Source organism: Panicum hallii, chromosome 8 (genome assembly GCF_002211085.1).
Source record: "Panicum hallii strain FIL2 chromosome 8, PHallii_v3.1, whole genome shotgun sequence".
Lineage (NCBI taxonomy): Eukaryota > Viridiplantae > Streptophyta > Magnoliopsida > Poales > Poaceae > Panicum > Panicum hallii.
The window spans coordinates 15654616-15726505 of record NC_038049.1 but is presented as its reverse complement, the minus strand read 5'-3'; the positions used below and the strand labels follow the sequence as shown (position 1 = coordinate 15726505).

At 47.3% G+C, this 71890-nt stretch overlaps 2 protein-coding genes and 1 long non-coding RNA gene across 4 annotated transcripts; all 3 read left to right on the top strand.

The window, feature by feature from the left end:
* Window positions 1-18357: 18357 nt before the first annotated feature.
* LOC112872451 (probable O-methyltransferase 2) lies at window positions 18358-20028 on the top strand. The gene is made up of 2 exons (XM_025935531.1): window positions 18358-19243; window positions 19415-20028. Exons 1-2 carry the CDS (start codon window positions 18440-18442, stop codon window positions 19712-19714), a joined length of 1104 nt encoding a protein of 367 aa, XP_025791316.1. The 5' UTR covers window positions 18358-18439; the 3' UTR covers window positions 19715-20028.
* Window positions 20029-45941: 25913 nt separating this feature from the next.
* On the top strand, window positions 45942-47559 carry LOC112903508. The gene is made up of 3 exons (XR_003230823.1): window positions 45942-46442; window positions 46539-46602; window positions 47520-47559. It is a non-coding gene; the product is annotated as an uncharacterized LOC112903508 (long non-coding RNA).
* Window positions 47560-62970: 15411 nt separating this feature from the next.
* On the top strand, window positions 62971-65437 carry LOC112903096. 2 transcript variants are annotated; one of them, XR_003230725.1, is made up of 6 exons: window positions 62971-63423; window positions 63521-63768; window positions 63869-64082; window positions 64168-64260; window positions 64628-64729; window positions 64812-65421. XR_003230725.1 is itself a non-coding variant. In XM_025972310.1 (6 exons), the coding sequence occupies exons 3-6, from the start codon at window positions 64026-64028 to the stop codon at window positions 65133-65135; spliced, it is 576 nt and encodes a 191-aa protein (XP_025828095.1). In that variant the 5' UTR covers window positions 62971-63423; window positions 63521-63768; window positions 63864-64025; the 3' UTR covers window positions 65136-65437. The 2 variants fall into 2 exon arrangements, 1 of the variants encoding a protein (XP_025828095.1); XM_025972310.1 differs by having other exon boundaries at window positions 63864-64082; window positions 64812-65437.
* Window positions 65438-71890: the final 6453 nt, after the last annotated feature.

Genomic DNA, 71890 nt, shown 5'->3' with positions numbered 1-71890 from the left:
TCTTGTATGCCTTTACATTCTTAGTGTAGTATCTTGCTAGGATTGGCTATAGGTTGCAAAACTCTTTAGGATGAGGTTTTCACACTAGTTGAACCCTAGTTGCACATCTAGATAATATGTTTTAGCTTATATTTTGTGCTAACTAGTTTGAGCCATAGGTTAAGGTTTGAGATTTGCCTAATTCACCCCCTTCCCCTCTTAAGTTACGAGCACCGATTCCTTTCACTAGGGATGACGAAGGTCCCATGATAGTACAATGGCTTGGTTAGGAGGAAAGTGGCACGATCCAATAGATCCACATCCGTTTCCTCCTAGAGAAAGCCGTTCAAGGTCGCATATTGATCCGAATTACGTTCCAAATCAAAGTCAGGTAATTACTACGTGATTACTTAGAACCTAGCATTTAGTATACATTTTCATAGACTACGCATAATGACTTGCCAAATTGTATGATCCATGTAGGTGGCTCCGACAGGAAGGAGTAAACGCCGACGCCAACCTCCAAGCCCAATAGAGGAAGAACTTGAAGACAATGAAAGCTCTGGTCTGGAACCTCAAACTACAACCTTTGGCAGCCAAAACAAAAGGAAACAGGGTCAGCGTGGAAGAAACCAATACCCCCAAGGCCAATGGACGGTCAATGCAGTTAACATAGAAGGCGAGCCCATAGAGCCTCCTGAGGTGTGTGCAAAGTTTTGAAATGCAATCGGTTCTATAATCAGACCATTTCTACCCAACTTTATGATAGAGGGGGTTCCAAGTGCATGTAGACTTGGGCTCTCAGGCATATAGGTGAGGGAGGACCCGGGTATTTTCAGAGCAAAAGATAAAAGCGTCACTGATATCATGTTCGATTTTGAAGACAACTAGAACATGTTCCGCCTCAAAGAATTAATCATAGAAATGGTTAGACTCTAGTGCATGTAATTGTCGCATCGAAACTAATATCTTATATGCTATGGCCTACAATATTATATATGCATATCTAATTAATTGTGATACATTTTATTCTACAGGATGCAACAAAGACAAGCGGATGTTCTAAAACTAAGATCATGTTCCTTGACCCTGAAGCTATTTACGAGTCCAGGCATCTCGGGCCAATGTGGTGGAAGGACGACCATGATGTGCTAAGCAAGTGTGAAACGTGCAAGGAAAAACAAGCACCAACAGATGATAAAGAGGGTTGGGCTTTATATATCACTTCAGATGCAACAATGGCAAGACAGGGATGTCATATGGGCACCATACAATGTCATGTAAGTGTACTTTCAATCATTTGTTATAATATGCACTTGCTTCGAATAAATGCCTAAGAAAATCACTGGACTGCTTTTATGCAACAACCAAAGCATGGAAAAGTGCTCATATTGGACTCTGCTGACTGGGATAAGAGCAGAAACAAAGAATTCATATCCGTCCTCAACATGTTAGCAAAATTCTTATATTCTACATGTACATCATGCTAAATCTTCCACAAAAACTATATATATAAACTAACTTCCCATTTTTTTCTTTTCAAAATAGGACTTACAGGCACTATTTACAAAGGAGGAATTCCTCCCTTGACATAAAAGAAGAAATGAGAATACACACAAACTTCCCGTGCTACAAGCAACCTGCAGGTTCCATGTACTGTGGGTACTACATGTGCGAGCACATGAGGGAGTTCGGGAGATACACAACTGATCCCGAACATGTAAGGGGCTACACTTTGTTAGGGATAGATGCATAAGTGTACATTATTTTTGCGTGTATCTAATACTTGGCTTAATTTTTCCATGAATTTTTGAATTGCAAATTCAGCCGAGAAGACACGAGGAGCAACTCCATGAACAATAATTTCTAAATGTAGTCACCGATTTATGTCGTTTCATTTTGCATGAAGTGGTCCATGTAAGGGGGTATTTTGTTCACCCTGAATATGAATTGGCAATTGACAAAAAATATGAAGATCTTCATGAGTGGGACGCTCTGCACCTCCGTGCCAGCTCCAGTAGTGGTAATTGGGGGAATAAGACAAAAATATGTATTCTACACTCACTTTGATGATTTACTCTAGTGATGCACTGTAATAATATATTTTTATATGATTTAATTTTGTATGCATAATTATTTATATTTATGAAACATATTCCATGTCAGTCACTATGACATTTAATCGTGCACTAGCTTGATAGGTCAAAATTGGCAGGAAACAAAATTCTAAAAAATAGCGGGAAACGGATTTGAAAAATTTAAATTCAAATTATTGAATTTTTGGGGAGGAAACCTATTTTCAGGGCGGGAAACATACTTACCCGCCCCTGGAAATCCATTTTCAGGGGCGGGTGAGCCCGTGACCCACCCCTGCAAATACAATTTTCAGGAGCGAGTCATGGGCTCACCCGCCCCTAAAAATGGGTTTCCAGGGTGGGTGTTGTCTGTCAAAACCCACCGGCGAGCAGCGACAAGCAACACAAGGAGCTGGAAGGCTCCCGGGACTGCTGGTGGGCCCCGGTCCCTTAGTCAACGGCCCAGGATCCGGCACATGACCTGACGTCTGGGTTGCTAGACGTGCCACCTGACCTTGTACCTGATCAGGAAGGTGTGAAAGTGATTCATATTAGTTTCCTGCATGCACAGGCACATATAAATATTAGTCCGAGCAGTGATTGGCTCATCGGGTGATTCCCGATATCGGCTGTAAAGAGCCGATTGTGTCCAGTATCAGATCGGATCTAAATATTTAAATAAAGCACGCATGTCCGATGGTAATATAAAACTTGCTCTGAAACTAGTAAGCTAATCCAATCTATGACAGTTAAAGCTTTCATGGCACAATTGGAACATCCTACACGTAATTGAGCCTAACAGATACAAAAGGTAACAGAATAGCAACCTAAACAGAGGTCTAAAAACCAACAAAGAGCTGATTCCCGGAACAATCCCTCTTTAGGTTGATACAAAGCATCAAGCGTACAGCCGGAACGTTCAACCCATTTGAAGGGCCTAATCATGCAGATGTTAAGCTAAATCTTCGATGAACAAAGACTAACCATAGCAGATTGGATCCACTAATCAAGAACAGGGCAAGGTGCTGCCCTCACAACCGAGATCGGGCACGAAGACAGCTAAACATTTACAGGTAACAAACGATGCATGAATAAAGCATGAAAAAGCCAATGCTACTTTATAAACGCCAAGATAACTAGTGTTACTCGCTATCAACAATGCTTCAGTACGAGAAACACAAAGGTAGATAGGCAGGAACGATGCTGCCCCGATCACGCGAACGTGATCGGGGCGGCACGGCACTTACTTGAGAAACCCTAGAACAGGGGTAGCGATGCACCGAGAGTTGTTGTGAATGATTGTTTTTTTTTGTTCCCTCATTCGTAGTCCAAGGTACATATTTATAGTCTGGAGACTTGCCTTCCCTAACCAATCCTAACTGACTACGATATGAATCCTGGCTATCTCTATCTAAACTATTCTAAATGCATACACCTATCTAGATACATGGCCAATCCTGGCCTCAAACGCCCTCGCAGGGGCCGATTCGCAAGCCCACTACGATTATCTTTTGAGCCCATCTTGCTTCGCGGGCTACCTTCTGGCCCAGCTAAATTATGGTGATAACACATGGGCCCCTGGTTTCGGCAATAATTATTCCAAAACCATTTTTCTTTTTCATCGCCCCGCCTCTTTGACTTCCAAAATCCGTACACGTGTGCCTCTTCAACTTCTAGGGGATGTGACTGCTCTGCATCAAAGTCCTTGGAAACTATCATGGTACCGATTCATATTCCACTCTATCTTTATAAACCAGCCCCCGGTAGTTTTCTTTCTCTCATCCCCTTCCTTCAGCCATTAGCAACCGCACCTAATACAACTTTCCTTCTCTTGCAATGGCTTCGTCTTCCTCTGCTTCCTCTGTCATTTCCTTCGAGTCCGAGTCCACCCGAGAAGCCACTCCAGAATACGACCCCATTGCTGCCTATGAGGCCTGTGCTCCTCTGCATTGGGATGCAAAGGAGTGGAACTTTCAAACCTGGTCATAGGACGACGAATCCCTGACCAATGGTGAAGACCTCCAGCCAACTTCTCCTCGGCGGGGAGATGGATGAAGATGACGAGGACGACATGTCCTGGGATGGGGACTTCTTCTCCTCGGAGGAAGAACCCAATTCGTCATCAACTGAGGAGGACTCGGTAGTAGGAGGCTACCTACTTGGCGGGTCATCGGAGGAGGACGACGACGACGACGATGATGATGAAGATGAAGAAGCCGAAGACAGCAGCGGCTTCAGCAACGACAGCGGTGGAGACGATGACGACGACGACGATGGCAGCGACGATGACAGTGATGCTAGCATGGCTCCTCCGATCAAGCGCCGCAGAATCTCCGGCACCTACTGGTGGTAGATCGTAGGACTGAGCCGATAGATCGGCTCTAGGAGTAATCGGCTCCCCTTTTGTAATCATTTCCCCTTATAAATAAAATCCTTTTATTTTAAAGCGCAATTTGTCAAGAAGCCGATCTTGGGAGCCGATGGCAACGCATCGGTTGCTTTTCTTAAAGTGCTGATCCAGATCTGAGTCGATTCTCAAATCAATTCATTTTCTGCTTAAATCCGGAACCTTCCCGAAATAGATCTTTAAAGATTCCCGGAATCCAAGTTATTCTCCAAAACCCTTTGCTCATAAACCTTAATCACAAAGACCCGGACCAAAGCCTTAGAGCACGAACTCAAAACTTGCGCCACCAACCCTAGAAACAATTTCCAGGTTCTCGATCTCCGTTAGGATTTCAGATGCGGGATCTTCGAATGCCGATGCAGGCATCCTTGGTCTGAAGGTAAAACTCCGAACTTTGCTAATTTAATGCAGTAATTATTAGATCCCTTGCATCATTAAATGATCTTTCTCCAGTTATTTGGCTTTTATTGATTCTTCAGGTTTCAGATATTCTTTTGCCGCATCCTTCTTCCCCCAATGATAAGGCTTGCTACATGGCACGAAATATGGTATGCCCACAATACCTCTGATAAGACCTCATGCCAATGCTTAGGATGCTCATCGATCTTTCTCTTAATCAACTTGATAAGGCTTTGATTGGACGCTTCAGCTTGTTCGTTTGCTTGGGCATAATATGGAGATGACCTAATCAGCTTGATGCCCATGTCAATAGCGAACTTCTTGAACTTCTCTAAAATGAAGACTGAACCTCCATCTGTTGTAATAGTCTGAGGAATCCCGAACCTATGAATGACATGCTCTTTAACAAAATTAATGACATCCTTAGATGCTACCGACTTCATGGGAAATGCCTCCACCCACTTATCTGTGATGGCCAAAATAAACTAGTGGCCTTTGCTGGATGGAGGATTAATTTTGCCGATCATGTCCATGTCCTAGCCTCTGAACGGCCATGGTTTGACGATAGGGTTCATTACTGATGCTGGTACCATCTGTATCTTCCCGAACCTCTGATATGCCTGACATCCTTTATAAAATTTGAAGCAATCTTCAAGCATGGTGGGCCAGTAATACCCCGATCGCCTAATCAGCCACTTCATCTTATGTGCCGATTGGTGAGTTGTGATAGTTCATGTGTTTGTAAACTAGGCATATAATTTGTTAGTATGAAATATGTGTTTGTTAAGTGCAAAGCTTGTGTATGTCTATGTGAACTTTTGAAAATTTTAAAGTGCAGGTAAAAATGGTATTTTTGTAATTATAGAAAAACCTAGGGTTGTTTTTGTAAAATGTATTGGATAAGGGTAATTTCAAAATAAATGAAAGGTGGTTTTGTAAACATGTTTTTCTTATTTTATTCCCTGTAAAAAAATATATATATATTTATCCAAAAGTTGCATTGGAAATGCATGTGTTGATTTGTGTAAAAATTTTGGGTAAAGTGGTAAAAATAAGGGTATTTATGTGATTTTATAAAAGTACAAGTCCTTTTATGCAAATGTTTGATTTACAAAAGTAACTTTCAAAATTTACTTAGGGCTAAAGTGTAAAAAGTGCAAGCCATCATGACATGTCTATCCACTCATTATGACGAGTCTATCCCGTCATTATGACGTGTCATAAATGCTTGCATTTAGGTCCTGAAATTTTATGAATTACATTTCTAGGACAAAAGCAATTCAAATCCAACTTTTGTTCAAAACTTCACGCGTAAAAATATAAATTTTGAGTTTTTGGACTTAAGCCCTAAAGCAATGTTGTAGAGTTTGAAAAACTCTCCAACTTTCGTTTTGGTCATTTCTTCATTTGGGTTTTAAATCAACGGAAAATTTTGTTTTACAGTCAGGACCTTGCAGTTTTCTGTTTTTGCGCTTAAGTCCTTGGGAAGTCTTACTTCCCTTTCTTCTCTCTTTGTTCTGCCTCCCTCCCCTGGCGTCTACCTTATCCTGTTCCACCGGCGGCTCTGTCCCAATACTTCTTTTTCCTCCCTCTCTCCTTGATTTTTCCCCTCCCTCTCTTTTCCCTCCGCAGGCACAGGATGTTGGGCCGGAGCAAGCAGCAGAGCGGCTCGCGGGGCAGGCGGCGGCGCAGCGCGCTGCTGCGGCTGGGCGGTTGGGCAGGCGGCAGGCCGGCGCCTGGCGAGCGGCGAGCGGAGGCAGGCGCGGCCCAGGAGCGCGGGGGGGCTTGGCACCAGGCGCACGCGCGGCTGCAGGAGTGCTCGGGCGGATCCAGGAGCGGCCGGCGTGGGCCCCGAGCGGTGGCTCTAGGTGCGGGGCACTGGGCGACCAGCGGTGCGCAGTCGGGCGACCCCGAGCGGGACCAGACGGCGCGGAGCGGGGCCGGCCCAGGCGAGCGAGCGCTGGCAGCAGCAGGCGCCAAGGCAGCGGCGGCACAGGCCCAGGCAGCAGCGGGCCCAGCAGCGAGCGGGCGGCAGCGGCTCAGCCGGTGCGCGAGCAACGCAAGCACGGCGCACAGGCGAGGATGGTCCGGCGCGGGAGCCGAAGCGGCGGGCCACGGGCACGGCTCCAAGCGCGCGCGGCGCATGCGGGCCCAAGCGCAGGGCGGCGGCTCGGGACTGAAGCGGGCCCGAGCGGCGCGGCGGTTCAGGCGCGGTCAGACGCAGCTTGGTGCAGGTGCAGGCGCGGGAGATGGATTTGGTGGCGGCAGTGCGCGGAAGCTGGGCGCGGGCGGCGCTAGTGCGCGGCGCGCGTGAACTGGCGGCGGCTGAGCAAACGGTGCCAGAGCAGGAGCGGCGCTGCGCAGGCGTGTGGGAGGCGTGGAGCAAACGCGTGGGCGGCACGCGAACCAAGCGGCGCTGGGGCGAAGCTCGCGGCGTGGCGGCACGCGAGCAGAAGAGAACCGGTGTGGCAGCGTGCGGTTGTGGCACGGATGCGCTAGATGCGAGCGGCCCCGAGCAAGCAATGGCGTGCAGGACGCGTGCGAGCGCAGCAGGTGCGAGACCCGGGCGGAGGCGAGCAGCCCGGAGTGAGCAGTGACGCGCGGAGTGGCCTAGGCACGCGGGTGAGGCCACAGGCGTGCGCGGCGGCGGCACAGGAGCGGTTCGTGGGCGGTGCCGAGCGAGTGGCGCAAGCATGCGCGTGGAGGCGTAGTAGCGCGCGGCGCTGGTAGCGCGGAGGTGTGCGGATGGAGCTGAAGCGTGGCGGCTTGAGACCGACTCGCCCGAAGGACAATGAGGTCGCGCACGGCAGTACCTTGGCAAGGACGGTCGCGGAGGGACCGGTGACGCGGCAAGGCCGAGGCGAGTGCAGGCTCGGCAACAGGAGGAAGAAGAATAACCATGCAGGGCGACGACGTGCAGAGCGATGATGTGTGGAGGACGACTGGATACGGTGAGCTCAGAGGAGCCACGCACGGTGAACTCCCTCAAACCTCATGGAAGCGGAGAGGCGTTTATGGCGCGGCGAGTCGAAAGGAGGGGTTACGGAGCGAGGGCAGTGGTCGGGCGTGACGAGCTCGGAGGAGATGCGGTGCAGCCAGGCATGACGAGCTCCCTTCATCTATATGGAAGTCGAGGCGGGAGCAACGCGACGCGAGGTTGACGTGAAACGCATGACCGGCAAACTTCTTCATCAACCATGGAATCTCGTCATCGTCGAGATCATCTTATCGCCGATCCTGTTCATCACGGAAATTCACTTTCCGCATGTTCTCCTTCATAACCATGGCTATCCCAAGGTTTGCCCTGATTCGCTGAATCTTCTTAATGCCGGCGACTCTTTTGCCGGAATATCGTCGTTAACTTCCTGTTATCTATTCTCCCGGACCAGGGACTTGATTGCTATGTTTTAGAAACTTCTAGGGTGTTCTTTGTAAAATTTCCAAAGCTTTCTGTATTTCAAATCGATGAACTTCTACATTTTATAGATTTTCGTAGGAAGTTCATAAAAATGTAAAATCAGTTTTGTTTGAAATCCTAAATCAAACCCTACAAATTTTATGTTGTGCTCTTAAATTGAAAATCTTTGATGTGTGGTCTAGGTCCAATGTTAGGGAATGAATGTTTTATTGTGCTTTATATTGTATGCATATGATATAACTGAGAAATAATTATAGGATATATGTTTTAAATGGAAATGTGTGACAGATAGTTAATCCTGTCACCTGAGTGCTCATATCCCTACCATCAAGACCTTGTCCACGTCTTGATTGCTGTTTCCTTAAGTTCCTTGTCGTATATAGATCCTTGTTATTCCGTGTGCATCTATTGCTTAGCTAATACGTCTCAACCGTTATACTTCAATGTCAGGTTATCAAACCCACCACTTAGCATCCGTTTTCTTTGAGTCTAGAATGTTTCTGTGTAACAGCTGTCGGTCGATACTTCTACCATCGGCTGGTTAGCTGATACAGTTGTTACCTTTCTAGTATCGGCTGCTGCCGATACAATTCCTTTGTTCTGTCCTACGTCGGTTGCACCTAGACGCCGTATCAGAGTTGCACGCACGACCTTAAGATTCTTGTTATCGGCCGATCCAAGCCGATTCTATTTGTTGTCCATATCGGTTATGGCCGATCGATTCTTAGTTTTCCCATCCTTAGCCACACACTCCTATCAGCCGATTTATCGACTGAGAGATCGGTTATATACCTATCGGTCACACCCTTAACCACGCTCCAATCGGCTGTACGTCACTCAATTATTGTGCTGACGTAATCGAGCCGATACAACCACACCTAGTTACCTAGGATAACACTTAAGCACATCTCAGTTAAGACACGACTGCTTTAGGAATCACCCCTCTGCTGAAGTAATCGATGTTTTCATCGATCGTCTAGGAACCCGATGCACTCATCAATCAGCTAAACCCTCGTTGTTTCCAATCAGCTCTGTTGTAACCCTCAACATGTAGCTGATTCTAATTAGTCGTTTCCCTAAAGCTCTGTCTAAGTTAGTTTCAGATCTTTTTAGTTATTATGTGCATAGTATGTTAAAGAGTGTTGGATTGTAATTTTGTCGTGAAATAAAATGGCTTTATGTGCACCCTTTGAATGTAATGTCGCATTGCATGTAGATACGACTTCTTCAGCAACGGTACCTACGAGATCTCTCCGGAGTCTGCGGAGGATATTCCTGAAGACCAAGTGAACGTCACCAAGGGATTAACTGAAGCCCCGAACCAAAGTTCGGAAGATGTTGACTTACTGACTTCAGACCCACCAGTAAAGGCAAGCCCCGGACATATCCCACTACCTTATTTATACTACAATCTATGCCTATCTATATTATATCTTGCATTAAGTCAAGGAGTTGAAGTGAAACCCTAGATGCATGAATACTAGGAATCCAATGTATTGAACGGAGTCCTTATCGCAAAGATGCTCCGATAATAGGGCCGGTAGAAGTCGAGTGATTTCCTGTCACTCGCGCGATATAGGAGTTGCTTGTTTACAATTCTGCAACCACTATAAGGATGACGGACAGGGTCATGTGCTGTATCATGACCTGGAAGTTTACCCTGTCTGTTTCGTTAAAAGTTGATAAGGTCGATATGTGTGGTAGTGGTGGCTAAGCGTTTGAACAGTACTAGCCACATGCCGTGAAATATGGTAAAGCGGTAAGCCTAGTAACCGATCGGCCCGGTAAGTGGACATACCTTCCACCACTCGATTTTTATGTTATGTTCACACGCACCGACCTGTGGGAGTACGTTCTGCATGGCAGACAGGAATACGGGTTTTGTAGTCGCGCTACAGACATATGTCCTGCACGAGTGATGTGCATACGGTCCTACAAGTCGCTTGTGGTGGCCTGTCCACGAGTCGGAATGAAAGGCAAACGGTTGCTTCGGAACGATCTTTGGATGTTCCAAGCGTGTGTGTTAGGTTTACCTTGCAAGGTTGAATCTCGATTCAGGAATCGTCCGCCTCTCACGATGTATGAGACTGCTTATCCCTTTTACCACATCGAGTAAAAAGTGTAATTGTTGAAGAAATAATCTTGATGGATGATAATATCTACATTGCTTGTTTAGTATAGGTGCTTACCTAGAATGGCTAATCAAACTAGAATCTGAAGGCTTAAACTTGAAAATAGGTTATATTCTTAGTTGCTTTTCAGCTAAAACTAAACCTGGAACCATTACAGACTTTCATGAGTCTAGTTATGGGCTAAAGTATACCCAATCCCGGGTAAGCCTTGCTGAGTATTAGTATACTCAGCCTTGCTAGTTTATGATTTTCAGGTTAAGCTTTTGAAGACCCTACTCTTCCCTGGCCTTGGCCCTGTGCTCTTCCAGATGATTGGTCCGTGGAATAGAATCCGTCCCCGACCAACATTGGTGATACCGAGTGATGTCGTGCCTGGGCTTAGCATGACATCCATCCTGACGACGTGTCGTAAGTCATCGCGTATGTTTTCCGCTGCTAAAAACCATAACTCTAACAGTTTGTAATAACTTTCCCCAATTTGGAACTTTGCACTATTGTTGGAGACTCTTGTAAAGTAATTTTCTTGTGATGTAAAATGTGATGGTGATTGTATCTCTGGACTCACCTTCGTGTGAGGTAACCTTATTTGATCCTGTGTATCGATGGTTTATCGGGACGTTACCCGACAGGCCAAGGGATTATACCGATTGAAGCACGTTGGAGCCCTCGGGAGTGGACTCGCGTACTTGAGCCGGTATAATTCAGGTTGGTTCTGCCACATGAGTCCCACAAGTGCCTTCGTGGACCTCGTGTAAGAGCAGATTGGATTCAATCAGCCCCAAGCATTTGAGCAACAAACCTTCTAAAGTCCTGTAGAACATATCATCCCCTATCAAGACATATTTCATGGCCTAGTATCATATCCTCTTGTGTGCCCCCCGAGCCGAATCCTTCAAGTAATTGAAGATATCGACTCTCCAATCTCCTTGGTCCAGTAGGTGTACCTGAAGATCAGCTTTGTCCGTCATAGCCTTGTATCCCGAAGCCATCTGTGCAAGATCATTGACCTCTGAATTTTGCGTCCTAGGTATCCAATAGAAATTTATTTATCTAAATTGGGCCATCAGCACTTGAGATTGTACCCATAACGGGAAGAGCAACTCGCTCTCACACCTGTACTCCTCTGTGAGCTGAGAAATCACCAATTTTGAATCCTCGAAAATTTCCACTGCTTCAGCTCCGGCCTCAAGAAGCAACTCCATACCCTTACGCACTGCTTCATATTCTGCCAGATTATTGGTGCGTGCGGTAGGTAATCTGATCAAAAAAGAATATATTGCCCCCCAAGGCGACACAAGCAGGATACCTATGCCACATCCATCTTCACAAGCCGATCCGTCGAACTACATGGCCCATGCGCATACGGAGAGTGCTGCCATGTCAGTATTGATCCTTTCTACAATGAGATCTGCCAGCGCTTGCCCTTAGACTGCCTTCGCGGGTTGGTATCAGATATCGAACTCTGACAATGCAAACATCCACTTTCCAAGTCGGCCTTTCAACACAGGAGCCGATAGCATGTGCTTGATAATATCTGATTTGCACATGACAATTGTCTTGGCTGATAGCAGGATATGACGATGCTTTATGCATGTAAAGAACAAACAAAGACATAACTTTTCAATGTCATGGTACCTTGTCTCTGCATCTAGCATTCTTCTGCTAAGGTAGAACACAACCCTTTCTTTGCCGTCATGCACTTGTATTACTACTGAAGCGATGGAGGTGTCACCTACTGATAAGTACATGTATAATGGCCTATCCTGTTGGGGTGGAACTAACATAGGTGGTTTTGACAGATACTCCTTGATCTCTTCAAATGCCTATTGCTGCTCTGCCCTCCAGCAAAACTCATCATTGGCTTTAATTTTCTCCAACTCCATAAAAGGCTCAATCCGCCCGAAGAGATTGGAAATAAACCTTCTGACAAAGTTAATCTTACCAATGAGCTGCTGAAGCTCCCACTTTGTAGTAGGTGGCATCATTATTTTCACAGCTTCTTGACTCTTTAGGCCGATCTCGATCCTTCTTTCATGAACCAAGAAACCCAAGAATTGACCGGCTGATACGCCGAAAGCGCATTTCTTCGCATTCATCCTAAGCCCGAACCTTCTGGTTCATTCCAGAACTTGCCATAGGTCCCCCAAGTGCCCTTCAACTGACGCAGATTTCACCACGACATCGTCAATATAAATCTCCACCAATTGCTGATCAGATCGTGAAAAATGTAGTTCATGGCACGTTGATAAGTAGCATCGGCATTCTTCAACCTGAAGGTCATAACCACATACTCGAACAGTCCTACTGCCCCAGGCATTCTGAACGTGGTCTTGTTTATATCCTTCGGAACCATGAAGATCTGGTTATAGCCGGCGTTGCCGTCCATGAAACTCAAGATCTTATGACCAACAGCTACGTTGATCAATGTCTCCGCGACAGGCATCGGGTATTCGTTCTTTGGAGTAGCCCTGTTGAGGTCCCTAAAGTCCACACAGACTCGCCATCGGTCATCTTTCTTTTGCACAGGTACGACACTTGAAATCCACTCGGCATACCGCAGGGCCTGATGAATCCTGCTTCTAGCATTTTTTCCACCTCTTTCTTGACTTCCACCAGAACTTCAGCCTTTATTTGTTGCGCTCGCTGCTGAAATGGCCGAAATCCCCTCTTGAGAGGGAGCTGATGCTCGACTATGCTCGTGTCCAACCCAGACATCACCTTATAATCCCAAGCGAGGCAATCTGCGTACTCCTTCAGCAAAGCTATCATCAGCTCTCGTAGACACGGGTTTAACTTTTTGCTGATAAATGTTGGTCGTGGCTTATCCCCAGGACCAATATCAACCTCTTCGAGCTCGTCAGCTGATGTAAACCCGTATCCAAGCTTTCCATCATCTGTTAAATCAACGCTGCAAATGGACAAAGAAAACGACAAAAAGAGTTTCGGCCGATCGTGAAGATCGGCCGCTTTATAACCTTCATTGATCTTTGAAACTTTACAATTGATGTATGGTCGGCTGCTAGAGCGGGCCTCCTTGTAACTGTTATAATCATGTAAAACACTTGTCATAAAAAATTTACATCTTATTTTTTGGGGCCGATCATGGGGATCGGCCTTGCCAAGTGCGTCAGAACAGCTCGCCCTTTGTGTTTTGTCTACTTTGTAAGGCTAGTGGATAAGACCAGCCTCACCCTATTTTTGTAGCTTCGATGCGATCACAGCCTTCCAAACTGATCCCTAAGATCGGCGCTTAATCTTTCGCATCCCAGATGCTCATGGCGGCGTGTGAAATCTCGATCGAGTCATCTGCCTGAACCACCTCTACCTCATCTCCATCCCACTGAATTAGACATTGATGCATTGTGGAAGGGATGCAGCAATTGGCGTGGATCCAATCCCTCCCAAGTAGGACACTGTATGTACTCTTGCTGTTGACGATGAAGAAAGAGGTTGGGACAGTTTTGCTTCCAACGGTCAGATCCACACTAAGGATGCCTTGTTCCTCTGATGTTTGGCCGTTGAAATCGCTCAGTGTGACATTGGTCTTGATCAGATCTCCAGTGGACCGCCCCAACCGACACAGCACTGAGTACAACATTATGTTAAGTGCTGCTCCTGTGTTGACCAACATCTTGTTGACAGGCTGGCCATTTATGTAACCCTTAAGGTATAAAGCCTTCAAATGCTTATAGTTCTTTGCTCGGGGCTTCTCAAATATAACTGGCCATGGCCCCAAGTCAAGCTGGGCTACCGGTAACTCTTCACGGCCTTGAGCGTGGAACACCGCGGGGAGTACAAACACCATATGTGCATCAGCTGATGTCTTCGCATCAGCTCTTTTTGGCTTTGGACACCGCTCCTTCTTGGGAGGGCGCGACTCCCTTTTCTGGGTTTAATGGACTTTGTCCGCCAAATCCAGGCGTGCCTTCCTCAGTGTCACAAGATATCTGGCCTCGGCTTCCTCCAGACTGCGTAGCTGCTATACCCTGCATTTCTGGGAACGGTTAAGTCCATCAGGGCACCAGCGCGATCGGTGATACTTATCCTCCTCCTCTTCAAAGTCCACCCTTCTTCGTGGTGGCTGAATCTGCTCATGCTGGGGCGGCACAGGTCCCAAACATCGGAAAACCGAGACCCCTTCTGCATCATGCTTCCGGGATCCACACTCCGGGCAATCATTAGTAGTAGGCAATCGGCTCATGCCAGAGTCCCAGCAATACTTGAAGAACGGGCAATACCAATGATCACGCGTATCTTCCCGCTTCTTCAAACTTTTCCCAGTACGGCGTTCATACTCTTCCTCCTCCGACTCACACTGGAGATGTTGCTGGTAGTGGTATTCATACTTTTTGAGGAGATCGGAAGAAGCTGGCCGCTGATTCCTAACATGCCTTACTTGTTCTTCCGTGATATATCCCTTTTCCCCTTGTTTGGGCCGATCGCAAGGATGGGCCTCTTCATTCCTGGTGCGGCGGTGTGGTGCAAACCCTACCATATTAATGCCAAGTGCAAAATCCAATTATGTTCTTGCAGGTCGGTCATAACCTTCTACCATATTCACGCTTGGAAAAGGCTGGGTATCGACCTTCATGGCATTTGGACCTAAGATCAATCAGCCTTGCTCAATAGCCGATTTGATCTGCCGACGGAGTTCCTTGCAGTCGCTAGTGTTGTGAGTGAAAGAATGATGCCACTTGCAATATGATCTCCCTTGCAGCTCTTGTGCTGTAGGAAGCTTGCAGCCTTCAGTAACTTCAACTGTTTCTCCTTTAATAATAGATCAAATATCTGTTCCACTTTGCTCACATCCAAGTCAAAACCTTTTGTAGGTCCCTACTGTTTCACCCACTTATAGGACACGGGATTTGCCCGCCGAGCCCACTCTGCAACTGCTACTTCTTGGTCATCCCTAGAATCCTCAGCGTCTTCTGCGTCAATCAATGTTACTTGACGCTTGAACCTGTCCTGGCATAGTTCTAGGTGGTGCTGCTCATATGTTATTAACTTCTGCACCAACTGCGCCAAAGAACTGAACTCCAATTGGAAAAACAGATCCTTGATTGGCTTTAGTAGTCCCAAGAATGCCAACTCGACCGCCTCCTTCTCTGAAATACGGGTCGAGTAGCATCGGTTCTTGACCTCTCTGAAGCGTTGGATATATTCTGCCATGATTTCCCCTCGCTTCTTCCGTACTTGTGCCAAGTCATCAATCCTGGCCTCTCCAGCTTTCGAGTGATATTGAATATGAAACTGCTCCTCCAGCTGCTTCCAGGTTCGGATCGAATCAGGGCCTAATGATGTGTACCATCCAATGGCCGGCCCTGTAAGAGACTGCGAGAAGAACCTTACTCGCAAGGGATCCGAAACCGAGATCATCTCTAATTGCACCAAGTATCGGCTCACATGCTCGATGGAGCTAGATCCTTCCGCTCCACTGAACTTGGTGAACTCAGGGAGCCGATACTTGGGCGGTAGGGGAATTAGATCATAGTCACTGGGATACGGCTTAGTATAGCCGATCGCCCGCCTCTTTGGTAGAATGCCAAATTGATCTCTTAAGACGGCACTGATCTGGTCTACCGTCTGCGCTCCTGGGGCCGAGTGCGTACTGTCATGACTCGGCCCGGTGGCATAAGCAGCTAGCCACACTTGTTTGTCAGCATCTGCCTCGGAAACTCCTCCAGCTGCCCTCTGCACCGAATGTATCGGATTGTTGTTGTCCGGTATATAAGCACACATGTACCCATGCAGGATCTCCTTGGGCGGCTCGCTAAAGAACTGCTGATCCACATGGTCACCTCCCACCTTATAGACGATGTAGACCAGAGAGCCGTGTGACTCTGGAGCCGTAAGCGCATAAGACAGCGGTGGCTTGGCTTGGAATGGCAATTCCCCTTTATGACTCCCCAGGGTAAGTCCCGTTGGAGAGTATTGATGCTTCATGATCTCCTGAACCACGTGCAACGCGACATGCTCGAAAGCATTCACCAGGCTCTCGGAGTGCTGATGTAATGAGTGGGCCACCATTTAGTTTACTTCCTCGCGCAGAGCCCTGTTACGATCTTGTGAAGGGGTGGATAGGTCCACAACATCAAGGGTGCCTTCAGGTGAGAACCCCTTCCACCTAACGCCGTGGTGGCGGGTTTTCTCAAAAGAGCCGATGAGATCGGCTTCGAAGAGAGCCTTAATCTTATCGTCTTTCTGCTGTGCTCAGCAGGCAGCTCCTCGTACGTGATTGGATCCTCCCTCATCATCCCGTTAGCAGAAGTTGATGTAGTAGATGAAATAGTCTCACCGGGCGTGCCTGAATGTGTTGTCCGTCAAAACCCACCGGCAAGCAGCGACAGACAACACAAGGAGCCGGGAGGCTCCCGGAACTGCTGTGGGCCCCTGTCACTCGGTCAACGGCCCAGAATCTGACACACGACCTGGCGTCTGGGTTGCTAGGCATGCCACTTGACCTTATACCTGATCAGGAAGGTGTAAAAGTGATTCATATTAGTTTCCTTCATGCATAAACACGTATAAACATTAGTCCGAGCCATGATCGGCTCATCGGGTGATTCCCGATATCGGCTGTAAAAAGCCGATTGTGTCCAGTATCAGATCGGATCTAAATATTTAAATAAAGCACGCATGTCCGATGGTAATATAAAACTTGCTCTGAAACTAGTAAGCTAATCCAATCTACGACGGTTAAAGCTTTCACTGCATAACCGGAACATCCTACACGTAATTGAGCCTAACAAATACGAAAGGTAACAGAATAGCAACCTAAACAGAGAGCTAATTCTCTGAACAATCCCTCTTTAGGTTGATACAAAACATCAAGCATACTGCTGGTACGTTCAACCCGTTTGAAGGGCCTAATCATGCAGATGTTAAGATAAATCTTCGATGAACAAAGATTAACCATAACAGATTGGATCCACTAATCAAGAACAGGGCAAGGTGCTGCCTTCATACCCGAGATCGGGCACGAAGACAGCTAAATGTTTACAGGTAACAAACGATGCATGAATAAAGCATGAAAAAGCCGATCCTACTTTATAAACGCCAAGATAACTAGTGTTACTCGCCATCAACAATGCTTCAGTACGAGAAACACAAAGGTAGACAGGCAGGAACGATGCTGCCCCGCGTGATCGGGGCTGCACGGCACTTACCCGAGAAACTCTAGAACAGGGGTGGCGATGCGCCGAGAGTTGTTGTGAATGGTTGTTTTTTTGTTCCCTCATTCGTAGTCCAAGGTAATATTTATAGTCTAGAAACTTGTCTTACCTAACCAATCCTAACTGACTATGACATGAATCCTTGCTATCTCTATCTAAACTATTTTAAACGCATACACCTATCTAGATACATGGCCAATCTATGTAATCGTAGGGGCCGATTCGCAAGCCCACTACGATTATCTTGTGAGCACATCTTGCTTCGCGGCCCACCTTCTGGCCCAGCTAAATTATGGCGATAACAGCGGGTAAGGGAGCGACCCGCCCCTTGAAATATATTTCCAGGGGCGGTCGCATTACCTGCCCCTGCAAACAGCATTTTTAGCTGTGAGAAGTAGGGACGGGTATCACCCTCGCCCCTACTAATGCTGTTTTACCTGTTCATGAAACTATTTTCTGTGCTAATGCTGGGATTGGAGTTGTCGTCGGAGACGAGCATGGGCAGGTTCTGCTGTCCCTATAGTGGGTGATATTCAAGATCATGCAATGACGCAGAGGCAGCTCCATGTGGCATCATTTACAGTGACAGAAACATATCATAATGCATGGTTCCCATGCATGCAAATTATTTTAATGACCTTGCCCTCCACATGTTTCTTAATTTATTCATTTCCGCGATACACATTCAACAATCACATAATCGAGCATAACCAAGTCTAGCTGGATCGCTCAGGTAGGTTGACGCACACTATTTAAATCCTTGCAAGGAACCAATAGCCAAGCAAACACATCAGAGCACACAGACTACGGCAAAGAAAGACAGCGTGAGTGACCGAGCGAGCTAGAGAGACCAGAGAATGGCCGCTGATTCTCGGACCATCATAGCTCCCACTGATGCTGAGCTGCTGCAAGCACAAGCCGACCTATGGCGCCACAGCCTCTACTACCTCACATCCATGGCGCTCAAGTGCGCCGTCGAGCTTCACATCCCAACTGCTATACATAACCTTGGAGGGGCTGCCTCGCTGCCAGACTTGGTAACCGCACTGTCCCTTCCTCAGACTAAGCTTCCGTTCCTCCGCCGCTTGATGCGGCTGCTCATCACGTCAGGCATCTTTGCATCCGAAAGCGGTGCAGACGTGGAGACGTACCGCCTCAACCCACTCTCCTGGCTCCTGGTAGAAGGTGTGGAAGCGGAAGACCACACCTACCAGAAATACTTTGTGCTCGCCACGGTCTCACGGCATTATCTTGAGGCTGGATTGTCTCTAGCTGACTGGTTCAAGAAGGATTTGCCTGTGCCAACACCATCGCCATTCGAAGAACTACATGGTGCGCCACTCGTCCATGAGACAACAAAACTCCTTGACGAAGAGCTAGACAGAATTGTCAATGAAGGTGTGGCTGCACATGACAACTTGGCAATTGGAACCATTATTCGGGAGTGCGGTGACCTTTTCAAGGGTGTTCGATCACTGACTGATTGCGGTGGTGGTGATGGCACGACTGTGAGGGGAATCATCAAGGCGTTCCCTGACATCAAGTGTACTGTGCTGGACCTTCCAAAAGTTATTGAGAATGCACCAGCTCATGATTCAGTTAACTATGTCGCGGGTGACATGTTCCACTCGATCCCACCTGCTCAAGCTGTGTTGGTAAAGGTATGAAATGGACAACAAAACTACGGACTCTTTCTCTCATGCTTCAGTACAAATAAAAATTCAGAAATAGAGTTTTGTTTGTCAGATATAGACTCGCCTTTTATAATTTGACAACTAATTTGCTTACCACAATTATGAATTGTTTAACTTACATGACATTTTGTTCTGTAGCTTCTACTGCACTTCTTCAACGATGAGGATTGTGTGAAGATCCTGGAGCAGTGCAGGAAGGCAATTCCTTCAAAAGAAGAGGGAGGGAAGGTGATTATTATAGAAATAGTCGTTGACCCTTCTGTGGGGCCAATAATGTACGAAGCCCAACTCCTGATGGACATGCTCATGATGGTGAATATCAGAGGCAGGCAGCGAGATGAAAATGACTGGCGTGTGATCTTTATGAAAGCAGGTTTCTCCGACTATAAGATTGTTAAGAAAATAGGAGCTCGTGGTGTCATCGAAGTTTACCCGTAACACTGCACACCCTTAAATTATGCTCAATGTGTGGTGTAGTATTGAGGGGACCATGTGATGTGAGGATATAAATAAACGGAGTGCCTCATTTCCTAGAGAAAGGTTGATGGATCTGAAAGCAGTTGAGCTATTCGGATTTCATGCATTGAGATCCACATGTAGCTGCTGTTTGAAATAGACTAGAGCACTCTTCGTGGTTTCCAGCAGTCTGCTATGTTTGTTTGACTTTGATCATATATAATGGATGGTTGTTTGTTGATATATGTATGTTATGTAAAACCACGATAAGTTATGCAATGTGTAATTTATCATTATATATCACTGCATAGTACCACTATTTGTATGACACTGGTAAATACAGGAATCAAACCACATGAGCTGGCAACAATTTTGAAATCATTGCAATTAGCTCATAATGCAACGACTCTTATCCGAACATAATGAGATGTTGTGTTGCCTAAGATGAGAATAGCATTCTACTAACACTACGTCAAAAATCATCAAAGGGGACGCCTAAATCTGCGACGTGAAAAAGAAACATGCCACTAATGTAAAATTAGTGATGGCCACAGTTACAACGTGTCACCAATGTCTTCGACGTGAAAAAAAATACCTTTGGTGCAGATGTATCAGAAACATGATTCAACAAAATGTGTCATCAATCAGGGACAATCTATCATTATAGACAGATCACAAATATAGTTATTCGTTAGAGACTCGAATTGTTTAAATGCATCACCAATGACTTAAACCTGAAATCCCGGAACCAAAATTTTAGTTTAATCCAGTTCAACGCAGCTCGGCTAGACGGAACTGATAGGTTCAGTTCCTTGGCTTTTATAAAATTTGGTTACCTGAGAATGAGAACCGAACGGTTTCTTAAATTTCATAAGACCGACGATTTCAGTTTCAACTAGTTCGATTCAGTTTTCAATTCCAATCAAAATGACCAATCCTCAAATTCAGAGACAAAAAGATTGTCAAATCTAGATAATCGATCCGAAATCAACATGCAAAATTGATCCCAAATCAACAGACAAAATTACAACAACACTTGCAGCCTTGGGGGAGGGGAGGAAGAGGCGCCTTGCAGCCGCTAGGAGGAGGCGGTGGCCCTTGTGGAGAAGGAGGCACCACCAGCCCTCCAAGCTCCATGCGCCTGCAGTGGCGGGGGAGGGGAGGACGAGGCGCCAGATCTTTGAGCATCAGAAGAACCAGCGGGAGGAGGAGCAGCGCCGAGAGCATGCGCTAATTTTGAGATGAATCTTTCTAACGATGCAAGCTTCCATGTAAGCTTTTGGATGTCCTTTTTCTCATGGTTTGCCTGAATGTCCCTCTTCAAAATCATGCAACAACCAACGAATTTCCCAACTCTGACCCCCCCCCCCTCCCCAACAACCAAAAAAGAAGAAAAAAAGACATTTTTCTGCTAAGGCCATGCTGCGAAAGGTTTTACAAAGTTTTCGAAGGTTCTGAATATTGATTTGCACTTTTTAACTTTCGATGACTATGTGGTCTGTCTATGCTGAAATTTTTCTTGCCAAATGTGGTCCGAGGACTACCTTTGTCATTTTAGAGAACTTAGCCCTGCTTTTTATAAGGGTTTGAGCATTCTGATGAAGCAATAATGTCCGTATTATAGACAAACTTTATTTTAAAATTATAGAGCTCGATGAGATCTTAAAATTTGTAGTATAAAATTTTTTCATTTGAGATTATTTTGATGCTTAAATATTCAATAAAAGTTCTCAGACCTATCAAACTATCTTAGAAGCAAATAAGGTCAACATCAATTTTTTTCATTTGAGATTATTTAGATGCTCCATGAATGGATAGCTGAGGTAAAGCGAGATTGTAGTGAAGATGCCAATGAATCAGCTGGGTTAGCTAGAGATGTAATGTTCACTCAGCGGTTTGGTTGTGCAAGTGTAAATGTGCGTTTTAGACCTAACAATATCTCTGTATAGTTAATAAAAGCACTCCCTTTACCCGCATAAAAAGAACTACACAAACAATACAAAGAAGCATTTAACTTTATGATTGAAATCTTAACGCACGAACGACAACAACCAGTAACGAGAAAACAACTTGAACTGAAACAAAATACAAAAAAATGCTGCATGCATGCGACATAGCTGTTTTTGGGTCCAATAGAGAGGGTCCTGATGCCGGCATATAGTGACATCATAGAAAATATTGTAGTAGAAGTAGTATTCACGAAGTAGAAAGCTAAGCAACATGCATCAATAATGGAAGCATGGAGGTAGTGGGGAGTCCATCAGTGTGTCGATGCTGCAGAGGATTATGCAGCACAATAAACCGGAAGCTAGCTGTGTGATTATTCGTGTCAGGTGCCTATTGTAGTACACTGAACTAAGGCTGTGTTTGCATCCAAGTGCTAATGTTTAAAGTGCTAAATTTTAGCACTAGTGTATCCAAATAGGAGTGCTAATGGAGTGGACTAAACTTTAGCCAACACTTAAAAACTTTAACAAGAGTATAAGTGCTAATAGGTGTTAAAATTTAGCATTCAACTTTAGCTCATCCAAATAGATCTTAAATGAGGTGTATCATATTTTCTCTTGTGTTATGTATATAATATATGTCACTCAATTACTTGAATGGACCGGCCTTGTTCGAAAATAGAGGGAATTGTGTGTGTGTGATTTGCGCTACATCAGTAAAAAGTAAACATCTCCAATTAATCATATGTAAAAATATCCTTACTCTTCAAAAGAAAAGCTCTTCAATTGGACATGGTTTATTTCGACATTCTAAATGCGAAGCTATTGTTTGAATTATTCAATCCGCCCTTAAACATATGAGATATAGCATACCCACGTGCGAGAGATGACCATAATCTTAAACATATGAGATATAGCATACCCACGTGCGAGAGATGACCATAAGACACAAAACATCCGCATGAAACTACTACTGGCCTTACATACCCGATATAAGATGCATGTAGATAGTCGGTAACTCGGTACACGTACCCCCTTGCTGGCCAAAGCCCTACATTCTCAGGTACAGGTCGACCTTGGGCACGGGGTTGTTGTCGCTGGCGTTGAAGGAGTGCGTCCGGAGCAGGAACGACGACGCCGCGGAACCCGCCAGTGCCCCCTACGACAGCGAGCTCCCTGACCTCGTCGAGGATGGCCTCCCTGCCGTGAACACCACGTTGGCGGAGAGCATCAGCTGGTCTGCCGGCCGGGATGCCATGAGGTGGAAACCCTGCACCACGCCTGACAGCGCGGGACGCTGCGTTGGCCCCTCTATCAGCGGGTCGTGGATCGCGTACATATTGCCAAACCGGTTGAGGGGTTGTTAAAACTATATATCTACATTTGCTAAAATGATCCAGAATTTGAAACGGAGGGAGTAGGATTCTTCCAGCGGTGGAGGCTCAGCCAATAAGCATGTTTATTTATATTTTTAATATAAATACTTGTATATTCTCCATTTTGTTTATGTGATAAGTCCATCTTACACTTGAACATGCCACCCAATCTGAAAAACAAGCTTGAACTCAAAAACCAAGAATGATTGATAACTCAACTCTCAAAACCATTAAGAACACCCCCTTGAGGCCCTGACCAGGTCAAAATGTTTTTTCAGCCGATTTTGCTGATGTGGTAGTATGATCCACATATTCTGGTTCACATAATTTTTTTGCCACATCACCTGTACCACGCCTACATATAAGACTTAACTTCCCATTCCTCCCTTCTTTTTCTCCTCCTCTTCCATCTCTCTCCCCTATTCTCCCAGCCTCTCATCCATTGCTCGAGTGGAGGGCCAACACTGGAGCACAAGGGTAGGACCGATGGTGCAAAATGGGCAGCGGCAACGCGGTCACGCATAGTATCGACAGGAGGTGCGGGTGAAATCAGAAGCAGAGCAAGTGAATTAGGCAGCGGTACACACAAAATTAGAGGCACCATGGGCAAAATCGAGGAGGCGGCGGCGGGCAAGCAACAAGGCTGCAGCATGCGGGACAAAGGGGGGCATGTGATAGGTCCAGGCGACGGCGCGGCGAGCAACCACTACCGCAGATCGGTTTTCCTGTGATGGTGGGAAGTACTCCCTTCGGCTGGCCTCCTCACGTCACGGAAGGATCAATCATGCCTAACGTGCTCAGACGACCAACCGGAATCCAATCCACCGGATGGGGACGCTTCTTCGATCCTCGCCCGCACTGAAAATAGGACCTGGCGCAAACGAAAACTTTTTCCAGGGGAGCGAGGCGGGAGGCAAACAGTAGGCTGGCCCACATAACATAGCGAAAAGAAAGAGCGTGAGGATGCCCGGGCTCCCAATTTCCTGTCTTCCATCTCGCTCTCCTTCCCCTCCCCATGCTACTCCACACCATTGCTCCTCACCAAGCTGCTCCATACTGCATCTGCTCCTCTCTTCAACCCAGCCATCAGCCCCTCCTCCACCAGATCGCCACAATCCCTAAGCCGCCGCCGCCAGAGTCCCCATATATAGCTAGGCCAGTCAGTCGCTACCCCAAAATCCTGTAACCCTAGCTCCGGCGCCGCCACCCAAGCAACATCGTTGCTTTAGCTTCGTGACGGTATATGGACTTTCCGTGACGGATTCGTCCGTCAGGCAAAAAGTTTTCTGATGTAGTGAGCAGCAGACGCACCTGGCGGAGGCCACGGCTACCCAAGGCGAGCAGTGTAGGCGTAGGCACACGGGTGGCATGCGGCTGGCCATCACGGTGCGCGTGCTGTACTTGGGCGGGGCAGGGCTACCACCAGCCAGGGCTCCAAGCAACTTTCCACCGGCTGGATGGGATGACGGTGGTGCGGCAGCATGTGAGGAAGTGTGGTGTGGAGTAGGAGAGGGGGAGGAGGCAGAGATAAGGGGAGGAAGAAATTACTCATAGGTGGGGTCTACTTCCGCACAATAAATTTGGTAGACTCCGACATGTGGGTCTTTTTATCACATCATCAAAACCACTTGTAAAACAGTTATTACTTGGTAATGGGGATAATTTGATCGGTATTGAAAGCTGAGATATGGAAGAAGCCTATTTTTTTAGTTGAGGGGTGTTTTTTAGATTTCAATACAAGATCGGGGTAACATTGACTTTTCTCTTCTTTTATTTAATATATGACTTTGATATGGAATCAACAATTTAAAATTCATGATTTATACTTTTTGCATCTAGACTCAGATGTTGACAAATTCTACAAAAAATATAAGTTTCAAAGAGAACTTTGCAGTTAAATTTTAGAAGTTGTTTAGATGCTCAAATAGTTGAGGAAAGTTTTAGCCAACAAAGGTGGAAGGGATTTAAACTGTCTATTACTATTAGCAATAAAGTATAGATGGGATGGTAAGAAAAGATGCATGAGTTAAAGATCATGGGTTCTATGTCTGGAAACCACATCGGGTTTGTTAAAGACTGGTCCCTCCTCCTCGCACGAGAGCGATCACCGTCCCTACGCACCCTTCGCACGCTGCCTCAAAATCAACGCGAAGTCTTCTCTCCTTTCTCTCCTCTCGCCACCGCCACTGCCCCACTGCCGCCATTCCTCTCCTCTGTTTCTCCTTCCTCGGCGCCGTCGCAGCGCCTGCCTCCACGGTGGCGCGAGCATGCCATCGCTCCTGCGCCCCTCCCTCTCATCTCTTCGGTGAATGGTCCGACTCCAAATTCCTCTCCAACTTTAGATCTAGCGAGGAGCAGAGCTCCACACAAGAAGCGTGCGAGATCTACGGTGACTACGTGCCCATCATCCCGTCGCTCAACTTCCGCAAGGCGTCTTCAAGGTTGTGGCATAGGAGCCAGTCCAGCTACTGGTGATAGTAGAGAGGAATTGATCAACGACACCTTGAATTGATCTCATGGACATATTTATACACGAGCAGTACATGTGCATGAGCTAACTAACTCTATCCTAGTTTACAGAGGAGACGGAGTAGCGGCGCGTGGATAACATGGTCGTTCTGGCATGGCGCGGACGTCCAGCAGAGCGAGGAAAGCGGAGCGCGTGCGTCGTGCAGAGCGCAGAGAGCAGGCGCCGTTCGCTGTCATCGCAGGCGTCGCGAGTCGTGGAGCTGAGCACAGATGCGTCGTTAACACCCCCCGGCAGTCTCAGCGGTCGTCTGGCCCACGCAGAGACTGGATCTGAAATCTTCAAACAGTGAGGTTGGCAGTCCCTTTGTGAAAATATCCGCAAATTGCCTGGCACTTGGAATCTGCAGAACTCGTAGTTTACCTAGGGCGACTTTCTCACTAACAAAGTGTATGTCAAGATTGATGTGTTTTGTCCTCCAATGATGCCTGTATTCCTAGCCATGTTGACGCTCGAAATGTTGTCACAGTAAGCAATTGTGGCCTTTGGGACATCGCAGTGTAGCTCGCCGAGTAGATGTCTCAGCCATAAGCATTATGAATCGACGTTCGCCACGCCTCTGTATTCTTCCTCCGCGCTGGACCGTGAGACGGTAGTCTGTCTTTTGGAGGACCAGGAGACAAGTGAGTCGCGGAGGTAGATGCAAAAACCGGAGGTTGAACTCCGGGTTTCTGGACACCCAGCCCAATCTATGCGTCTGTATAGGCGGTGATCGTCGGTAAATTCATGGCATGAATGTGAAGCCCGAGTGAAATTGTGCCCTTGACGTACCGTAGGATCCTTTTGAGCAGAGCGGCGTAGCTGTCACGAGGTGAGTGCATATGCAGGCATACTTGCTGAACCGCGTATGCGATGTCTGGCCTTGTTATCGTGAGATATTGGAGTGCTCCCGCCATGCTGCGGTACAAGGAGCCATCCTTGATCAGTGCACCGTCATTGCTGGAGAGCTTCGGATTCGTGTCAGCAGGTGTGGACATGGGCTTGCAATTTGTCATCCCTGCTCGCTCGAGGAGGTCGATGGCGTACGCGGTCTGGGAGAGCTGAAACCCCATTGCTGTTCGCTGGACGTGAACACCCAGGAAGTGACTGATCGGCCCCATGTCCTTCAGTGCAAAGGCCGAGCGAAGATTGGCGATGATGTTCTGCAGCAAGGGCATGCTCGACGTGGAGAGGATCATGTCATCGACATAGTGCAGGAGATACGCCATGTCGTTGCCTTGCCGGAAGACAAAGAGGGAGGAGTCTGCTCGGGACTGCTTGAATCCTGATGTTGTGACGTGGGTGACGAAGCGATCAAACCACGCTCGAGGAGCTTGTCGGAGGCCATATAGGGAGCGGGACAGAAGATAGACGTCGCGCGGGCGTCCTGGGTCCTCAAACCCAGTCGGCTGCTGACAGAGAACATGCTCTTGGATGTTGCTGCGGAGGAAGGCGTTGGACACGCCGAGTTGATGCGCTGGCCAGTTCTCCAATGCAATCAGCGGGAGCACCGTGCGGATCGTGGCAGGATTTACGACCGGGGAGAACGTCTCGCCGAAGTGGGTCCCGGGTCATTGATGGAAGCCGCGCACGACCCAGCGTGCCTTGTACCGTGCCAGGGAGCCGTCAGAGTTGCGTTTGTGGGTGAAAACCCACTTGCCGGTGATGACCCGAGCATCGCTTGGTTGAGGAACAAGCGTCCAAGTTAAAGGAGCTGCACTATGAATTAGCAGGGTACGTACACAATCATTGATGGTTCGAAGAACCCTCTCAGCCTTCCCATTTTGCTGTGAGGTATAGGGACAAGAGAGACGGAAAGTGGTTCCGTGCATTGTCAGAAAATTGCGCATCAAAATGGAATCAAATTCCTTTCCGTTATTGGTCTGCAAGGCAAGAATGGGTAGGCGAAATTTCCTATGAACATAGGAGAAGAAGGAGCGAATGATAGGTAACACCTCAGACTTTTGTCGCACTGGTAACGTCCAAACATAGTGTGTAAAATCATCAAGAAGCACAACGTAATATTTGTAGCCAGTGTGACTTTAAATAGGTGACGTCCAAACATCCGAGTTAATTAATTGGAAAGGGAAATAAGTAGTGGTTTCTGATGGACGAAGGGAAGTCGAACATGCTTGCCTAACTGACAGGATTGGCAAGAGTGTGCCGCAGATTTATTACAAATAAAATTGAAACTGCGGAGGATCTGCTGTAGAGGACCAGAGCCGGGGTGCCCAAGAAGGAGATACCACAACTCCACTGGTGTCAAGGTGGATGCGGCGGTGTTGTGGCAACCGTAGAGGGTAGAGGTCCCCGGAGCTCTCACGTCGGAGCCTCACCGTTGTGGTTTGTCGATCCTTTATAGAGAAACCACTAGGGTCAAATTCAATGGAAACATGATTATCACGGGTAATCTGTTTCACAGAGATGAGATTCTTTACGAGAGGAGTGACCAAGATGTTACATAGATGCAAGGGAGAAGAAGATGTTGGAATGGTGGTGGAGGTTGTCCGTGTGACAGGAAGCCTGGCACCGTTTCCGACTGTAACAAAGGTGGAAAAAGGGATAGGGGTGGGGGAAGAGAGTGTACCAGAGGCAGAGGACATGTGTGTCGAGGCTCCCATGTCGAGATACCATTCTCCGGTGTTGGAAGGAGGTGTGGCGACGCCAGCGCTGTTCAGGGCAGTGTAGAGGCTGCTAGGATCCCAGCCCTGCGCGCCCGAGTTGGAGAACTCCGGCGGCGCGGGAAGAATTTTTTAAAAAAAGGTTAAAAATTAAATTCGAAAAAGGGTGCCGATTTGGAAAATTTTTAAAAATGGGTAACTCCCGCCCGATCAACGGGCGGGAGGCGTGGGGCCGGACACCTCCCGCCCATCCAACGGGCGGGAGGTGCCAAATCTTTTCCCAGGCCCCTCCCGAGGGCCTCTTCACGAATAATAAATTTTCTTATTCGCGAAGAGGCCCTCCCACGGCGGCAAAGGCATCCCGCCCGCCCAACGGGCGGGAGGTGGCTTTTTCTTATTTTTTATTCAAATTTATGTTTTACGAACTATTTAAAATTCATACTTTTTTCAAATATAAGATTTATTCGCCATACTCTTTTGTATACATATAAAATTTTAGTTCAATTTTACGAAGAAGATTATGATATCTAAAACTCGTACGAAGATGGTTAAGCGATAACGTTTTGCAACGTAGAATCTAAATATTACAATAGTACGATACATCAAGCCATTAAAAATAAAATAGTATGATAAAAATAGTTTAAATATATAGAGTCCACCAAATCAGGAGTATCTACTCCGCCTGTCCCGATCCTCGCGCTCTCTCGTTCCTCCCCCCTAGTCCTAGGCCGTCGGCGTATGTGCCCCTCCGAGTACGTGAGTGCATCTGGAGCACGGTGAGGATGAGGCGGAGGAGGCGCCGGCGTGAACGGGTCATCCTAGGACTGTAGAGGTGGAGCGTCACACGTCTGGGAGGGGCCAATGATGTCTGGCCCGGCGCCGCCGCCCTCCAACTCCGACAAACTGACAGAGCCGCCATCCCAGTCCGGCACACCAAACAGACCACCGTGTGCAGGAGCTCCCATCGACCACGCATGCTGAGTACAGCCCTGAGAATACGGAGCAGCTGGCGTCGAACCCGACGGGAGAGATGTTCCTGGAGCATAGGCGCCAAACGTCTGAGGCTCCATTCTTGCAGGAGGAGGCCCCATTGCCGTCGAGTGTATGACTATAAAAACAAACGAAATTAGTCGTGTAAATCAAAGTTGATCGAAATGGCAATTATAAAAGACTTACAGCTCGAACTGGCAGCAGTACCGCTGGACGCTGCGTGTGGTGCTGCAGAGGTCGATGGGCCAGCCGTGTACACATGGGCGGACGCATGAGATGAACTGGAGGCCCCCACGTCATCTCTGCTGCAACACGTCAGAGCACGTAACGCTCGCGTCAAGTTGTCATGAATCTGATGAAAGCTCTCTTTGTACTGTGCCTCCGGTACACGTACTCTATGGTCAAACAACGTGATCTGACATGCAGCTTCGACCTCTTCGTAGTGGATCAGATCGATCTGCATAAGTAATGGGAAGCAGAGTAATATTGTTATCAATTTTTTTAAAAAAGATTTAATAATTGAAGTTGCGAAAGACGTAGCGCGCCACGCTGTGCCTGATCACGGTACAAGAGATACGTGTCCGAGATGGTCGGCGGGTGCTGATGCTCCGCGTCATCAATACGTGAAAAAGTGATGTACGGACGCGTGCGAGTGAGGTACCAGCGGAGGTATGCGCCGTAAGACGCCTCTGTGTGTGGCTGCGGCTCGTCCCACACATCGTCAGGTGCGTCTAGCCACCCTCCTATGTACTCCTGCAGCTTGACAACCTAGTTGACTTCGTTGGCATGATATCCCCTGCGCGAATATCTGTTGCAAATATTTGGAAGACAATATTATTTTATGATAACGGTTATATAATTAATAGAAAACAAGTTATCACAAACTTGTGTACGCTGCGCGGCACGGCTTGGAATGCTCGGGGTAGGAGAGGGAAGTGCTGTCGTCGCCCGAACTGCCTCATCACTCGCTCGACGCAGTACGGCTCCACGACAATATCGAACACTAGGTTTGTCTTTGTGAGCCAGTATGCCTCGTCACGCATGCACAGGGAGGACAACCCGTACGGCGCACGTGTCTGGACAGCTGCAGCGGTGTACGGGGTCCAGATGACATCCTGTGGCCGCAACCGATCAAATTCAAACACGAACTGCGGGTATGCTTTTCGGACCTACCGATGTGCCCAGCTCATCTGCAAAATTACACAACTGCGTCGGTACTTTGCATATACAGAAATGTACAACAGTAAATTAAAGAGCTTACCCGTAGATCGGTCCAAAGCGAACCCATCGTGAGGCTGTCCTTGTGCCACAGCCCATACATCTCGGGCGGATAAGGCTCCTCACTGATTAGGGGGCGTGCTATGGCGAATCGCTCGTACGACCTGAGCTGCAGCAGAAGTGGACAGCCTGTGATGACGGCGGTCCTCTCCGTCTTGAAACAGGCTTGGCAAAGGCCTCGGTACGTGGCAGCAAGCACTGCCGATCCCCAGCTCCACCTAGGTACCTGGCCCGGCTCAGCATCCACAATAGCGCGTGCGTACTGGATGAGAACCTTGTCCACATAGTTGCCGCTAGAGCTGCAGAAAAGAGCCTAGCTGAACAACACTACAAGAATTATGATTTTTTATGACAAAAGTCCTCATGACGAGGGCAAATATCATCATATATTGTAACATTAGATGACGACAAAATCTATGTCATCATAAATTCATGAGCCCTTGAACTATTTATGACCACTCTCTTCTTTTGGTCACATAAAGATGCCTGGTGTCGTCACAAAATATCAACCAGACAGAGTAGCCGATCGTCTGTTATGGTTTTAATGACGATATGAAGTGGTTTTTTGTGACCTTTTCTGTACGTCATTGTTTGTTAATTATAACATGATCCCCGAACAGAAGTGGAACTTGGCCATTTCGAATCGTTCCCCAAAATTCCCCACTCCCACACAGCGCCGGGCGGTGTTCGGGCGGCGGGCGGGCAGCGTCCGGGTGAGCGGACCGCGGCTGCCGAGCGCGGATGCCGGCGGTGGGTGGGTCGGTGTAGCGTTGCGGGCGGGTAGGCCGAGCTTGGGGGGCGGCCTGGTGGAGTGCGGCGGGTGGCGGATCTCGGCGGGACGCCAGGGCGGGCGGCGGATCTCGACGTGCGGGCGGGCGGAGCAGGTGGCCTCTGGTGTGAGGCCAGGGCGTGGGGGTGGGCAGACCCGGGCGTGAGGCCAGTGCGTGCGGGCAGGCAGAGCAGGGCGGTCTGAGCTCGGCGTGCGGGTGGGCCTCTGGGCGAGCGTCGGTCGGGGTGGTAGAGCACGGCCGCCGTCGTGCTGCCTCTGGGCGGAGCCGGCTCCCCCTCTCCCCAGGTGACGGCGCTGGACAGTTCCAGGAGACTGCTGTGGCAGCGACGGCGACGACGGCGCCATGTCCAAGTGGGGTAGCTCGGCTACTCAATCGAGGGGCAGTGGAGCGTCCAGGATGGTTGAGCGCCATCTGGAGCCAAGCTCGATGTGGGAGCTGCAGCCATATCCTCTTGGTAAGGAGACTGGACTCCCCTTGATCCCATGCCCTAATTGTGGGATGGCGAGGGTGATAGAGAGGCGGTCAGGGAAGGACACGACCGAGAACTACCTGCGTGTGTTCTTCAAATGTCCACAGAACTCAGTGAGCATCCACTTGTATGATTTGAGCTGAGAAGTTCTTCATCCCTGTTTATCCAGCTATGGTTAACGAAATTGTTTTGTTATTGTTGTAGTTTCCTAAGCTTTGCGGGTTCTATAATTTCCAAAGGTAGTATTTGGATAAGCTGGAGGAGCTTGGCATTGTCGCAATCCACAAATTCCCCCTGGCAGTGGACATTGGTGATGAAGCTGAAGAGGTAGCAGATGCATCATCTGGGAGAATGGTCATGAATATGCGGGCTGGTGAACTACAGATTGAGGCCAAGGTGGACAATCTTGCGTGCAAGTTCAACCTTTTGATGTCTGTTTTAGTAGTTGGTCTTGGCTGTGTGTTGATGTATGTTGCAGGCAGGCAGTGAAGTCAAGTTCACTGCATAATGTATTTTAGTCTTTGTAGGTGATGGTTGCAGTGTAGTATGAACAATGCAATCTGGTGCAGTTGGTCTTCGCTTTTGTAATGTAAGAACAAGGTGGTGCATTTTCTAGCATTGCAATCTGGTCGATGGTCAAGCAATGCAAACTAGTTCTTTTTTCAAGCAATGCAAATCAGTTCATGTATGAAACATTATGTGCCAATATTGGATGGGCTTGCATTCAGGCAAGCAAGAAATGAAAAGGAAGGAAATGGAATAGTGTATTTAGCAAATTTGTGCGTGACGAAATATTGGCAGAATGTATGTTACTTCCGGCCAATACATTTTGTGACAAATTATGTACATTCCATGACATGGCCTTGGGGTCATAAAAACCCAGAAATCCATTTTATGACAGATTCTGGGCATGACACATGAAGTCCCCATATATATACACACACATCATGTGAATGAAATCTGGACACTCTACTGTAACCTGAATCACACATGAAGTATACACTGAAAACAGAAACATTGCATATAAGGTCTTGCAATCTCATAATTCAGATACAAATGTATTAATTGAAATACAACAAAGTCAATAACAGAAAAGTTCATGCATGGTTCACATATGTCTAGAAATGCAAAGGTCAATCAACATCACTGTCTTCTCCTGAAGTATTGCCTTCTTCTGGACTATGGTACTCAAGGTAGGTTTCATCTTCATCTTCGTGGTCTGCTTCATCACCTTGAGCAATATGTTTTTGTCGACGGATGCTCTCGACGAGGTCTCTACTAATAGGGCTGCCTGGTTCATTATCCATGTGCAACAAATCCATATCTGGAGGAATGTCTCTCACTGCACCATCTCTAGATGAAATATGCTCCTCTTGGTATGCCTCTTGAGATCTCATTTGTACTTGTTCATGGATTGGTTGGTTTGTGTCGGACTCTTCGACATCAAATATATGTCGGTGGCCAAATTCTTGTAGCACTCGCCAACATGGCCCTAATTTTGTATCTTCCAAGAAAAATACCTGTGTAGCATCTGTGGCCATAATGAAAGGATCATCCTTATACCATCGGCCTGTGATGTTTATGCTCTTGAAGTAACCATCATCTTTCATCTGGTATGTCCTTCCCCCAAGATGGTACCATTCACATCGTAATAAGATAACAGTTCTACTCCCTTTGCTGTTCTTACTGTAACTCAGCTCAATAATGTCTACGATTGTCCCATAGAAGTTCATTGTGTCATCACCGTGAGTACCTGGGCACTTGATGGTGGAGTTCTGTGTCTTCCTATGTTCATCACGAGCCTTAGTGTGGTACCGTACCCCATTGATTATACAGGTTGTGTACGAACGCACTCGCGGATCCGGCCCACATGCTAGTGAGTACAAGTCTTCGTCAACAAGTGTTGTGCCTTCATATTTCAATTTGGTAATCTGCCAGTAAAAAACATACAGAATTAGTGAATTTGAAAATGTATTGGATCATAAATGATGAAGTCATGCTGTAGAAAGTAGAACACACATTTTTTTTCAATACATGCTGCAAAGGAAGAAGGTAATTAGTTATTTTGTGACACTAGTATTGAATAAAGATGGCTGCAATAGCAGGAATTACTCACTCTTTGTATTCGTCAACTTCTTCGTAGTTATTTAGAACAAACCAAACCATGGAGTCTATGTCTTTGTCTTGGTAATGAAGATTTGAAGCACCCAACAGGTTAATACCATGATCAAAAATAGAGTAACCATTGGGTGAGATGTTCTCTTGTCCATCTAAGTTTCTTTCAGGCCTAGTGAACCTACTAATGATGTCACTGAAATATGTTGAGCACTGGGTCATACACTCATAGGCAGTGTATGCCTCCGCAATAGATCCTTCTGGTCTTGCTTGATTGCGAACGAAACGCTTAAAGGTGCCCAACCTTCTCTCAATGGGATACATCCATCCATACTGTGTTAGAAATCTAGGCAATTTTCGGTATATTTTAATTCCAAATATTAATATCAATTTCATGATATAAATGAGTGATAAGGTGTGTACAATATATGTGCACGTGTTCATGTTATTCTCACTAATAAGCATGAACAAAGAATTAAACCAGAGTAGGTTTAAAAAGTACCCCAAGGCGGGACCAGTGCCGGAGGCACCGGTTGCGCCGTTACCAGCTGGAATAGACATACTATTCGACTGGCCTTGCTTGAAGTAGCCGAACTATGTCGTTGCAGGAAGATGTTCGCAGTGCAGTCCCACGAACGGTTACGCCGGGAAGTAGACGAAGTAGTCGTTCGCACGAGCGGTTACGCCGGGAAGTAGACGAAGTAGTCGTGCGCACGAGCGTAGACGAAGGAGTCGTTCAGGGAGCGAGCAGTCGCGTCAAGACGCTCCCCAAAAACCTAATTGCCCGCGTCCCGTGCAGGACCTTCAGCGAGTAGAGGTTCCGGAGGCCCTGCTCTCGCTAGACCTGTGCGCGCAGTGCTAGCGATGGGGAAGGCAGAAAGCAGCTGAGGGAGAAGGGAGAGGTCTCCTGAAGAGGAGTACCTTGAGAATGCTTGAGATGAGTGTGAGGACGAGAGGAGAGGGTGCTGGCTTATATAGGCACGAGATGACTCAGGTTCAACGAACCTGGACGTCATGAATGGCTTTGATGAGCGGCAGTTAATGTGCCTTAATGTGCCTCAGATTCAACGAACCTGGACGTCACGAATGGCAGTTAATGTGCCTCAGGTTCAACGAACCTGGACGTCGTAAAGAGCCTTCAATGTCTGGTCATTAGTATCGACATTAACCCTCTGTTTTAATGCTCTTTACTGCAAAAACGTTCTCATCTCATCTCAGCACATCACGTCGCACCGCACCGCACCGCACCGCACGTCACGTCACGTCACGTCACGTCCGGCCGCGCACGCGCACGCGCACCGCACCGCACCGCCCGCCCGGCCGGCCGCGCCGCGCCGCGCCTCGCCTCGCCTCGGTCACGGCCACGGCCACGGCCACGGCCCGGCCCGGCTCGGCGAGGCGAGCGAGCGCGCGCGCGCGTGTGGTTCACCGTCCTCCTCTTACCGGCTTCTCAAGCGGTGTACACGAAGTCCACCTTTTAAGTCGGTTGAGATCCTCCTCAATTCCCGGTACGGAATTAAGCATTGATTCCCTAGCATTAATAGTGGGCTTTAAATTCTTTTAATTGCAATAGAGTGAATGGGCCAAGCCCATTACTCCAACAATCCCCACCAAGAAATTCAAGCCGCACTAGAAATGCCCTCATTCCCTCATTGATATACCAGTATTCGACAGAGACTGTTAAGTTGAACTTCCATCTAGGACAAAGGCTACACTTATTCACAACTGAGCAATGGACTATGCCTTGAATTGCCAGTTTTGTGCAAACAAGTTTGACCAGAGCCCTACACTGGTACTAGGCTGCAAGAGCATCCCCGCGGTTTGGAGCTTATAAGTCATACTCCAGGCCCTTCTTGAGTTTTTAGAGAATACCCAGTTCTCATAGACCATGACCAGTAGTCAAACTCATATAGGTGTGTTCCTTTCAGACGTTCTGTAGGACAACATCTTTGTTTCAAGAAAACAACTCATTTGTTTTTAAAGAAACCACCTAGAACACATTAAGGTATAGACCAACCTGCCATACAGATTAGAAGAGAAATGCACCTTATACACGGAATGAGCCCTTTTCACAAAGGTTCTCTTCTCACAGTCAGACTTTAGTTTGTTTCACCATCCTAATTCACGGGATCTCCGATCACATAGGACAGGTTTCCACTAAAGAACGACTCACGTGGGTCTCAAGCCCAATTCCATAGATGCATTATCTATCACATTTCGTGAAAGACCCTTTGTAAACTGATCTGCCAGATTTTTAGCCGTCTGAACATAGTCCAGGGCTATAACTCCGGAGTTTCTCAATTTTCTGACAGATTTCAACCGCCTTTTCACATGTCTAGATGACTTCATGTTATCCTTTGAACTGTTCACCTTGACAATTACCGTTTGATTGTCACAGTTCATTAGGATTGCCGGTAACGGTTTTTCAACTATCGGCAAGTCCATAAGGAGCTCACGAAGCCACTCAGCCTCAACAGTGGCGGTATCTAATGCTGTGAGTTCTGCTTCCATAGTTGACCTTGTTAAGATGGTCTGCTTGCAAGACTTCCAGGAAACAGCTCCACCACCAAGTGTAAACACATATCCACTTGTGGCCTTTATCTCATCAGCATCAGAAATCCAATTTGAATCACTATACCCTTCTAGTACCCTTGGGTACCCGGTGTAGTGAATTCCATAGTTCATTGTCCCCTTCAGATAGCGCATTACTCTTTCAAGAGCCTTCCAATGATCATCTCCCGGGTTTGAAACAAACCGGCTCAGTTTGCTTACAGCAAACGAGATGTCAGGTCTTGTAGCGCTCGCTAAATACATTAATGAACCAATGATCTGAGAATATCTCAGCTGATCTCGCACTATCCTTTTGTTCTTTCTAAGAATTAAACTGGCATCATATGGTGTTGAGACAGGTTTATAGTCGCTATAACCAAAGCGACTTAACACCTTCTCCACATAGTGAGACTGTGTAAGAATCACCCCACCATTGATCTCTTTTACCAGTTTTATATTAAGGATAACATCAGCTTCTCCCAGATCCTTCATCTCAAAATTTTGAGATAAAAACTCTTTGACTTCCTTAATCACATTAAGGCTAGTGCCAAAGATTAGTATGTCATCCACATACAAGCACAAAATCACTCCTTCAGCCCCACCATAGCGATAGTACACACATCTGTCAGCTTCGTTCACAACAAAGCCGGCAGAGGTCAAAGTTCTATCAAACTTTTCATGCCACTGCTTAGGCGCTTGCTTGAGACCATATAAAGATTTTAGCAACTTACAAACCATTCCTTCTTGACCCTTTGATACAAACCCATCCGGCTGATCCATATAGATCTCCTCTTCTAACTCTCCATTGAGGAAAGCCGTCTTAACGTCCATCTGATGAACGAGAAGACCATAAGAGGCTGCCAGGGAAAGTAACACTCGAATTGTGGTCAATCGGGCAACTGGTGAATAAGTGTCAAAGAAATCTTCTCCTTCTTTTTGGGTATAACCCTTGGCCACAAGCCTAGCCTTGTACTTTTCAATAGTACCATCTGGCCTAAGCTTTTTCTTAAACACCCACTTGCATCCAACCGGTTTACATCCATAAGGACGTTCAACGACCTCCCAGGTTCCATTAGTCATAATAGAATCCATCTCACTCCTTACTGCTTCCTTCCAATAGTCAGCATCAGGAGATGAATATGCCTCTTCAATGGTTCTGGGTGTATCATCTATGAGGTATACAATGAAATCATCACCAAAAGACTTTACAGTCCTTTGTCTCTTGCTCTTTCTCGGAGCATCATTGTTATCCTCCTTAGAATTAATTCATTCCGATTTGTGCGAAATGAATGGAGTGCTAACAATCCAAAAACCTAATTTTGTTAATAGGCTTTCGGTATCTAGCTTTGCTGCATCAATCAAACCACCACCATTTGATGGTTCAAATTACAAACGTTGGCAAGAGCGGCTTATACTATGGTTAACACTATCGAGAGTGATCCATGTGAAAGAGGGTAAGCCTGAACAATTCTCTCCAGAGGAAGAGAGTGTGTTCGATGAGGCTGATATCCTCTTTCGAGGCTTGATCATAAGTGTTCTCGGTGATAACCTGGTGGATTCTTATATCCGGCTGCCAACTGGCAAAGCATTGTGGGATGCTCTTGAGGCTCAATATGGAGTATCTGACGCCGGGAGTGAGTTGTATATCATGGAGCAATTCCTTGAGTACAGGATGGTCGAAGACCGTTCTGTAGTGGAACAGGCTCATGAAATACATACTCTGGCAAAAAGATCTCAAAAATTGCAGCAAAGAGTCCCCATGTGTGTTACCCAATAAGTTTGTGGCCGGAGGTATAATCTCTAAGCTGCCACCTTCTTGGAGGGACTTTGCTACTTCTCTAAAACACAAGAGACAGGAGTTCACAATAGATGGACTCATAGGGACTCTTGATGTTGAGGAGAAGGCGAGAGCAAAGGACATACGTGGGAAAGGAGTTGTTGGTGCTTCAAGTGCCAATCTTGTTCAGAAGAACAACTCCCACAAGAACAAGAAAAAGCCACCGCAGAACCAACCAAAGACTAAGAAGACAACCACTTTTAAGAAGAAAAAGAAGACGGGAGCTTGCTATGTGTGCGCTAGTACGGATCACTTTGCTGCAAAGTGCCCGAACCGCAAAGGCAACAACTCCGCCAACATGGTTATTAGCGAGCCTGGAGGAACATCGGGGTACGGTAATTTATTACCTACTGTTCTTTCAGTCTTTGGTTCACCCGATTGGTGGGTTGACACTGGTGCTAATATTCATGTTTGTGCTGATGCTTCTTTGTTTTCTTCTTACCAGACCGGCGGGACTTCCTCCTTGCTGATGGGGAACGGATCGCATGCGCGTGTTCTTGGTGTTGGTACGGTAAATCTGAAGTTTACTTCGGGGAAGACCGTGCAGCTGAAGAACGTGCAGCATGTCCCCACCATCAAGAAGAATCTAGTCAGCGGCTCTCTACTGTGTAGAGATGGTTTCAAATTAGTCTTTGAGTCCAACAAATGTATCTTGTCTAAGTTTGGTACTTTTGTTGGAAAAGGTTATGAAAGCGGAGGCTTGTTCCGTCTTTCTTTGTCAGATGTTTGTAATAAAGTTGCGTACAATGTTATTAACGTTGATGAAACAAATGTTTGGCATTCGAGGCTTTGTCACGTTAATTTTGGTTGTATGATGCGCTTAGCTAATTTGAGCTTAATTCCAAAGTTTACTTTTGTCAAAAATTCTAAGTGCCATGTATGTGTTGAATCAAAACAAACTCGTAAGCCTCATAAGACCGCGGAGGCAAGGAGCTTGGCACCCTTAGAATTAATATTGTTAGAAATCTAGGCAATTTTCGGTATATTTTAATTCCAAATATTAATATCAATTTCATGATATAAATGAGTGATAAGGTGTGTACAATATATGTGCACGTGTTCATGTTATTCTCACTAATAAGCATGAACAAAGAATTAAACCAGAGTAGGTTTAAAAAGTACCCCAAGGCGGGACCAGTGCCGGAGGCACCGGTTGCGCCGTTACCAGCTGGAATAGACATACTATTCGACTGGCCTTGCTTGAAGTAGCCGAACTATGTCGTTGCAGGAAGATGTTCGCAGTGCAGTCCCACGAACGGTTACGCCGGGAAGTAGACGAAGTAGTCGTTCGCACGAGCGGTTACGCCGGGAAGTAGACGAAGTAGTCGTGCGCACGAGCGTAGACGAAGGAGTCGTTCAGGGAGCGAGCAGTCGCGTCAAGACGCTCCCCAAAAACCTAATTGCCCGCGTCCCGTGCAGGACCTTCAGCGAGTAGAGGTTCCGGAGGCCCTGCTCTCGCTAGACCTGTGCGCGCAGTGCTAGCGATGGGGAAGGCAGAAAGCAGCTGAGGGAGAAGGGAGAGGTCTCCTGAAGAGGAGTACCTTGAGAATGCTTGAGATGAGTGTGAGGACGAGAGGAGAGGGTGCTGGCTTATATAGGCACGAGATGACTCAGGTTCAACGAACCTGGACGTCATGAATGGCTTTGATGAGCGGCAGTTAATGTGCCTTAATGTGCCTCAGATTCAACGAACCTGGACGTCACGAATGGCAGTTAATGTGCCTCAGGTTCAACGAACCTGGACGTCGTAAAGAGCCTTCAATGTCTGGTCATTAGTATCGACATTAACCCTCTGTTTTAATGCTCTTTACTGCAAAAACGTTCTCATCTCATCTCAGCACATCACGTCGCACCACACCGCACCGCACCGCACGTCACGTCACGTCACGTCACGTCCGGCCGCGCACGCGCACGCGCACCGCACCGCACCGCCCGCCCGGCCGGCCGCGCCGCGCCGCGCCTCGCCTCGCCTCGGTCACGGCCACGGCCACGGCCACGGCCCGGCCCGGCTCGGCGAGGCGAGCGAGCGCGCGCGCGCGTGTGGTTCACCGTCCTCCTCTTACCGGCTTCTCAAGCGGTGTACACGAAGTCCACCTTTTAAGTCGGTTGAGATCCTCCTCAATTCCCGGTACGGAATTAAGCATTGATTCCCTAGCATTAATAGTGGGCTTTAAATTCTTTTAATTGCAATAGAGTGAATGGGCCAAGCCCATTACTCCAACATACTGCACCGGTCCCCTAAGGAGTGCCTCATCAGGTAAGTGTACTGCTAGGTGAACCATAACATCGAAAAATGCTGGAGGATAGATTTTCTCTAGCTTGCAAATGATAAGCACAATATCTTCCTTCATCTGGTGTAGTGCATCAACCTTTATAGTTTTGGAGCAAAGTTGTCTAAAAAACCTACCCAATTCAGCAATTACTTCATATACATCTTTGCGCACCAAACCACGAAGGCCAGTTGGTAAAATATGCTGCAGCATTATATGACAGTCATGTGTTTTCAGCCCATGGATTGATCCTCCTCCCTCCATATTGACACATCTTGATATATTGGAGGTATAGCCATCTGGAAACTTAACATTGCTCACAAATTGCATTAACTTCTTCTTGTCTTTTGGTTTTAGAACGTAACAAGCTCTTGGCTTTGATGATGAACTACCACTGTCATCTAGCAAATGAAGCTCTTTTCTTATACCTCTATCCTCCAAATCTAGTCTAGCAGCGATGGTATCCTTTGTCTTATTTGGGATATTAAGCAGAGTTGACAAAATGGCTTCACATATGTTTTTCTCTATGTGCATAACATCAAGGTTGTGCTGTAGCTTCAATTTTGACCAGTATGGTAAATCATACAAGCTAACCTTCAGATGCCATACTGATTCATCTACATTACGGCATCGTTTTCTTGGTTTTGGCTTATCTGGATTCTTGCCTGGAACATAGCAAACTGAATCCAACCTTGCCATAACCTCATCTGCAGTAAATTTCCTTGGCTGCTCTCTTTTTTCATGCTTGCCATTGAAAGATTTGTTTGTCCTCCAAGCATGGTCGTTAGGGAGGAAACGTCTATGGTTTATGAAACCAATTTTGTTTCTAAGACATTCGGAGCATGGATTCTCATCACAGTATACACATGCAAAGTAACCCTTAGTGGTTCTGCCTGACATGGTGCCCAATGCAGGGTAGTCATGGATTCCAAACAGAATCGCTGCACGCAGGCTAAAGTCTTTGCCTTCAACTGCATCATAAGTTTTTACACCCTTCCAAAGCTCCATCAGGTCTGCTATCAAAGGCTGCATAAACACATGGAAATCTTTGCCTGGTGATTTTTTGCCTGGAATTAGTAAAGCAAGCATATAATTGGATTGGTCCATGCACATCCAGGGTGGAAAATTGTATGGTACCACTAACACTGGCCATATGCTATATGAATTGCTCATCTGACCAAATGGGTTAAATCCATCAGTAGCAATGGCTAACCTCAAATTGCGGGGATCATCTACAAAAGACTTGAAAGTCTCATCAAAATCTTTCCAAGCTTCCCCATCAGCAGGATGTCTCATTTCATTTTGTTATCGCCATATTCTGGACGGGCCAGAAGTGGGCCAAGGAGCAAGATGGGCCTAGAAGAAGGTTTCGGCGCAATTACAGATCGGTTCCCGTACAAGTGTTTGGGAACAGTAAGGCCGTGTAAACTCAGGTTTAGGCAGTTAGGATTCGTGTTGTGTTTGATTAGGGTTAGTTAAAGAGGGCAAGTCTACGGACTATAAATATGTACCATGAATAAACGAGAAAGGGAGATTCATTCATCAACAACTCACGGCGCATCGCCTCCCCTGTTCCAGGGTTTTCCATCGGGTAAGTGCCATGTGGCCCCCCGATCACGCTCCGCGTGATCGGGGGCGCATTGCTCCTACCCGTTTACTTCATGTGTTGCTCGTTCTGAAGCCTTGTAGATGGCGAGTAGCACTAGTTATCATAGCACGCATAGAGTAGTGTTATTTTATTTTTATCATGATCATGTTCTGCTCATTGCTCTTGCGCGCTCCGCGATCATTGTTCCTGACTATGGATGCAATGGTCGCACCTTGCTTTGTTTATGTTGATAGATCTAATCTGTTATGGCTAGTTTCTATTTATTAGGGATTTAGCTCGATATGTGCATGATTAGGCCTTGCAAACGGGTTGAAGGTTCCGGCAGTATGTTAGTATCGGATCCTAGCCTAGGTAGAGGATTCCTTAGGAATCGGCTCTTTAGCTGTTTTTAGGGTCCCTGTTTAGGTTGTTTGTCTTGATGCTTTGCGTATTCATTAGGCTCAATCACGTGTAGGATGTTCCGGTCGTGTAGTGAGGGCTTAGTTATCATGGATTGGATTAGATCGATATCTATAAAGCAAGTTTCATCTCATTATTATTTACATACGTTATTTAACCCGAAGGTCCGATCCGGTATTGATGCAATCGGCTCATTACAGCCGATACCGGGGAGGAGTGATGAGCCGATCACGGCTCGGACTAACCTTTACAAGTGTCTGTGCTTACAGGAATTTCACGAATCACACCTTCCTGATCAGGTACAAGATCAGGTGGCACGCCTAGCGACTCCAAGCCAGGGTGTGCGCCAGATCGCTGGGCCGTTGACCGAGGGACCGGGGCCCGCTAGCCGTCCCGAAAGCCTCCCGGCTCCTCGTGTTGCCTATCGTTGCTTGCCGGTGGGTTTCGATCGACAACACATTCTGGCACGCCCGGTGGGATAGTCTTCATCGATTTCGTCATCGGCGTTTGCATCTTCTTCATCGACTTCGTCATCTTCGTTGGCTCTGTCAGTAGTGGTCGGCAGGATGTCAAGGGACGATCCGGTCACTTAGGAAGAACTCTCTGCTGAACATAAGCAGAAGTACGATGAAATCAAGACTCAGTTTGAAGCCGATCTCATCGGCTCTTTTGAAAGGACTCGCAGCCATGGTGTCAGGTGGAAGGGATTTTCACCTGAAGGTGCTCTTGATGGGGTAGATTTATCTATTCCGTCCGAAGATCGTACTAGAGCGCTACGTCAGGAAGTGAATTATGCGGTGGCTCATTCATTGCATCGACATTCGGAAAGTTTGGTTAATGCTTTCGAGCGTGTGGCTCTGCGTGTGGTCCAGGAGATTATGAAGCATCAACATTCCCCAACTGGACCTACCTTGGGGAGCCGTAAGGGAGAATTGCCATTCCAAACCAGACCACCGTTGCCTTATACACTTGCAGCTGCAGAATCTCATGGTGCTCCAGCTTATGTAGTTTACAAAGATGGTGGTGATCCCACGGATCACCAGTTTTTCAGCGAGCCACCCAAGGAGATCCCACACGGTTATGTGTGTGCGTATATACCGGACAGTAATAATCTGGTACGTCCTGTACAGAAGACAATTGGAGGGGTTTCTGGTGCTGATGCGGACAAACAGGCGTGGCTAGCAACTTACGCTACCGGGCCGAGTCATGACAGTATGCACTCGGCCCCTGGGTCACAGACAGCGGAGCAAATCAGCACTATCCTGAGGGATCAGTTCGGCATATTACCAAAGAGGAGAGCGATCGGCTATATTAAGCCGTCTCCAGGAGATTATGATTTAATCCCGTTACCACCCAAGTATCGGCTCCCCGAGTTCACCAAATTCAGTGGGGCAGAAGGATCTAGCTCCATCGAGCATGTGAGCCGATATTTAGCTCAGTTGGGTATGATTTCTGTATCAGATCCATTGCGAGTAAGGTTCTTCTCGCAATCGCTTACAGGACCAGCCTTTGGATGGTACACGTCATTAGGTCCGGACTCCATCCACACCTGGAAGCAGCTGGAGGAGCAATTTCATATTCAGTATCATTCAGAAGCCGCGGAAGCAGGAATTGCCGATCTGGCGCAGCTCCGACAGAAGCGTGGGGAAACCGTAGTGGAATTTATTCGACGTTTCAGAGAGATGAAGAACAGGTGTTATTCAACACTAATCTCAGAAAAAGAAGCTGTTGAATTGACATCAGTAGGATTATTAAAGCCGATTAGAGATCTGGCTTTTCAACTGGAGTTCACCTCTTTGGCGCATCTGGTCCAGAAACTGTCGACTTATGAGCAGCGTCATCCCGAGTTATACCAAGATAAGTTTAAGCGTCAAGTAGCGGTAGCCAACACGGAAGAAGCCGATGACTCGGAAGAAGAACTGGAGGTGTTGGTTGCTGAGTGGGCTCGTGGCGCAAATCCTGTGCCTTGTAAATGGCTGAAGCAAACTGGTCCTGCAAAAGGGTTTGACTTTGATGTGAGTAAAGTCGAACAAATTTTCGACTTATTACTAAAAGAAAAGCAGTTGAAGTTTTCAGAGGGACATAAGCTTCCCACGGCACAAGAGTTAAAAGGAAGATCATATTGTAAATGGCATAACTCCTTTACTCACGGCACGAGTGATTGCAAGGAGCTCCGTCGGCAAATCCAATCGGCTATTGAACAGGGCCGGTTGATTTTGGGACAGACCGCCATGAAGGTAGACACTCAACCTTTTCCTGGTGTAAATATGGTGGAACATCATGATCGGTCTGCAAGGCGGCAGTTGGACTTCGCGCTCGGCATCAACATGGCAGGGATGGCATCGCGATACCAGGCCACCAATAAAGAGGCTGACTCTAGCAATCGGCCCCAAAGGGAGGAAAAAAGATATGTTACAGAAGAGCAAGTAAGGTATGTAAGGAATCAACGTCCGACTTTGTCACACCCTAAAATATTTAATTTTAGGATGTGAATGTCTTTTACAATATGTTCATCTATCAATAGGTTTTTTTTTGAGAATTTTAAAGATTTTTCTGGCAATTATTCTATTTATCCTAGAGCTAGATCCATTTATTTTATTATTTGGAAAGCTCTAAAATTCTTTTTCATGAATTCCAAGTATTTTATTTGGATTCCTCGTGACCGAAATTACCTCCTGAGTTTTCCTCGGAAAATTTTGAGATTCTTCCGGATATATTTTCCTTGGTTTGAAATATTTATCTGGACTTTTCTAGATTTATTTTAAACTTAAAAAATATGTTCTGGGAAAATATTTCTATTTTGATTTTCATCGCAGTCAGACCGAGCCGTATCTTTGTTGTATATCCTTTTAATCTTATCCTCTCCGAATCATTAAGAAGTTCCGTCGAGCTCCCGATCCTCTAACCGTTTCCCTGATCAAGTCATGCTCGAAAACGACGCCTCGCGGCTCATCTTCGGTGTTTTTCCAATGATGTTCGATCACCGTCAGCTCCAACGACTCGGCCTGATCCTTTCCTTCGCTTTTCCACGCTCTCGAATAACTCGTTCATGTTCAATCAGCTCAGTCAGCTCGTTTTCGTATTCATCACTCACCCGATCATGTTTCGGCTCATAAACGAACTCACTTGGCCCTTCTCGTTTCCTCTTTCTGTTACCTCTTCTATCCTCTCGTTGCTAGCTAAATTGTGGGACCCGCTGGTCGGTCCAATCCCGTCTCCCGTGAGCAATCCGGACTCAAGAACGAGTCCCAGCCCGATGCGCCGCCGTGTCCTTACCCTCGTTCGAGTTGGAGTCCAGCATGATATCTGCAGGCTTATTTAAACATGTCTTGCACCACCGTTCTCCAGTAGCTGGCCCTAATTTTTCTCCCCTACGTCGGCTCCTGCGTGCCCTGTAAATTCTCACGTAACCCTACCCTCTGCATCGCATCCCTGCTGCCCATGTAGCCGGCCCTAGCTTTTCCTCGCGCCCCTGCTCTCCCTCCTCCTGCGCATCCACGAAACAGGTGCTGCCGCCGGCCACCAGGAGCGTCGTCGCCCTTCTGTGCATCTCCTGCCGCAACACTGCCAACCCCTGCCGGCCTCCTCGTCGCCTTGCCCAGGCCGCTCCTGCCCCTGCGCGCCGCCAGCAGCAGCAGCTGCAGCCGTTCCCTTTCCCCCGTCCTCCTGCATGGCCCCTGCATCACCATCACCGTCACCCCTGGCCCCTGCTGCTCGCGCCCCTGCTGCTGCTGCCAGCGCCGCCATCGCCTAGCCCCCGGCGTCGCCCTGTACCCGTGCTGCGCTGCGCGCCCTGCACTTCCCCCCCCCCTGCACCACGCTGCCCTACAGCCCCGCTGTCATCCCCTGCAAGCTGCACGCACAGAATCGCCCAGAAACAGATGAACAGAACAGACCTGACATTGCTGTTTTCTCTCGCGAAATTCGATCGCCTCGGTGCATCTCCGCTGCGGGTAAGACATGGAATCGAACCCCCTCCCTCTCCTCTTTCTTTTCCCCCACTTCCCGTGCTCTCCCATGGTCTAAATCGCTCCAATTTTGTCCGGCAGCAAGCTCCCGTGCAGCAGCCATGGAGGAACTCGAGATCTTGCAATCCAGTCCCTGGAGAAAGATGTAATTTTCCTGTTCTTTCTTGTGTCTTGTAAAAATTGCAGAAAACCCCCTAGATCTATTCCATCTTCTCAATCCAGCCCCACCATGGGATTTTTCAGATCTAACCCTAATCTTTTCCTGTTTTGCAAGCACTATTTTCTGTGTCTTGTATTTCTTTTCTGCTAACCCCTAAAGTCTATAGTTAATTTCGTATAGGTCCTTGCAGTGCTGTTTTATGCGTAGTTTCCGCGTTTTATATCCTTTTCGATCCGTTCCTTTTGCGTTAGTCTTCTAAAACCCTAAGCTATCGTTTAGTAGTGTTGTTGTGCCGTAATTCCTGTTTTTAAAATTAAATATCAATTTAATTTGAATAATATCCTCTCATCTAGTTTTCCGAAATAAAATCCAATTAAGTCTTTTCTCCGGTTTTCATAACTAATGTTAATTTGATTAATATCCACTTAAATGTGTTTGTAATTTAATTTGTTTAGTTCAACTCGAATCATAAAGTTATGCATTTAGATGTTCTCACAAGTTTTCTTTTCTAATTAATTATTTAATTAGTGTAATTTATACATAGAGAATTGTATATAAAATTTGACTAAGTTCTACTTCGTCTTTATAAATGCAAATATGATATGAGTTAATTATAATTAGGGATATTCTCTTTTGAATATCTTTTACATTGGTTTTCTAAATTAAAATAAATGAAAGCCTATCGTTCTTTTATCCTTTTATAATATAAATCTTCCGATAGCTATTTCTTTTCAACCCTAGCTCCGTTTTCCGCGTTTCTTTCTTTCTCGTGACCGTAGCATCGAGCCTTATCCTTTAGTTCGCTCTTTTAAAGCTTTCTTTTGTTTGTTGTATCTGTTCTTAGTCGTTCTTGTTTGTTTGCTTGCTCGTATGTTTTGAGCCCGTTGCTTGTGTGACGTTAGAAGGAGCGTGACTCAAGAGCTTTGAAGATATAGAGTTTCAAGAACAAGAGTTGAAGACTCTGAGCAGCTATTCGCTAAAAGAAAGGCAAGTGTTTCCTTGATCATGCTTTTGTCCTAATAATCACAATAAATACAACATTTTCTTTATATGCATGCATGTGTCCTAATTTTGATGGATCCTAATTAAGGATATGCCTAGTCTTTATGATCATTCCTTGTCAACCTGGGTTTTATCTTTATTGTTGGGTAGCTATTGCTTAGTTGCTTCAACTGGTTATGGTTTGGGGAATAATATATAATCATGATGACAACAATGATGATGTTATACCTGTTTTATCCATGTTCATGCTCTTGGTGATGTTAATCACAAGATTATATGTTTTAATTGGAACATGGAGAACCACCCAGGAAAACAGTGCAACCACAATACTATATGGCTCTGGTCTTGGCTAATTAATTAGAGACTCTAGTTTATGATAATCTTACCGAAAGGGCAAGAGGGGTTGCATCGACGGGGTATAGCTCGGTCCTTTTGAGGCACATGGCTATGTGGTCCTTGGCTAAGGTATTTCCTCATTAGGGAGGGTTATGACCGCTTTGACTTGAAACCTCAGCGGATTATCATAAGTTAGGGAATCTTTGTAAAGGCCTCGTAGTGAATCCCTTGCCACTCACCTCGGAAGTGTTTAAGAGGCTAGCTACCTCGGGCAAATCGGGAGACATGAATTGTGGGTAAAGTGTACAACCTCTACAGAGTGAAAACTGATATATCAGCCGTGCTCACGGTTAAGAGCGGCTTGGACCCTCACATGATAATTGAACTTGAAGATGAATTAAATCGTGGACCATGTTTATGGTTATGGTTATCATGGACCATGTATATGGTTGTGGTTATGCTTATGCTATATCTCTTCTATTTCTTTTAAAGTGGGTTTTGGTATGAACTTATACCTTAGTAATCAGGTGCTAATAAAATTTGACCAATTAAAATTGCTTATCGCAGTAAGCCAGTCAGCCTTTCCTTGATTTTGGCCTTCATGTCATATAATTCCCAACACTTGCTGAGTACCAACCATAAGTGTACTCAAGCTTGTTATAATTGCTGCTCAGAGAAGAAAGTGATCTGAAGTCTTTTTGAAGATGATGCTGAGTTCTAGGCCTGCGGAACCCCCGGTCGATTGCCTGTGAAGTTTGGAGTCTTCGTTTCCAGGATAAGCTGTATAACTCTGATAATCTTTATAGTGTTTAAATTCTCTTTTCGTGATACTGTTGCTGATTATTCACTGATGAAGTCACTATATGTATGGAACTTGATCCTGGCATACATATAGTTATGCATTCGGTTTTGTTCTTAAAACCGGGTGTGACAGACTTCTTCTGATCTTCTTAGGAAATATGAGTATCAGTACCAGCAGCGCCTCCGGCGGGAATCTGAAGATGAGGAATATGAGCATCGCACCGGGAAGTGTTTGAAGAAGCATGAGGATGCTCGTGATCATTGGCACTGCCCATTCTTCAGGTACTGTTGGGATTCCGGTATGAACCGATTGCCTACTGTTAGGGACTGCCCAGAATGTGGATCTATGAAGACAGAGGCAAGGGAATCGGTTTTCGGACGGTTAGGACCTGCGCCAACTCAGCAAGAGCTGGTTCGATCACCACGAAGGGAAGATGAAGAGGAGGATAGGTATCATCGCCCACGTTGGTGCCCGGACGGACTAAACCGTTCACAAAAGCGTAGGTTTCAGAGGCTACGGAGCTTGGAGGAAGCCGAGGCCAGATACATCGAGACATTGAAGAAAGCGCGACCAGATCTGGCAGAACAGGTTCATTATGTGCAGGAAAAGAAACCGCGCGCTTCAAGGAAAGAATGGCGACCCAAGTCAACAAAAGCCGATAAGAAGGTATCGGCTGACACGCACATGGTTTTTGTGCTTCCTGCAGAATTCCATGCCCGGACCTATGAAGAGCTGTCGGTGGCCCAGCTTGATTTGGGACCACGGCCGGTGATATTCGAGAAGCCGCAAGCCAAGAATTACAAGCATTTGAAGGCATTGTATCTCAAAGGGTATATCAATGGCCAGCCCGTTAATAAAATGCTGGTGGATACGGGAGCGGCAGTCAACATTATGCCATATTCAGTTCTGCGCCGATTGGGGCGATCCACCGGAGACTTGATCAAGACCAATGTCACGTTAAGTGACTTTAACGGGCAAACTTCAGAAGCTCAGGGTGTCCTCAGTGTAGATCTCACCATCGGGAGCAAGACCGTCCCGACTTCCTTCTTCGTCGTCAACAGCAAAAGCACCTATAATATTTTACTCGGCAGGGACTGGATCCACACCAACTGTTGTATCCCCTCAATAATGCATCAATGTTTGATCCAATGGGATGGAGATGAAGTGGAGGTAGTCCAGGCAGACGACTCAATCGAGATTTCGCATGCTGCCATGAGCATCTGGGATGCGGAGGACCAAGAGCCAATTTCAGGGATAAGCTTAGAAGGGTGTGATCGCATCGAGGCTACAAAAAATGGAGTAAGGCTGGTCTTATCCACTGGCCTTACAGAATAGAAAAGTTGCATGAAGAGCGTCACGATAATGTACCCATTGAGGCCGATTCGCGCAATCGGCCCCCAAAAAATGAATTTTTGGTGACAGGTGTTTTACATAGTTGTCAGGGGATGGCCAGCACTGACAGCCGGCCTAATTCTTTTCATGAAAACTTGGAAAATAATGAAATATGTGTATTGGCCGATACTAACGGTCGGCTGGAAATTGTTTTGTTATCTTCTTTTCCTATCTGCAGCATTGATCTAACGGAGGATGGAAAGTTAGGATATGGCTTCACATCGGCTGATGAACTTGAAGAAATCGATATTGGTCCCGGGGATAAGCCGCGACCAACCTTCATTAGTAAGAAATTGCATCCGTCGTTGCGAGAGCCGATGATAACTCTATTGAAGGAATACGCCGATTGCTTTGCCTGGGATTATACAGAGATGCCTGGGCTCGATAGGAGCATAGTGGAGCATCGGCTCCCTCTCAAAAGTGGATTTCGACCGTTCCAACAGCAGATACGTCAGATGAAAGCCGATGCCTTGGTCGAAGTAAAAAAGGAAATAGAGAAAATGATAGAAGCTGGATTTATCAGGGCTTGCAGATATGCCGAGTGGATTTCAAGCGTCGTACCCGTACAAAAGAAAGATGGCCGATGGCGGGTTTGCGTGGATTTCAGGGATCTTAATAGGGCCACTCCGAAAGATGAATATCCAATGCCTGTTGCAGAAATATTAATCAATGCAGCTGCCGGCCACAAGATTTTGAGTTTCATGGATGGTAATGCTAGGTACAATCAGATTTTTATGGCCCCCGAAGATATACACAAAACGGCGTTCAGAGTACCCGGAGCGGTGGGGCTGTTCGAGTACGTGGTTATGACCTTCGGATTGAAAAATGCCGGTGCAACATATCAGCGTGCCATGAACCACATCTTCCATGACCTAATCGGCAATCTGGTAGAAATCTACATCGATGATGTCGTGGTAAAGTCAGCATCAGTCGAAGGGCACCTGGATGATCTACGGCGAGTTCTGGAACGAACCAGAAAATTCGGGCTCAGGATGAATCCGAAAAAATGCACCTTTGGTGTAACAGCTGAGCAGTTCTTGGGTTTCCTGGTTCATGAAAGAGGAATAGAGATTGGCCTAAAAAGCCAGGAGGCCGTGCGTACTATGGTGCCACCCACTAACAAGAAGGAACTCCAGCAACTTATTGGTAAGATTAACTTCGTCAGGAGGTTTATTTCTAACTTATCTGGGCGGATTGAACCCTTTATGGAATTGGTAAAAATCGAAACCAATGAAGAGTTCCGCTGGGGGGCAGAACAACAACGGGCATTCGAAGAAATCAAAGAATATTTGTCGAGACCACCTGTGTTGCTGCCACCCCAGCAAGACAGGCCATTTTACATATATTTATCGTTCGGTGACACCTCAATTGCTTCGGTGGTAGTACAATTATATGATAGCAAGGAGAGGGTGGTGTTTTATCTCAGCAGAAAAATGTTGGACGCCGAAACAAGGTACTCTGACATGGAAAGACTTTGCCTTTGTTTATTTTTTACATGCACCAAGCTTCGTCACATCCTGCTATCGGCTGAAGTAATCATCATCTGCAAAATCGGATGTTATAAAACATATGCTATCGGCTCCTGTGTTGAAAGGCCGATTGGGAAAATGGATGTTTGCATTATCGGAATTCGACATCCGATATCAACCCGTGAAGGCAGTTAAAGGGCAAGCATTGGCAGACCTCGTTGCTGAGAGGGTCAATACCAACATAGCAGCGCTTTCCATACGAGCCTGGGCTATGTATTTCGACGGATCCGCCTGTGGAGATGGATGTGGAATCGGCATCTTGCTGGTATCACCTCGGGGGGCAACATACTCTTTCTCAATTAGGTTACCTGCCACTTGTACTAATAACCTTGCAGAGTATGAGGCGGTGCGTAAAGGCATGGAATTGCTTCTGGAGGCCGGAGCTGAAGCCGTAGAGGTTTTTGGAGACTCTAAATTGGTGATCTCCCAACTCACAGAAGACTACAGGTGTGAAAGTGAGCTATTGTTTCCGTTGTGGATGCAATGCTAGGAACTGATAGCCCAATTTAGGTATATAAATTTTTATTGGATACCTAGAGCTCGGAATGCAGAGGCCAATGATCTCGCGCAGCTGGCTTCAGGATACAAAGCCGATGGATCAAGACATCAGGTGTATTTCCTGGATCAGGGAGATTGGAGAACCGATATCTTCAACTACTTGAAGGATTCGGCTCGGGGGGCATCCAGGAAGATACGATATAAAGCCATGAGGTACGTCCTGATAGGAGATGATATGTTTTACAGGACCTTGGAGGGGCTGTTGCTCAAATGTCTAGGGCCGACCGAGTCCAATCGGCTCCTGCATGAAGTTCACGAAGGAACGTGCGGGACTCATCAGTCAGCTCACAAGATGAAATGGCTAATCAGGCGGTCAGGATACTACTGGCCCACTATGCTTGAAGATTGTTTTAAGTATTATAAAGGATGTCAAGCATGCTAGAAGTTCGGAAAAATCCAGACGGTGCCAGCGTCCGTAATGAATCCCATTGTTAAACCGTGGCCGTTCAGAGGCTGGGGCATGGATATGATCGGCAAAATCAATCCTCCGTCTAGCAAGGGTCACCAGTTCATTTTAGCTATCACAGATTATTTCACCAAATGGGTGGAAGCCGTCCCAATGAAGTCAGTAGCATCCAAAGATGTGATTCAGTTCGTCAAGGAACATGTTATTCACAGATTTGGGATCCCACAAACCATAACCACGGACGGTGGCTCAGTTTTTATTTCAGAAGAATTCAAGAAGTTTGCTGCTGATATGGGTATCAAGCTGATTAGGTCATCTCCTTATTACGCCCAGGCGAATGGGCAAGCTGAAGCATCCAATCAGAGCCTTATCAAATTGATTAAGAGGAAGATCGATGAATATCCCAGACGCTGGCACGAAGTCTTGTCAGAAGCCTTATGGGCATACCGAATATCTTGTCATGGGGCGACAAAAACTTCCCCTTATCATTTGGTCTACGGGCAGGAAGCCGTGTTACCGTGGGAGGTTACAGCCGGGTCCAGGCGCATAGAATTCCAGAATGACCTATCCGCTGAAGAATACGCTACTCTGATGAGTGATAATGTGGAGGACCTCACGGAACTCAGGTTATGGTCACTAGAGAAGATTAAGGAGAATAAGGCTAAAGTAGCCCGTGCATATAATAAAAAGGTCAAGCCAAAGGAATTTCAGGTAGGAGACTTGGTTTGGGAAGCAGTATTACCGTTGGGAACCAAAGACGCAGCGTATGGCAAGTGGTCCCCAAACTGGCACGGACCGTACAGGGTTGACCAGGTCCTACCCGGGAACGCATACATGCTCGAAGAATTGGACGGCGTCAAATTTCCAGTAGCAGTCAACAGCCAACACCTAAAGAAATACTTCCCAAGTATGTGGGCTAACGAACAGTGAAGCCGATGGCACCCATCAGGCAAGAAGCCGATGCAACCAGCAGGCTAAGAAGGGGGGCGAAGGCTGAATCAACGACGTTGGCATTGGCAAGACAGGAGACGGGAAAAGGCCGATAAGCGTTGATCGGCCCGTACGCTAATAGAAAGGATTAGAACAGCCGATGCGGTGCCATCGACTTTTAGAAGTTTTGCTTATGGCGATCAAGCATCACAAATTATCAGACAGCCGATGTGTCGCCATCGACTCTAGGTTCACTACATGAAAACACAGTGGGTTCACTACATAAAGGTACAAAGTTTATCTTAAACAGGACTACTGAAGGAAAGCGTCTATAGCAGCGATAGCATCAAGGCGGATGCGGTCGACCTCAGCAAGTACCGCTTCATCCTCTTCGTCCACCCCCGGCACCACTTGTTTGCTCAAGTTGCTCAGCTCGGCCAAGTCCGTCTTCAGCTCGGAAGTCAAAGCTTCTGCCTCACTTAGAACCCGCATGAGGTCCTTTTCCTCCTGGATGCGCTGCTTGGTGGCCCGGACTTTGGCTTCAAGATCTTCCAGTTCTTTCTCCAAGAGGCGAAGCCGATGGGCAGAAGCAGACGTGTTGACCTTTGCGTCGAGTGCGGCCTTCTTCTTGTTGATCGACTGACACATCTCAGCGATGATGGTCCTTAAGAGTGATTGGGAACGCCGAGTCTCGATCCTGCGGCGAGCTTCTGCCACTTTTGCTTGGAAGGAAGAAAGGTATCCGGCCGGCAAGAGCTTGGCCTGGAGGCTCACAGGGAGCTGGGAACTGACCTCGTCAAGGATCTGTTTAACTGCACTGGAATCTTGAATCAGGGCGGAGATCGGACACGACAGAAGATCCTTCACGCGGAGGAGCCGATCGGCAGTGCTGGTCAGGCCTGAGGGAGAGTCATCGGCTTCCAATATGGTCGACCCAATCGTGGCAGGATCAAACGCGAGGAGCTCTGAAAGATCCAGGTTCTGGAGGAAAAGAGGGTAAGCAAGGCGTCGCGGGGAAAGGTCAAAGTAATTGCGAAGAAAAGCCATACTTGTCCTGAGAAGGAAGTAGCGATGGCCAACGAAGGGACAGTCGGCTCCCGGGGGTGCGTCCTTTCCGAAGGATGAACGATGGCGGCAGAGGCTGCATGAACCGCACTCCCGGAAGAAGAGGCGACAGCCGACGGAGCAACAGTCGGCTCCGCGAGAGAGACAGCCGATGAGACATCGGTCGGCTTCGCGGGATGTACCTCTCGTACAGGGGAATCAGCAGTGGCTGAGGCAGTAGAGGGTCCTTCCAAACAGGGGCCAGCAGGGGATGAAGTCACGATCGGCGCCTGCGGGCCTGGCGAGGCAGTTGGGACGACAGCCGATGCGGAAGGATTCTCTAAGATTGTCGCGCCGGGATCACGGAGAGTGATCAAGGTCCTGGTGGGCGTATCCACGTCCTCTGGCACCTCTGAAGCTGAGCCCTTCTGGCATGGGGGCTCCTCCCTGCTGGAGACTTCTACGACAGCAGGCTATAAGAGAAGGAGGTATCGTTAAGGAGATATGAGCAAAAGTCCGATTGCAAAGCGGGAGGAGGGGCCAAACCTGGATGGTGACTGGAGATGATGGAACAGGGGAAGACGGCGTAGCTTCTTTCCGGACCTTTCTGACAAGAATTTTCCTCGTCTTAGCGCGAGCCCGGGGGGCAACAGCTTCTGAAAGTCGCTTTCACTTGGGGGTTAGCTTAATGGTGCTCGGCTGAATCTGCATCACGCTTTTGGAAGGAGGAGGCGCACTCTTGCCGAAGAGGACCACAGGAGCAACCGCCAGGAAGCAAAAGGGCGACCCATCATCGTTCATCGGCTCTGGGCCGTCTTCTTGCTGCAGAAACAGAAAATGGATTCAGGAGGGGTCTGGTAAAACTTAAAAGAAGAAACGTCAATCAAAGGCGGTACCTCTTCGGCGGGAATATCATACTCAGGATGGATCTGCTGCAGCATCGGGCCCAGAGCTTTTCGGAAAACATGAGTTTTCCACATCGACCACCATTCATCGAAGTCAACAGCCGAAGAAGTAAAGGAAAGATTGGCAGGAACAGATAAGGGGAGGTCTGTGAACAGGCTGTAGCACCTATGGGTGGTCAAGGCGTCAGGAAGGTCCACCCTGTTTGATGTCAACAGGTGGAGAAGGAAGTGGGGAGGCACCTGCGCAAGACCGAACTGCCGGGCTGCTACGACCGGCTGGTAAAACTCATAACCAGGCTTGAGGATCCGGTTAGAGGTACTCATGCCAACTGGGAGAAGACAGGGCCGAACCATGATGGAGTAAAGGCGCCTAGTATCGGCATCATAGGCAATATCGGCTAATCGGAAGGTAGCCGGGTTCTCGAAGAGCTCAGAATCGGCATAAGGGAGGAAGTTCGGGTTGCCAAGGCCTTTGTAGAAAATCTTGAACCAATGGGAAGCATCTAAAGGATTCAGTTTCCTGCCAGGAAGACTGTACAAGGCTTGCCCGAAACTAGTACACCTAATCTGTCTCCCATTCAGATCAGGGAAGGAATTGCCGACTAAGGAAGGGAAATCAGGGTCAGAACTTTGAAAATAAAGACGAGCCCACAACTGGATGAACCACCATGGGCCACCGGTTCTGATTTTCTTCTGAGAAAGAAGGCTGGAAGTCATCAAATGGAGATATCTGAAAAGTTCCCCGAGAAATAGTTTACCAAGGCCAACAGATTGACCCCTGGCCAGCTCATAAGCCAAGGAGAGGTAGTTCTTGGTTGGGGCGAGGGAAGGGCCACAGAAGAGGAAATGTTCGAGCCATAGGTTCAGAAAGGCTGTGTGTTCCTTCTCCGATACAGGGCCCTTGCTTTTCTGGTGTTGGCTCAGGTATGTGCTCCAGTTAGTGCACTCAGTCTTGGAAGACAGTTTATAAGGGACTACAGGGAGGCTGTAAGCAGAGGGGCAGGCTGACGATATGTCCAAGCCGGTAATCATCATAACGTCTAGCAATGTTGGTGCTAACGGGCTGTGCCCGAAGAGAAAACAATTCAAGGCGTCAGACCAGAAATAGCCGATGGTCTTCAGAAGGTTCTCATCTTTTTCAAGGGGAGAGAGGGACAGAGATAGAGCATCGGCTATCCCGATGGATTCCCATAAGGGTTGGTAAGCGCTCGCTACTCTGTTGTACCAAACTATCCAGTTTTCAGGTGGATTTGGCCAAGCGCGGAGGCTGTCCGACCAAGATTCTAGGTCTATGCCCTGACTCACAAAGGGGATCCGATTGGCTTCACAAGAAATCAAATCTATGGGTTTCTCATAGGAACGAGGCCCAAGGCAGAAAGAGTTGGGGGAAGAAGGGTGCGGCAAGAAGATATCGGAAGCCTAAAAAAACCCCAAGAAAAACAAGATTGCCGAGGGAGGAATTAATTAACCGCGCAGTAAAACTTGCAGATGCTGTGTTAAATTAATGGGGGTCGGAGTTCACCTTCAGGCCGAAGATGGCGGCGGCGGTGCGCGAAGACTCTGCCATCGGGAATCCTGAATCGAGATCTTGGAGGGTGGATCTAGGTTTGGCGGCGCAAGATCGGATTTGTGTCTCAAGGGCCGGGGAGGATCTTGCGGCTAGGGGTTGAGAGCAAAGGGGATCGGAGTTGATCTGGATCCCAGAGTCTTTAGAGATTTGCGTTGGGTGAAAGGCCAGCGGAAGGGTGAAGTAAATTGTAGAGTTACTTCGGATCCGAATCGGTATATTCTAAGGCCGATGCGTTGCCATCGGCTCTTAAAACAGACAATTGCGCACAAGAAGAGCTGCCAATACAAAAATAAATTTCATTCACAGCGAGACAGTGAATACAAAAGAGGAGCTAACTACTCCTAAGAGTGGCCTAATGGGGATACCACGACCTACCACCAGTTACGCCAGAGATCTTGCGGCGCTTGGGCGACGGAGCAATGCTAAGGCCACTATCGCCGCTATCGCTGCCGCTGTCGTCGTCGTCTCCGTTACCGTCGCTGGGGAAGCTGTCATCATCTTCGGCTCCTGCGCTGCCGTCGGAAGTGTCGTCCGATGACCTGCCAAGAAGGAAGGTACCTGCCATCGGATCTTCCTCGGAGGAGAAGGAATCGGCTCTTTCCTCCGAGGAAGAAAGGTCTTCCCCCCAAGACACGTCGTCTTCATCTTCCTCCAGCTCGGCCCCGAGGAGGAGTGTGAGATCTTCGCCATCAGTCAGGGATTCATCATCCTCTGACTGGTAACGAAAGTCCCACTCTTCTGCGTCCCAATGCAGGGGGGCACGAACCTCGTAAGCGGCGATTGGATCATATTCCGGGGTTGGTTCTCGAGAGGATTTGGATTCATAGGAAGTGGTGGAAGAAGCAGAAGAAGAAGAAGCCATGGTGAAAGAAGAAGAGGAAGTGGTATGGCCGTAAGAGAAAGATGACTGGGGAAGTGGCCGTGGGTAAGTTTATAAAGTTAAATCAAGGGGTAAGGTGAATCGGCATCGTGACAGTTCCTGAGGAGATTGGTACAGGGCGGTCATATCGGTTGGAAGTCGAAAAGGCATATACGGATCAGAAGCCGAAGGGTCAAGGTGGTTTTAAAATAAATGATTTCGGAATTACCATCGCCGAAACCAGGGGGGCATGTGTTATCGCCATATTCTGGACGGGCCAGAAGTGGGCCAAGGAGCAAGATGGGCCTAGGAGAAGGTTTCGGCGCAATTACAGATCGGTTCCTGTACAAGTGTTTGGGAACAGTAAGGCCGTGTAAACTCAGGTTTAGGCAGTTAGGATTCGTGTTGTGTTTGATTAGGGTTAGTTAAAGAGGGCAAGTCTACGGACTATAAATATGTACCATGAATAAACAAGAAAGGGAGATTCATTCATCAACAACTCACGGCGCATCGCCTCCCCTGTTCCAGGGTTTTCCATCGGGTAAGTGCCATGTGGCCCCCCGATCACGCTCCGCGTGATCGGGGGCGCATTGCTCCTGCCCGTTTACTTCATGTGTTGCTCGTTCTGAAGCCTTGTAGATGGCGAGTAGCACTAGTTATCATAGCACGCATAGAGTAGTGTTATTTTATTTTTATCATGATCATGTTCTGCTCATTGCTCTTGCGCGCTCCGCGATCATTGTTCCTGACTATGGATGCAATGGTCGCACCTTGCTTTGTTTATGTTGATAGATCTAATCTGTTATGGCTAGTTTCTATTTATTAGGGATTTAGCTCGATATGTGCATGATTAGGCCTTGCAAACGGGTTGAAGGTTCCGGCAGTATGTTAGTATCGGATCCTAGCCTAGGTAGAGGGTTCCTTAGGAATCGGCTCTTTAGCTGTTTTTAGGGTCCCTGTTTAGGTTGTTTGTCTTGATGCTTTGCGTATTCGTTAGGCTCAATCACGTGTAGTATGTTCCGGTCGTGTAGTGAGGGCTTAGTTATCATGGATTGGATTAGATCGATATCTATAAAGCAAGTTTCATCTCATTATTATTTACATACGTTATTTAACCCGAAGGTCCGATCCGGTATTGATGCAATCAGCTCATTACAGCCGATACCGGGGAGGAGTGATGAGCCGATCACGGCTCGGACTAACCTTTACAAGTGTCTGTGCTTACAGGAATTTCATGAATCACACCTTCCTGATCAGGTACAGGATCAGGTGGCACGCCTAGCGACTCCAAGCCAGGGTGTGCGCCAGATCGCTGGGCCGTTGACTGAGGGACCGGGGCCCGCCAGCCGTCCCGGAAGCCTCCCGGCTCCTCGTGTTGCCTATCGTTGCTTGCCGGTGGGTTTCGATCGACAACACATTTTCAACGGGTACCCTCTTTTCCTTGTGCCATCTTGCATATTGTGCCCGCTGCTTTGACATGAAAAGCCTTTGAAGGCGTGGAATTATTGGAAAGTAACGGAGGACCTTGTGAGAAACTTTCTTTCTGCCCTCCTTGTTCACTTTCCATCTTGTGAAGCCACAAACTGGGCAATGATCATCGCCTTCATGGTCCTTCCAAAACAAGGCACAATCATACTTGCACGCATCAATAGAAACATAACCAAAACCAAGCTTCCGAAGCACAGCTTTCATCTCGTTATATGACTTAGGAATTCCGGGCACATTCTTCAAAGTTGAAGAAAGCAACTCAAGGAATGCATCGAACCCAGATGTTGTTATCCGATTGTACACTTTTATATGCAGCAGTTTAATGATGAAAGATAGCCTACTCTCCTCGGTGCAACCTGGATAAAGTTCACGCTTTGCCTCTTCCATGAGTTGTTTATATAAGTTACCACCGAGGCCATGGCTTGCTGCGTCGCGCAAATCTTGAATCAACCCCTGAACTCCCCTTGCACCATCATCTATGACATCTTCAGCTTGTCCTTCCTCATCAAGTGGTGCCTGGCCTTGGTCAGTTCCATTACATGACATATCTTCAGGTAGATCAGCGAGTTCTCCATCATCATCTTGTCCAACATCATCTTCTTCCTCTCCATGATGGGCCCACCTAATATAGCACCTAGACATACCATTGAGCTCGATATCCTCGTGCACATCATCTAGGCTTTTCTCTTTCTGGTTCAAGCACTTTCGGCATGGGCACTTGATTTTCTCATCTGCACTAGTACATCTAGCTCTGACATATTCCATGAAGTGTTGAACACCAGACAAAAAGGCCGACGAAAATGGTGCACTTGTATAAATCCAACTTCTATCCATCTCGACCTGGATAAATTAGGTGCAAAGAGTAACAAATCCATCTTAAATCCCTGGACTAAAGTTAAAACAGTACAAGAAAAAATGGTAAATTGACAGAGGTACACATCACTGAACTCACCTTGTGGGGGTGTGGTTGCCGCGCGTGGATGCTGGTGGGGGTGGAGCAGCTCGTTTTGCTGGTGAAGATCCACTGTGGGTTGGACCCCTAGTCTCCACGTACCACAGTGCAGGTGAGGGGACGGCCGGCGGCTGCTGGAGCTGAGGGGGTGGGCGCCAGATGCACGTGAGGGGAGGGCGGCGGCTGCTGGAGCTGAGGGGGTGGGCGCCAGATGCAGCTGAGGGGAGGGGCGGCGGTTGCTGGAGGTGAGGGGCGGCGAGGCCGGTGAGTGCAGGTGCTGCTCGCCGGCAAGCCTGCAGGGTGAGGGGAGGGGCGCCAAGGCAGCAGGCCAGTTGGGCCGGCCTGATGCCTACAGGCAGTGGCCAAGCGGCAACACAATGACCAGTGGCCAAGCGGGCACACAGTGGCCAGGTTGTCCAGCGTATCAATGACATGTGGGCCCAGATGTTCATGTCTAAATCTTGTAACAAATTTTTCTCCTACATACAATCTCGAAATCTGATGCTTTTTTTTCTAAAAATTTGTAAAATCATGATCATTCAAATTTTTTTTGTTGATTTTGATCATATTTTGATGTTCCAAAGTTTGAACGATTTACAAGTCGAGGGAACAATCTCTTATATAGCCTCATGAAACTATTAGTGAGACATGTAATTTTTATGAACAAACTTACTGCCACTTTCTCGAATGAACTAACTACCAAAACAAAAAGTGTTCATTTTGATGAGATGTGCAATCTTTGTGTTCATCACTTTTTATTTTGAAAGTATTTAGCACACCAATTTTTAGTCCATAGACCGTCAAATTTGAAATTCAAATTTGAAACTGTCAAAAAAGTTCAAATGAAAAAATAGCCAAAACCAAAAATGTAGAACTGGACGAGTTGAACATTTTTGTTTTATACGTTCATTTCATTTTCAATCGTTTACTAGGCCCAAAAATCGGTTTGAAATCCTAATACAACTCAAAGGGTCACTGACAATCCGGGCCCACCCGCCAGGGCCAAATTTTCGCTGCCGCACCTGGCTCTCTCCCGCGCTATCCCGCTCGCCGACACACGGGACCCACCCCACCTCCCGCTCAAGCCATCCAAATCCCCCCTCGCCTTATCCTCTTGCCCGGATAGGGATAGGGGAAAAATCCCCAATCCTTGGTCCCCTCTCCTCGCCGACACACCACCCCCGCCGTCCCTCCAGCCCTGGCCCGCTGCCGCGCCGACCAACCACCCGCGCTGCCGCGCCAACCCACCACCCCCGCTGTCCCTCAAGCCCCTGCTGCCGCGCCGACCCATCACCCCCGCTGCCGCGCCGACCCACCACCCCCGGCCCGCTGTCACTCAACCCCGCAACGTCAACAAGCATGGCCTCCTCCTACCTCCCCGCCACTTAGCGGCGCCCAGCGCGGACGACATCCACGTCAACGCCAGAGGCCGGAGAGCCCCGTCGACATCCTGAACTTTGCTCGGACAGAGGCGCACCGAAGGCATCCACGTGCACTCCTCAACGCCGGCTATAGTCTGCTTCCTCCTCCTCCAAAGGTAGTCTGCTTCCCCCTTCTCCTCCATTGCTTGGTAATTGCAGGTCTAGAAATGTTCAGAAAAGTTACAGTCTGAATACTGAAGCTGTTGCCTGCAAATGAGTTAATGAATCATGATTTGTTAGTTCCCCCTTCTCCTCCATTGCTTGGTAATCTTACATTCTGTTAATTGTTATTTTTTCTTCTTCCTAACATTTTAAAGAATACTGATTTGTTAGTTCTTTTGCATCTCTTTTACAGAAACTGAATCCAGTTTCTGCTCTCTATCCGTTTCATGAAACTAAGTAAGAAATGAAAAAAACTCAGTACGAGCTGGAAAGGGATGAAAGGGTAAGGGAGGTCCAGGAATTTTTTGCGTCTCTGGGTATTCCAATACTAGCTCAGGATGTTAGAGATGTTTTTTCGAAAAATGAAAAGTGCATGGGGAAGACAATAGAGTCTGACAATGAATATGACCCATCCTCTGACATTGATAACCAATGTGACAGTGATGATGACTACGATGATGACCTAAAACATGAGGATAGTACTGAGGTGAGATGCATTACTAGGCCAATTAACAAGTATGTAGTTAGTCTTTTTCAATCATGTACTTCATTGTAGTCATTTAATGTACTTCACTCATTATCCTTAATCGATAAGATGCATGTTTCTCTTGGCAGGTACGAGCGATGGTTCCAGGAACTCGCACTAAGAAGCAAAAGATGGCACATATGCCGGCTGCAAACCAGCTGCCACCGTGCTCGCCTACCAAATTTACTAGGAAACAAGCAGCCAAGCCTACTCGAGGCCGTCCACCACCTAGGGATGCAAACCAGCTGCCACCGTGCACGCCTACCAGATTGACTAGGCAACAGGCAGCCATGGCATTGCCTGCAGGCCGTCCACCACCTAGGGATGCAAACCAGTTGCCACCGTGCACGCCTACCAGATTGACTAGGCAACAGGCAGCCATGGCATCACCTGGAGGCCGTCCACCACCTAAGGATGCAAACCAGCTACCACCGTGCACGCCTACCAGATTGACTAGGCAACAGGCAGCCATGGCATCGCCTGGAGGCCGTCCACCACCTAAGGATGCAAACCAGCTACCACCGTGCACGCCTACCAGATTGACTAGGCAACAGGCAACCATGGCATCGCCAGGAGGCCGTCCACCACCTAGGGAAATATTGCGCTTGCCTGCTAAGACCGCTTCGAAAGCCAACCCTAAAACTAATCCCATTTCCAGTGCTTCTAGATTACCCAACACCAGTCCACCCATATCTACGCATAGTGGAAACACTGAGCATAATACTCCTACTCCTACACCCATCCTTACCGTGTTTCCACAAGTTACTCCCACGACTAGTGTTAACCAATCAGTTCCTGTAGAAACCTCGCCAGGTGTACAGAGCTCTAGGCAAAGCAATGACATCAATGACACAAATGACCAAGTTGATGCCGATTCAGAGGGTCATACAATTGAAGGAGAACCAGTTGGTGACTTTGTTCCTGGTAATCAATATGTGTTTCCAACCACTATTATCTACATTCAATATCTACATTTGTGGCTGCTATAATAACCCATTTTGCATGTTATTTGCCAATGCAGCGCCCCGAAAGGAAGTCCGCAAGAAAACCATAGGGCTTGGCTTAGAGAAGATGATAAAGAGAGGAAACAAGCTGCCTATCCAAGTGGCTGAAGGGAAGAAAAGACCTGATGTCCCACTTCAAGCAGCGAAGCTGGCATCAGAAACTGGTGTAGCTCTTAGAGACAAGCTGCCTATCTACACATCTTGGAAGCTTTATGAAAAAGATGGGGGGCCAGTAGAAGTACAAAAAGTGCTTGATAAAGTGGCAGTGAGACACCTAATTCACTTCAACTACTTTCTTTCATTACTAGCTCTACTCCCATGTAAGAAATTTTGTCAAATAAATGATTTGTGTGACTGCAGAATAGGTTGGATGTGGATGTTAAGAATGATGGACCAAGCAAATCTGCATGCACTGATATCATTAAGAAGGGAGTAAAGCAGCAGAGGTATCACCTAAAAAGGAAGTACTTCGACGAGTCCCTCACAATGGAATAGCTGTTGGCCAAAGAACCTCCACCTAAAATGAAGACAGAGGAGTGGATCGAGCTCGTAAAGTACTGGTGTGACCCAAAGAATCAGGTCCATGGCCTGCATCACTGCTTTTGTTAACATGCAATCAAACTATGCCTGTCAATTAGAAGTTTGTATTGCATTTGTGGTGCAGGAGAAATCTGCGAAGAATAAAGTAAACCGATCCAAGGTGCAGCTTCACCAAAAAACTGGTTCTAGGTCCTACATAGCCTATCGATACAGCCTGGTAATACTATTGCTTTCACTTGGGGCACTTTTGTGGTGCTTTTCGATTGTATGTTCAACATCTTTAAGCTCCTGTTATGTTGCAAAGGAAAATGTAGTTCATGGATATTTGTAGTGTTTTTCCTCTACTGAATAGCTATTTGTAGTGTTTTTCCTTTTGGAATTTATTTGCACAGGGAAACTGAGAAAGATGGATGAAAAGGGCAAGGCTCTTTCTGATACTAAACATTTTGCTTCTTGTACTGTATGTGATTATTTTGTTCTGTATGCACACTGATTGCCTGATTTTCGGCTGGATCCTTTTGTTACTATGCAATGCAAACTGAGATGTGTGCTTCAAAGTCATCCAAGGCTTTTACATGCTGCAGAGGCCTAAGTACAACAACAGCGATCCAGATGCTGTAGAGTTCTTTGGGGAATGTATGAAAAGTTCCAAAAATGGTCGCACTCCTCTTGCCAATGAAATATATGTAAGTTCCAAAATGATTTGATACATCTATTGTACTCAAGTACGTGCCTGGCCTTGTTATTAACTGCATTATCTTTATGTAGGAACGGATGGTGGCAGAGAAGGATAGAGAGCCAGAAGAAGGAGAAGAAAAAAATCTCCCACCAAGATTGTTGATGAAACTCTTAGCGAGATCAGCCGCTCATCCACATTTCTTCCTAACATTGGTGCCCCTCGACCATCAAAGAATGCTCAGTCCTCATCAACAGCAGCACAAGCACGCATCCGAGCTGAGTTTGAGGCAACCCTCCAAGCTGAAAGAGAGGAAGCTGCTAGGAAGCGGGAAGAGTTGCAGGCACAACTTCAAGCTCAGCAGGACGCACTTGAAGAAAACCAAAACTTGCTGCGGCAGACCCAAGAGGAAGTGAGGGGGATGACTAGCAGGTTTGAGGAGACTAATGCGCTGCTGCGAGCTGTCCTAAGACTTCAGAAAGATTAAGGTATGACTGTAGTTTCTGAGGATGAGGCCTTTGTCTAAGCTTTTGCTACATTGCTTTAACTTAGTCTGTGCTTCGAACTTTGTGGTTGGAACATGTGTGGTTGAACCTGGAACTATGTGGTTGAACAAGTATGCTGCAGGTTTGTGGTTGGAACATGTGTATCCATGATGGCTTCAGTGAATTGTGTTGACCTGTGAATTCTGAATGATTTGAGAATTGTGGTGTCAATCCTGTGGATGATGGCTGATATATGTGTATTAATTATGCTTTTGTATGCTGTGATGAAAGACCAGTGGGGCGACGCCGTCATGAATGGAATGCCAATTTGTGACGCCACAGACTCGTCTGCAAATGTCTGTAAATAGCATATGAACCAGTACAAAACATGACAAAATATAAGTGTCACATAATCTACAAAAACTATACATGACGACACTGCGATGTCACAAAAAACCATCGAAACTTGTTCTTCGTCTTAGCATTTGTGACGACTCGTACATAATGTGATGCGTTGACTAGCTAATATATGATAGAAGTACTCATCATAAAAGGAAACAATATGTGACGCTACAAACCCTCCGTCACAAAAGATACAGACATTTTGTGACCGTTGACCATAAAACCGTCACGAGGTACTTTATGTGACGGTCGTTTTGTGACGACACTGTGACGCGGGGATTTTGGTCATAACTTACTTTTTATGACCAATTGCGTACTTTACATGACAGAATCGGTTTGTCATAAAAGCTATGATTTCTTGTAGTGCAACCACAACAGATATGCCTCCAGGCAGCGCGACACCTCGTACTGCCAAGCCAGAGGGTGGAGATCCTGAGCCTGAAATATATTTGTTCAATGCTTAGAGATAGTCACATATAATTCGATTAAATTAAATAAAAATAATTGTACGTACCCTATATTGTATTACCCAACCCTTGGCGGGGCCGGGCATGTCAGGTACGTCCAAAAAATGTGGTGGGTTCACTGGAGCAAACCGCTCCTGAAGCTCCGCCCTCCAGGTAGGTGGCACGGCAACCGGGCCAACAGCTTCACCCGCAATAGGAAGCCCGAGCAGGTACGACACATCCTGCAACATAGGGGCCATCTCCCCGCACAGCAAGTGGAACGTGTGCATCTCTGAACGCCATCTGTCCGCCAACGCCGCAAGTAGAGAGCGGTCGAGCTGCATCCGCTTCTTGGCGCCACCGTCTTGGCCATCGCCGGCCTGAAGCATACGTGCAAGTGGCAGCAAACCAGGCTCACGAAACCTGTATATTTTGCATTATGGTTACAATTGTCGTCCAAGCAATACATTCATTCCTTAAAAAAATACAAAGTATCACCTATCAAGCCAGCGGTCGTCTAGGTGCAATAACTCCTTTGCTACACGAGGGCGCAACTCGTGAAGCTGCTGCCCCTCCACCGCTGCCAGGTATGACCTGTGCCGTATGTCGGTGCTCGCGTCAAGGAGCTCCGGTGTCTGCGCCATATCTGCATGAAAAATTAAGTATGATACATATATTAGAAACATACATAACAAATACAACAGAGAGTATGCAAATGCTAAGTCACAGTTACAATTACAAACACACATAATGATCTGTTAAAAGTCACTGCGGCAAATATTACAAATACACATAATGGTCTGTTAAAATTATAAATACACATCCAGGTCCGATACAAACTCAACGAGGCAAATATTACACATGAGCAAACAACGTTCAAATAAAATTACAACTAAACGGTGCCTGATGTCATAGTAGCACTCAATCGGCGACGTCTCCCACTCCTTGATGCAACCGGAGGTCTTCCATCTGCAGCATCACCTGTAGGGCCAGCATCAGCAGAACTAGGCCCAACACTTAACATCTTCCTTCACCTCATCAATTGAGTGGTACCTCGCACCATGGACAACTTCGTTCTCCCTGCAATCCTAAGGCACGCTAGATCCGTCATCTATGACAAGATGACTGAAGTCGCTGCTCACTCATTCTTCAGGCACATCCTCGTCATCATCAGACGAATCGGCATTCATTGCTTCATCCAACTCACGATCTTCGTCTCGCAGCTGTTCAACAATACAGGGTATGTTCTCCCCCTCATCAGCCATGCATTGAGGTGCTGCGGTGCCACCTGCCTCAATGTTTGGCTCCTCAACTTTTTCATCAACATCTTCATCCTCCGCAGCAGCTTCGATGTTTATCAAAGGGTTCTGGTACACACTGACAAGGAGTACCAGTAGCCATTGCCAATGACTTGCATTTTGCAGATAACTTAAACCAGTCATCGTTGCTTGCAAGTGGCATCAGCTCCCAGATCAAAGCGTGAGTGGTACGATTTATGACGCACTGAACACTCACAGTGTGTGTCTCCTAATTAATCCTTAATCTGCTTGTTAACCAGTTGGTGCGGTCTGGTAATTTCTCTGACCGCACAGTTGAATTCACTTAAATCTACCCCATTCGGCCATAAATCATATTTCCTTCTCCGTAATATATACTAAAAGTACCCTTCCTGGAAGATATATCTGTCAATTATTAATAAACTAGTTATACTACATATTAATACACAACGACCCTAAGTTTCAACGATTCCCAGATTATATTTTCCAGATTCTAAATTATTTAGAATATAAATTATACTAAAAACAATTGAAAATACTAAAAACTATTCAAAATATAACTAACCTAAGAAATATTTCCTAGATTATAGTTATTTTCAAGTAATTATACGACTAGAACGAGAATATACCTCCAAACCGATGTGTGAACAGGGCTTTGCCGCTTCCTCTCCTCTCTTCCTCTCCTCCCTTTCTTTTTTCCTAATTTTTGCTGAATAAAATGAGAATTTGGGGGGCAGATGGGGGCTTATATAGGGGCTGGGGAACCTCCCGCCCGCCCAACGGGCGGGATGCCCCTCCACACTGTAGGGGCCCCGCACCTCCCGCCTGTTGGGCGGGCGGGATGCCCCCGCGGTCGCGTTAGGGGCCTCTTCACAAATAAAAAAAGTTTTTTATTCCCGAAGAGACTCTCGGGAGGGGTCTAGAAAAAGATTTGGCACCCCCCATGCCTCCCACCCGTTGGTCGGGTGGGAGGTACCCCTTTTTGGAAATTTTCCAAATTGGCACCCCTTTATCGAATTTAATTTTTTAACCCTTTTTTTTAAAAAAATTCGCGCGGGAAAGGATGGCTGGTGCTGGGCATCATCGCCTATTGGCTGCAAAAGGTGGATGGGGGCCCAGGAGTCCGGAGCCAGGGGCCGGAATGGAAAGGACCAAGCCTGGACAAGCTCAGTCCACGGATTGTACCCCTGGGTCCACTGCGTAGCAGGAGCTGAGGGCACAGCTGAGGCGCGCTGGTGCCGCCACCAGGGGTGCTACCGTCAGATCCGCTGGAGCAGCCGCCGATGGAGGAGTCAGGACTGCGGCCGTGACGCTTGTTCTTCGGCTTGTTGCGCGAGTTGGAGCCCGAGTCGTTGGCGCCGGCTTGGCCGGAGGAACCACTGGATCCACCATGGCCGGTGAGGTAGGCCTGGCCGGCTTCCATCTTGGCATCGTGCTGTAGCTGGATCTCCTCGAGAAGCATGTACGACCGCGCACTCATGAAAGTATGTGGCGGGAATTTGGATGTGATTACCGGCTTGACATGGCGATACTTCAGGTTGAGGCCGTGGAGGAGATTCAACACCTGAGAGGGCTCAGACATCGGTTGGCTGATGTCGCGCAGGTTGTCGGCGAGTTGCTTTAGATGGGAGCAGTACTCAGTCATGGTGAGATCACCCTGCTGAAGAGTACGAAACTGGGCCTCCAGGTAGACAGCACGTTGGAGTTCGTTGTCACGGAAGAGGCCTTCGGCGGAGGCGCGAGGCTTGTAGACGATGTCGAAGACCGCCTTGCTGAGTGTGGTGTAGATCCAATTGGTGACGCAGAAATCGGTCTGGCACCAGTCGATGTTGCGCTACGCCATGGGTGGAGGCGCGGTGACATGCGCCTCGAGACCGAACTTGCCGAGGACAGAGTCGAAGAAGCAGTGCCGTTAGCTGTAGTTGGAGTCGGCGAGATCGAGAAGGATGGGGACGTACGAGTGGATGTTCACCTGCTGCACAACAGCGGTGGGAGCAGGCTGGAGAGCGACAGCGCTGGAGTTAGATGTCGAAGAGGATCCAGCAGAGTGCGAAGGGGAGGCGTCCATGGCAGCATTCGGGGAGAGAGCAGCGGAAGAAGCAGCGGAATTTGTGAATCGAGAGGTAACTGATACCATGTAGAGAGGAATTGGACCAACGACACCTTTTGGTCTTATGAGTACATATTTATACATGAGCATTACATGTGTATGAGCTAACTATATCCTAGTTTACGGAGGCGACGGAGTCGCGGTGTGCGGACGACGTGGGCATTCTGGCGTGGTGCGGACATCGCGTGGAGCGTGGAAAGCAGAGCGTGTGCATCGTGCAGAGCGCGGAGAGCAGGTGCCGTTTGCTGGCATCGCGAGTCATGGAGCTGAGCACAGATGCATCATTAACAGTGGTGGAGGAGCCGAGGAGATGGAGGTGCGCCGCGCTGCCGCCCCTGCTTTCGCCCGCAGCTCGACGACGATGCCCGGGGCTCACCGCCCGGCCGGGGCGTTCTGCTCTGACACGCGCCACTGGAAGGGCTAGGCCGCCACTGTCCCTGATCTTCTCCTCCAGCACGCACTCCTTTCTTGACTGCTTCTGCTCCACCAATCGACTCCACCTAGCAAACAAGCAAGCATATGAATATGCCTTCTCTCTAGAAATTGTTCTTCCCTTGGCGAAGTGCAAATCGCTAGCACCATCTCCCTCTCTCTGTTCTTTCTTCCACATCGGTACCAGCAAGCTCTCCCCTTCCTACAAGCTGCATTAGCAGCAGATCAAGCATCTTCTCCTCCCTTTTGTTGACGCAAATTCGGGTCCAACACACGAGAGCCCTAGCGTGTGCAGTGAGCAGGGGCACACGTTGCAGCACCGCCGCTCAGATCCGGTCAGACCGGTTTTGGGAGGCCGGCCAGACCGGTTTCACTGGGAGGCCGGCGAGGATGCGACGAACACTCACCCGGGAGGGACCCGTCAGGGCAAGTGCACGTAGGGTTGTCCTAGGGTCGGTAGGCCACCTAGAACGCATTCAAACACCGTCGAGACGCAGGAAGAACAGCAGATTGGGGTTGGAAAAGCTAGGGTTTGGAGAAAACAAAAGTAAAGAAAAAAGATAAAGATTGTATTTTTGATCAATTGGATACCCTCAATCGGCCATGACCCTTTATATTTATATGGAGGGATGGTCTTACCCCATTAGGAGTCGAATCTTCTACAAATCCTGTGCCAAAATACAACTCCTAACTCAGATTGTACAGCCTGGACCGGTCTGACCGCCCTACTCAACTGGTCTGACCGGTCTAATTCGGGTCAAATCTTCCCAAAGTCATAACTCAGTCTTCCGAACTCCAAATCGGATGTTCTATATATGCATTTTGATTGCCTGGATGATATCTATGCAACGGTGAAGTCAAATTTGCATTTTGGCAAAGTCTCCCAGACCGGTCTGACCAGCCCATGCATACCGGTTAGGCCGGTACACCCAGTAGTGTCAATTTTGATCGTCAACATATGCCCCCATGTTTTTTTTAAAGCTTGCATGCCAAAAAATAATCTTCTTGACCAAAATTGTCTAATGATGATGACGAACAATACATCGGCCATATATTACTTCTAAGGACAGTAAATGTTATCGGCCATAAATCTTGTTCCAACTCAAGATGACGATGAAACAACTTGCTTTGGCCTCCATACCTGCTTAGTAGTCGCTGACTGTTGTTCCACTGATTCTTGTTTGCACATTCATTGTAGTCTTCTCTTTTAGGGTGTGAGACAAGCCTGAGGGACACGACCTCGGCTACAGATACACTAAATCTTGCTTCATGTTTTTCTCACCATCTTTGCTGTCAACAAAGCCTCCTTTGACCAGATTATTGTTAGCAACAATCGGTCCTTGCGATGCTCCATAATTTGGATATGTAGAAGGATATGGAATGATATATGGTTGCATATGCATTCTGCTATAATCCAAAGATGAATAATAGAAAGGATATGACCAAAATCATGGAGTAACCAATCCAAATAATGAGCACGGTGCAGCAGCACAATTACCATGATGTAGGCAAAAATCCGGTTGCTCTTGAGATTTGGGTGATGATTTTGTGCTTCTAACTTTACTTGGCCAACTCTTCCGCTTCTGAGTAGCTACCTTCTTCTTATATTTGGCTAGGATTTCATCAAAGCTCGGCCTCTCCTTCTTCTTAATTTTGGGGCTGCTCCCAAAACTTCCAGATGGACCGATCGGACTGGTTTCATGACCGGTCAGACCGGTCTTTGCAGATCCAGCGGTTCTCTTCTTATCTTGTTACTCGAGCATTGAATTCTTCAATGAAATTTTAGGGATCTTCTTCAGTGAAACTTTCTTACCTTGTTTCAAAGGCTCGGATCTTTTTTCACTAATGATTACATTTTTTCCTTTTATCGATTCGGCTTGATTCGGCCGAATTAATAGTTAGGGATTTTGTAATTTAATGGTATGGACTGGGAAGGGGTTCTGATCAACTTGCATATGAGGAAGAACTAATCAACCTTCATTAATGGCCGATTGAACTTGTCTACGAAACACATTGCAA

Excerpts from the sequence above, each read along its gene's own strand:
- LOC112872451 (XM_025935531.1), top strand. The coding sequence starts at position 18,440 with ATGGCCGCTGATTCTCGGACCATCATAGCTCCCACTGATGCTGAGCTG. Across the intron at positions 19,244-19,414 it reads CTCAAGCTGTGTTGGTAAAG|CTTCTACTGCACTTCTTCAA; the intron begins GTATGAAATGGA and ends TTTGTTCTGTAG.
- LOC112903096 (XM_025972310.1), top strand. The coding sequence starts at position 64,026 with ATGAAGACAGAGGAGTGGATCGAGCTCGTAAAGTACTGGTGTGACCCA. Across the intron at positions 64,261-64,627 it reads TAGCCTATCGATACAGCCTG|AGGCCTAAGTACAACAACAG; the intron begins GTAATACTATTG and ends TACATGCTGCAG. Across the intron at positions 64,730-64,811 it reads CTCTTGCCAATGAAATATAT|GAACGGATGGTGGCAGAGAA; the intron begins GTAAGTTCCAAA and ends ATCTTTATGTAG.